This window comes from Sapajus apella, unplaced genomic scaffold (assembly GCF_009761245.1).
Source record: "Sapajus apella isolate SASKATOON/1434 unplaced genomic scaffold, GSC_monkey_1.0 scaffold21, whole genome shotgun sequence".
NCBI classification, from domain to species: Eukaryota; Metazoa; Chordata; class Mammalia; order Primates; family Cebidae; genus Sapajus; species Sapajus apella.
Window position 1 is genome coordinate 22,463,132 of NW_022436961.1, and position 72,089 is coordinate 22,535,220.

At 41.6% G+C, this 72,089-nt stretch overlaps 1 protein-coding gene across 4 annotated transcripts; it reads left to right on the plus strand.

Moving 5' to 3' along the window:
- The first annotated feature begins 17,019 nt into the window (after positions 1-17,019).
- INTS10 (integrator complex subunit 10) lies at positions 17,020-50,100 on the plus strand. 4 transcript variants are annotated; one of them, XM_032288386.1, is made up of 18 exons: positions 17,020-17,537; positions 18,128-18,195; positions 19,413-19,516; positions 20,212-20,351; positions 22,278-22,359; positions 23,136-23,276; positions 23,712-23,883; positions 24,958-25,127; positions 26,259-26,392; positions 28,624-28,777; positions 29,622-29,704; positions 30,763-30,915; positions 34,932-35,040; positions 40,419-40,498; positions 41,640-41,802; positions 43,785-43,878; positions 46,258-46,377; positions 49,666-50,100. In XM_032288386.1, exons 1-17 carry the CDS (start codon positions 17,409-17,411, stop codon positions 46,334-46,336), a joined length of 2,055 nt encoding a protein of 684 aa, XP_032144277.1. In that variant the 5' UTR covers positions 17,020-17,408; the 3' UTR covers positions 46,337-46,377; positions 49,666-50,100. The 4 variants fall into 4 exon arrangements, with proteins under 4 accessions (XP_032144277.1, XP_032144275.1, XP_032144274.1 ...); XM_032288383.1 differs by lacking the exon at positions 46,258-46,377 and adding an exon at positions 47,227-47,304 and having other exon boundaries at positions 17,024-17,537; positions 49,666-50,094; XM_032288384.1 differs by lacking the exons at positions 46,258-46,377; positions 49,666-50,100 and adding an exon at positions 46,629-47,220.
- Positions 50,101-72,089: the final 21,989 nt, after the last annotated feature.

A 72,089-nucleotide genomic window follows, 5' to 3' on the forward strand; every position in this document is an offset into this window, starting at 1 on the left:
ACAAGGTTTTGGCTGCGACCCATCACATGAGGTCAGGTGTAGAATTTTCCACTCTGGTGTCATGTTGGTACTCAAAGAAGTTTTGGATTTTGGAACATTTTGGATTTCAGATTTTTGGATTAGGGATTCTCAACCTGTATTTGGATGATTTATGGTACTAATTCTCAAACTATTACAAGGTGTTCCACAGCTAAAATTGAATAATAGCGCCCTTTTCCCATTTTCAGTGGTTTCATTTCTTTTGTTTAATGCTTTAGTACTAAATTTGAAACACCAAGCTATTGACTTATATATATGTCAGTGAATTATTTATATGTCCAACAGGAACAAGTAGAGACAAAAGCTAAGAGAGAACTTTGAGCCATAATTAGGAAATAATTCTCTATATCAAGAATGTCTTCTTTGACTCTCATCAGAACTCATACTAATATAGCAGCTTCTTAAATAAATGTATTTCTGTTCTGATAAATCACAAGTTTCAAGGTATTAGATTTCTTGTATCCCAAATAATTATCAAACATTAATTAAATAACTGTTCCCAGTAGTGTATAGCATAAAAAAATTAAAACAATGATGGATCTCAAAGAAATGCCATCTCATTGGAGAAATAAATCAAATTCATGGAAATAACAAAAATACGATACTGTATAAGTAATGCAGGGAGTCAAAGAAAACATTTAAAAGTAAGATGAAGCCTAATAGAAGAGGAACATAAACTTCCAGAAAGTAATTTTTCCTCATTACGGGACTCTGCCTGATAATGCTATCACAATAGATGCTGCTATACAACAATTACAATTTTTAATCTAAATTAATGGTATCTTCTTATTTTTATTATAATGACAAGCTGATGGTTTTAGGATGGTCTCAAAAGCTTTAATTCCCGAGGATCCCAATCCTGTCTCTACTAGATTTTGTGATCTATGTATTTCTTATTTATACACGCAGACATACCTTCTTTTGTCCTTGCCTAACCTGGAATATAACTTGAAGAAGCCCTTAAAATGTTATTAAAAATTAATTTCCAACTATGACTCTCAACACTTCTAAATTCCACACAGCAACTTAGAGTCAGATTTCATAAATGTTAAATTAGAATTTTGACACGTAATTTAAACGAAACTATACAAGAACGTAAGATTAAATAAGCTTGGAATGTCAGGGGAGGTGGCAGAATAGGAAGCATCAGGGATCTGTCTCTTGATGGAGACAACCATTGGCAGAATCTGATGTAACTATTTGGGAATTCTATACTCCACTGAAAGACTTGCAGTTTCCAGAGGAAGCTGTGGTTAATTTTGATCAATTTCAGCCTAGTGCAGTAGCAACAATGAATCCTCCCACCTCCAGCCCTGTGGCAGGCAGCTGTGTTAGTGTGCCCAGAGTGGCTTTTAGGATACAGAGTGGGCAATAAGGACTTTGTTCTCCAAATGTTGGAGATCTGTGTTCTGATCATGACTGGTGCTTCTAGTCACAGAGCAGCAGACACAGAGGCAGGCAGCCACTGTTGCAACTCCCACTGTCATTGTTTAACACCACTCCAGCCAAAGTGGCTACCAGCAGATTTAAAGAGACATTAAAAGACAAAAACTACAGTGTTAAAGATCCAATTGGCTTATATTTGTGACTCTAGAATCAGGAAGCATTTCATTCTACAAAATAGAATAAATGTTCTGATGAGTTGAGCGGAGGAACTAGGCTTTATAAGCAGAAAAGGGCTGAAAGCAAAAACAAGGAACAAAAAGCAGATTGGGCCAGGCATGGTGGCTCATGCCTGTACTCCCAGCATGCTGGAAGTCCGAGACGTGTGGACCATTTGAGGCCAGGAGTTTGAGACCACCCTGACCAAGATGGCATAACCCCGTCTCTACTAAATATGCAAAAATGCACACACCTGTCATCCTAGCTACTTGGGAGGCCAAGACACAAGAATCACTTTAACCCAGGAGGCAGAGGTTGCAGTGAACAAATATCATGCCACTGCACTACAGCCTGGGTGACAGGGTGAGACTCTGTCTCAAAAAAAAAAAAAAAAAAAAGCAGACTGGTGAGTTTGGTAGAGGCAGAAAGCAGAGAAATTCTAGGACAACAACGGCAGATCCCCGGTGAAACTCCACCTCTGGCCAAAAAGCCTGAAACCTGTGGCCCAAAGTGAAAACTTCTGTCACCATCTGCCTGCTCTCTCCTGATTGGTTCTTTCTAAATAGTGTCTTTTTACCAATTGAATGTTGCCTTTCCCAAAATTACCTGTGGCCCACCTCACCCCTGCCCATCCTGTGGCTATAAAGAACCCAGACTCAGCCAGTAAAGAGAAAAAGTGGCTGGATGTCAGGGACAGGCGGCTTGACTTCAGAGAAGTGGCTGAACATCAAAGAGTGTCAACTTGACTTCAGCAGAGAGAGAGGCAGAAAGTCAACTTGACTTCAGGGGACAGCGACCCACCCTTTCCATCCTCTTTCCAGCTCCCCTCTCTGCTGAGAGCCACTTTCATTGCTCAATAAAAATCTCCACATCCACCTGACCTCATTTTTCTTGGACACTGGACAAGAGTTTGGGGCCCACCAAGTGCAGGTACCCAAAAAGGCTGTCATACTGGCTCTTTGCTCTCACTAGTGGAGGGCAGCTGCCTCATCATGCAATGAGGCCAAGGGGCTGCTGAGCTGGTAACACTCAGAGTTATCATATAACATCAGAGCCAGATGTCCTCAGATGGTGGAACTAAGAGAGCACTATAACATAACCTCTGGGGTTTTGGAGTCACAGGCACCCCCACCTGGATGCTGCTGCAGGACTCCATGGAGTTTGCTCCTGCCAGTGCCAAAGAAGCCAGCTGGTTCCCATGCTCATTCACTTGTGTGCTTCTTCTTGCAAGGTGTTAAGCATGGCAGCCTGAGTAAATGGGCCACTCCTGTTGCAAGTTCTGCAAAGGGGTCAAGGAAAAATTCTGCATTCATTTCCAAATTACTTTCCTTATAGGGTTCAGGAAGAACTTTCTTATTGTGCTGACTCAGCACAACTGATTGCTGTGAATCTTCTGTTTCTTGGGAAAATGGCCTTTTTCAAAGTTCAGTTTGATTATATGGCACTTAGCATGAGTGACTCCATTTTGGTTGGGTCAGGTCTGCTGGGAACTAGAGCAGAAGTTTAATCCAAATAATGGCCTTCCATAAATTTTGTTTGACAAAGACAGTGTCTTTTTTTCTCCTTTATTTCCCCTTTTTTCTACCTTTGGAAGCCAGGAATTTAAGAATGGACATTCAAAAGCAACTGCATATTTATGGCAATAGAGAAAGTTACCATAAATGCCTGAGACAGGCTCGGAAAAGATGTGAGAAGATCTTGAGTTTACATCTCAGGCTGATCTCACACAGAGGGTGATACCCCACCAAAAACAAAATTTTAAAAACAGCAAACAAAAACAAAAGAAAACCAAGAAGGAGAAAAATCTGTTTTCCAGAGTTACCATATTATAAAATCCAAATATGTAGTTTTCAATGAAACCATTAAAAGACATACAATGAAACTAGCAAGCGTAGCCTATTCAAAGGGAAAACAAATAGACTGAAACCATCCCTGAGGAAGTTCATATGGTTGACCAGAAAAACACTTTAAAGCAGCTGTCTTAAAGATGCTCACAGAGCTAACGGAAGGTGTGGACGAAGTCAGAAATAACTATGGAAATATCAGTGAAGAGATAAAAAACAAAAAACAAAGCATAACTGAAAAGAAATTCTGGAACTGAAAATTATAACTGGAATAGAACATTCACTAGGGGAATTTAAAAGCTGACTAGAGCAGGCAGAAGAAAGAATCAACAAATGTGAATGTAGGAGATTGAATTATTGCCTCTGAGGAAAAGAAAGAAAAAAAATGGAAGAAAAGTGAACAGAGCTCAAGGAACTTGAGGGACTACATCAGGTGGACAAGCATATGCGTTGTGGAAGTTGCAGAAGTAGAAGAGAGAACAGAGAAAGGGGCAGAGAGATTATTTGAAGAAATAATGGCCAAACACTTTGATGTAACATGTAAATCCACAAATCTAAAAAGTTCAACAAGTAGGATAAACTCAGAGATCTATATAAAAATGAATTATATTCAGTCAAAAGCCAAAGACAAAGAATCTTAAAAGCAGCAAAAAACAAATAATTCATCCAATACAAGTAATTCTCAATAAAATGACCAATAGATTTGTCATTAGAAATCTTGGAAACCAGAAAGTAGTGGGTTTGTATATTCAAAGTGTTGAAAGAAAGAATTCTATGTCAGGCAAAACTGTCCTTTAAAAATGAGGGAAAAATTAAGACATTCCTAGATAAACAAAAACTGAGGACATTCATTACCATTAGACACATCCTGAAATAAATGCCAAAGGTAATACTTCAAGTTAAAGTTAAAGAACAAAAGACGGTAACTTGAAGCCACATAAAGAAATAGAGATCTCTGGAAAAGATAAATATCTGGTTAATTGTAAGGCCAGTATTATTCTAATTTTAGTTTGCAATTCCTTTTTTATTTCCACATGATTTAAAAGACAAATGCATAAAAAATCATTAGTCTATGTTTTGCAGTATACAATGTATAAAGACACAGTTAGTGAAATTAAAGATATAATTAGTGAAAGGTGGTGGAGCAGGAGCTGTATAAGAGCAGTGTTTCCATGTGATTAAACAGGCATAATTTCAAATTATGGCCTGCCATGGCATGAAATGGAGTATAGTGGGGAGAAAAGACTTGGGAAATCTTATTTGATCACTATGACAATAAGTAGATTGGCAGTTTCGAAAAAGCTAAGGTTGGTGTTTTGAACTTTCAACTCAAGGCATGGGTTGAAATCAGAATGCTTCTATCATAGTCTCCAAGGAACTCCTTATCTCTGCTGCTAGGCTGTAAGTGGCTGAGGGTTGGTTGGGATACCTATTCTGCAAGACGCACCTCATTATCCCTCATTGTCTCCAAGCAGGCATATAAAAAGAGCTAAATTCCAGGACAGAGTGTTTGTATGAACTTTCAATGTGTTCTCGTAGTTCACTTAGTGTTGCAAGGGAAAAAACAGTAATTGCACGATGGAGAAATCAGACAGCACCTTGAACAAGTGAACAAAATAAACCTTGTCAATGATGGGCAAATACATTGTGTGCTTTCAGATATGATACCCTGAGAAGGACATGTCAAGTATGTGGTATTTCAGCCAGGAAGGAATGCACAAAGGAACCTAACAGTGAGGAAGGATGAAACAAGCTCAGAATGAGGAACATTCTATTTAAAAGAAAATGAGTTGAAACTACATTCTTAAAAAAAATCGAAGTCATAAAAGACAAAAAAAAAAAAAAAAAAAAAAAAAGGCTGTGGAAATGTTCTAGACTAAAAAACACTAAAGGAAAAGTAAATGCAATACCTGACCCCAGAATAGACTCTACTAGAGGAGGAAATGCTGTAAAAGACATTATTGGTCAATTCAACTGTTGGGATAGAGATGGTAGATTGGTGAAACCATTTTATTAAGGTTAAATTTACTGAAATTGATAATTATATTGTGGTTATGTAGAAGAATATCCATTTTCGGCTGGGCGCAGTTGTTCATGCCTGTAATACCAGCGCTTTGGGAGGCTGAGGCAGTTGGGTCACTGGAGGCCAGGAGTTTGAGACCAACCTGACCAACATGGTGAAATCCCATCTCCATAAAATACAAAAATTAGGTGGGTGTGGTGGTGGGTGCCTGTACTCCCAGCTATTCAAGAGGCTGAGGCAGGAGAATAGCATTAACTGGAAGACGGAGGTTGCAGTGAGCCAAGATTTTGCCACTGCACTCCGGCCTGGGGGACAGAGTGAGATTTGTCTACAAAAATAAATAAATAAATAAATAAATAAATATCCATTTCCTTTTATTATTATTATATTTTAATTCCTGGGGTACATGTGCAGATTATGCAGGTTTGTGCCATGGTTTCCATTACAGGGTATATAGCCAAAGGATTATAAATCATTCTGCTATAAAGACACATGCACACGTATGTTTACTGCAGCACTGTTCACACGAACATCCATTTTCTTATAAAGTATATCCTGAAAGGTTTACAACAGCCATGATGTATCAGATTTATTCTCCAATTGTTCAGTAAAAATAGTTATTATACATACATACATATTTATGGAGAAAGAGAGAGAGCATCTGCACAAATAATAAAGCATATGAAATTAAATGGTAATAATAAGTGAATCCAGGTAAAGGATATGTATTTGTTTGTTTGCTAGGGCTGCCATAACAAAACACTATGAACTCGGTGGCTTAAACAACAGAAATTTATTATCTCAGTTCTGCAGGGTAGAAATCTGAGATCCAGGCACTGGCAGGGAAGATTCCTTCTGAAGGCTGTGAGAGAGAATCTGTTCCATGCTTTTTTCCTACCTTCCGGGTGATTTGCTAGCAGTCTTTGGGATTCCATGACTTATAGACATGTCACATTAATCTCTGCCTTTATGTTCACATGACACTTTCCCTGTCTCTTTGTCCAAATTTCCCCTTTGAAAAAGGGCACATCAGATTAGGGCCCACACTAATGACTTCAGGTCAAACATCTGATTAATTCTCTAAAGACCCTATTTCCAAATAAGGTTACATTTTGAGATTCTAGAGGTTCAGACTTCTACCTGTGTGCTTTGATGGAGACATGATTAAATTCATAACAAGTATATAAATAATTTTCATACAGTTTTTGTTCATGTAGATTTTCTGTAAATTTGAAATTATTTCCAAGTAATTTTTTTAAAAAAAAAAAAAAAAAAAAGGAAAAGAAATTCCTGTATAGCCCAGCGAGTGAACTATGAAACCTATTCCAAGGAGAGATATAGTATATGCCAAATAAGTTACAGGATTCTACTAATTTGTATTAATGGGGCCCTTGGAATTGACAATCAGGGTATTGGTCAAATGGGACAAATTATAAAATTAGGGCCAAATTTATCAATATAAGTGCATTTTCCAGCAATTCCAGATTCAATATGTCCAGTAGCAATCTAGGAACTGTTTTTTGTTTGTTTGAGACAAGGTATCGTTCTGTTGTCCAGGCTAGAGTGCCATTGCATGATTATAGCTCATTGCAACCTTGAACCCCTGGGCTCAAGCAATCCTCCCACCTCAGCCTCCCAAGTAATCAGCCTTACAAGTGCATGCTACTGCATCTAGCTAATTTTTTTTTTTTTTTTTGCATAGATGGGCCTTGCTATGTTGCTCAGGCTGCTTTCAAACCCCTGGCCTCGAGCAATCCTTCCACCTTGGTCTCCCAAAGTGCTGAGATTATAGGCATGAGACACCACGCCCAGCCATGAAACTGCCTTTCAAATGGTCATGCTTTTGTTCCCAAACACTATGGGCTTACTCTGTGATTCTCCTGTTAGACGTTTTAAGAGGTTCCACACAGCATCCCTATTTATCACAAACGCTATGAATTCTATTGAATGTGTAGTATTAGTTGCAGATCTCTCTCTTTCTTTGGTCCTGAAATGAGTATTTTTTAAAAAAGGAAAAGAAATTCCTGTATAGCCCAGCAAGCAAAGTATAAAACCTATTCCAGGAATAGGTACAGTACATGCCAAAGAGGTTTAATTGACTCACAGGTCAGCATGGCTGGGGAGCCCTCAAGAAACTTACAGTTTGGAGGACCAAATGGCCCCAAGCCTGGCTGAAACATGGCCCAGACCAAGATGCTGGAATTTTTCTAGCATACTTTAGAGAAGGGAGTATGGTGACTGTATTAGTCAGTTCTTACACTGCTATGAAGAAATGCTGAAGACTGGGTAATTTATAAAAGAAAGAGGTTTAATTGACTCACAGTTCTCCATGACTGGGGAGGCCTCAGAAAACTTAGAATCATGGAGGAAGGAGAAGGAGGCATGTCTTACAATGTGGCAGGAGAGAGAGTGAGTGTGTAGGAGGAACTGTCAAACTCCTATAAAAGCATCAGATCTCTTGAGAACTCACTCATCATGAGAACAGCATGGGGGAGACTGCCCCCATGATCCAGTCACCTCCTGCCAGGTCCTTCCCTTGACACATGGGGTTTATGGAAATTACAATTGGCCATAAGGTTTGGGTAAGGACACAGAACCAAATCCTATCAGTGGCTTAATGAGATGGAAATGTTGGAGTGAATTCATTATCTGCAGCTCACCCCACCCCTACCATACACACCAGGAGGGCCCAGAAGTGTATTAGTGAAGGAATCATCAACATCCATAAAAATCTCTGTGCTGGGTATCATCTATGGGCCAGAGATGCTGGCATGAGATACTGCTATAGAACTGGGCTTCCTGATTTCAAATGAGATTAACGGGATTCCTGCAGAGTAGAAGTCAGGTGGCAGCACTTGACTATCAGAGGCAATAACCCTAATAGGTCACAGGAATACAGTGGCAAACAGAGCAATTTCACTGTCAGAGTTGGTAGCAGTAGCTAACAGATCATAAAGTTCCTAGGAATACAATAGATGGGCAGCCTACAAATGTGTGACTTGATTTATAACATCAGAGATAGTCAAAGCCAAGTGAGCAGAAATCTGACTTGAGTAACCACCGTGGGAAGAACCCAATTCCCAGACTTCAGCCGTTTCATACATCCAGAGTTTCTTTGCTGAGGTGGAGGCCAGATCCCTTTTAGGAAGGCCTCTGCAACTCAATCACAATTTCATACCATACATCTTCCTCAAAGCCTTCCACAGGGGACCTCCAACCATTTAACAGGGTGACTGGCCATGAAAGGAATGGAAAACCCAGGCGTCCTGGTGCTATCACACACTGACTCTGAATTAATATTGACCACATTAGTCTACTGGTCAGGTGGTAACTGTGTTTTGGTCCAGCACATCTCACCATGGGTCCGATGATGCTCACGGGAAATGATCCTGTGATTATTTCCCCATAGATACATTTCATAACTAGCAAAAAGAATCCTCACATCCATTCCCTGACTAATAAAATAGGAGCTTGTATTAGTCCATTTTTACACTGCTATAAAGAGCTGCCTGAGACCGGGTAATTTATAAAAGAAAGAGGTTTAATTGACTCACAGTTCAGCATGGCTGGGGAGCCCTCAAGAAACTTACAATCATGGTAGAAGGTGAAGAGTAAGCAAGACACCCTCTTCACAGGGCAGCAGAAAGGAGAACAAACGGAGAAAGAACTACCCAACACTTACAAAACCATCAGATCTCGTGAGAACTCATTTACTATCAAGAGAGCAGCCTGGGGAAACTGCCCCCATGATTCAATTACCTCCATCTGGTCTCTCCCTTGACACGTGGGGATTATGCAGATTACAATTCAAGATGAGATTGTGGGCAGCTCCAAGCCATATGAGAAGTATTATATAGTAAGGGTAGAACTATTATGTAAGAAGAGCAGAAACACTGTTGCCAAAATAGTAAAGCAAAAGCAACACCATATCTTCAAGGTGAATTGCGGAGATTAATGCCACCATCAGATCCTTGAAAGGTGGATGGTAAGTGGTTCCCATTATGTCCCAGTTAACACACCAGATCATTCATCTTGAAAAAGCTAGCTGGAGAACAGCTATGTCATAACTTCAATCAGGCAACGAAGCCAGCTAGAGATGCTGTTTTAGGTGTGTATCTTCCTTTTTAAATTTTTTGTTATTTTTTTTCAGACAGGGTCTCACTCTGTCACCCAGGCTGGAATGCAGTGGTACAATCACAGCTCACTGCAGCATCAACCTCCTGGGTTCAAGCAATCCTCCTACCTCAGCCTCCCAAGTAGCTGAGCACAAGCGTATGCCACACTACCTGGCTACTTTTATATTATTATTATTATTATTGTTATTATTTGAGACAGAGTCTCGCTCTATTGCCCAGGCTGGAGTGCAGTGGCATAACCTCAGCTCACTGTAAACTCCACCTTTCAGGTTGAAGCGACCCTTCTGTCTCAGCCTTCCAAGTAGCTGGGACTGCAAGCATGTGACACTACACCCAGCTAATTTTTCTATTTTTAGTAGAAACAGGGTTTCACCATATTGGCCAGACTGGTCTTGAACTCCTGACCTCGTGATCCGCCTGCCTCAGCCTCCCAAAGTGCTGGGATTACAGGCATGAGCCACCGTGCCTGGCCTATATTATTTTTTATAGAGATGGGGGTCTCCTTATGTTGCCTAAGCTGGTCTCAAACTCCTGAGCTCAAGTCAGGTATGTATCTTTATACTAAAACAATTAAAACTGGGTGTGGTGGCTTTTGCCTGTAATCCCAGCAATTTGGGAGGCTAAGGCAGGAAGACTGCTTGAGCCCAGAAGTTTGAGACTAGCTTGGGCAACATAGCAAGACTCTCATTTCTACAAAATAATTTTTTTTTTTTTAATTAGCCAGGCATGGTGACGTGTGCCTGAAGTCCAGGCTACTCGGGAGGGTGGGATGGGAGGATTGCTCAAGCCCAGGATTTCAAGGCTGCAATCAGCCATGAATGTGCCACTGCACTTCAACCTGGATGACAGAGTGAGAAATTTAAAATTAAAAAAAATAAAATTAATATAGCTCCTGATACTTGGTATGTAACTTTTCCCCTGGCAAATGCCAGTTGAATGGGGCTCAAAGCAGGATAGGCTTCTAAAACTACCAGACCAGATGTGATAGAATTCAAACTGCTTGTGACAGACAGGGATGCTGTTTGGAGCTCTGATGTGGCGAACAGGAGAATCACAGTGCAAGCCCAAAACATGCCCATTTGAACAGCAGAACCTAGATTGTTATTGGAGCCTGGTGGAGACTGAACCCCTGATCATAGACTATCAACTGATATGTGATCTGAGCTGCCCATCATGAGTTTGATATTATCTTAAATATCATTTATGATCCCACCATGAAGTTGGAAATATGTTTTCGACTATGCTATAGTACTATCATTCTATTACTTAGTGGAAATACAATATATACAAAAGGGCCTCATGAGGTCCGAACAGCACAAGATTTCATCAATATGGCTCAGAATCCCACGTGACTACAGCCACTGCTTTATCACCCTTCCCTGAACTCACATCTGTAGCCTCATGGGAGGACTGGTACACAGAAGGGTGTGCATGGCATACAGTTGTCTGGAAGCAGGCAGCCCATGAATGACAGCCATCTTCAGAGGTAACCCTAAAACACAATGAAGGGAAATATCTCCAGTAGGCAGGACTTTGGGCAGTTCATCCGGGTGGTCCACTGTGGAAAAACAGCCTGAACTATGGCTCTCCATTGGCGAGGACAGTGGCTGACAGACTGTCTGACAGGTCAGGGACTTAGAAAGAACAAAATTGGAATACTCGTGTCAAAGAGGTCTAGGAGAGAGTATGTGGACTCTTAGAAAGGGCACAAAGTGTGAAGACAGGTGCATTCTCTGTAAAAGCTCCACAGAGGATATCAATAGCAAAGAAGTATCTCACTAATCAGGTGGAAACAAGATGGCCCACCCTATGATGTCAGACTTTCACCAGCCATTTGGGGTTTGCTCAGTGTGTCCATGGAAAGAACAGCCATGGCATAAGGAATGCTATGTATGGGCTCAGCATGACACCTCACCAAGGGTGACATGCCTAAAACTACCATTGAGTGCCCAGTCAATGGAAGAAGCCAGAACAAGACCTTCAATATGGCACCATTCCCCAGAAAGACTAGATAAGTCACTTGGTGGAAAGCTGATTACATTGGACCTTTTTCATCATGGAGGAGGGAGTGATTTGTCCTCATGGGAATTCATACTATTATGGATTCAGATTTGTCTCCATAACACTTCTGGCTGTTCCACCATTCATCCATGTACAGAGCACCTTATTCATTACCACTGTGTCTTAATATGTTTTCAGTTAATCATACCTTGTGTCTTAGTCTGTTTTCTGTTGCTTATAATAGAATATCAGAAACTGGGTAATTTATTATGAACTTCATTGCTTACAGTTCTGGAGACTGGGAAGTCTGAGGTTGAGGGGGCACTTCTGGCAAGAGCCTACTTGCTGGTGGAGACTTCCTGAAGGGTCCCAAGGCAGTGCAGGGTATCACATGGTGAGGGGGCTGAGCATGCTAGCTTGAGTCTCTCTTCTTCTTTTTATAAAGCCACTCGTTCCATTCCCATGATAACCCATTAATCCATTAACCAATAAATCCACGAATGGATTTGTCCATTCATAAGGGTAGAGCCCTCATGTCCCAGTCACCTGTTATAGACCTCACCTCTCAACATTGCCTCACCATGAGATTTGGAGGGGACATTCAAACCATAGCCCATTGTATCCCATGCAAGATCACCTCAGACCTAAGAACTCATTTTATGGCAAAAGAAATATAGCAAAGGGAACAGACTTAATCCATTTACTTGGTAAGACCAAGTAAACTGGCCTGAGAGAATGGTGGGATATGGTCTCCTGGAGGCTTAGTTGTGGTGTCAGCTAAGCCATATCCTTTAAGACTGGGTACCATCCTGTAGAGAAGTATATGCTTTAAATCAGCCAAAGGTGGAAGGAGCTAGTAGCCTCTCAAAAGATACTAATAATAATCCACTAATGGAATTTTCCCCAATTGCGTGCTCTAAGGACTTGGAAAAACCTCTAATTCCCAAGGGAGGAGGGTTTTCACAGGAAACATAGTCCTGCTTCCACTGAATTGGAAGTGAAACTGCTTCCTGAGCATCTGGGCTTCTTATACTTTGGAACTAACAGGCGCAAAAGAAAGGTGTTACTTTATGGTTCAGATGATTGATCCTGCTAAGAGGAAACAGTTGCTGTTACATGAGCGATACAGGAGGGGCTATACCTGGAACATAGAGGATTCACAGAAGCACCTCATGTCCAGTAACAGCTATTAACTTCGTTTGGGCTTCCTAGAAGGGCCTGAGACAGGGATCTGGAAGCATATGATTTATTGAGAAAGTGCTTTTCAAGAAAAACCTACAAAGCAGGGAAGAGTAGAGAAGAGGAAAGAGCTGAGTATGTGTGTGGTCTCAGACAGATCCAGCCTCGGCCCCATCCACCAGGAAGGGCTTTGAAACACAAAGTATGTCACATATTTGCCCCCTTTGAGGCAGGGTCACTAACGTTTTCACTGTGTATTACCACCTTGGGAGTGGCTAACTCATCCAGGAAGCTAAGGACAGTTCTCCATAGAAGCGAGCAGTTGTGGCAGTTAGCAGCCAATACTGACAGCTGGAGGGAGTGGTTATACTGCCTGGCAAAGGCGATCGGAGCAGGGCACACAACATCTACTGTAATCACCAGGAAACAGCAGTAATTCAACACAAACACATACTCTACTGGAAGGTACCAGGAGAAACAGACAGAAACTATAGAGTGGGGATAGCCGATAACAGATTCTTTAGGAAAGCTAAGGGATTAGAAACACAGGTGAGGATTTTGGCGTTGAACAAAAGGGACTCTTTATCCCTTGAAACTTCACAGAATGAAATTTGTATAACATTAGAGGCTTTATGTATATTTGTAGGCAAAGGGTCAAGACATTTAAAATTCACCAAAATCTTATTGCTAGCCTACTACCAATAAGTGTCAGGCATATTTTAGGGGCTGGGAAGTCACAGCATAAAAGACAGGTCAGGTCCATGTCCTGATGGAACTTATTGTCTAGTAAACCATCAGTTATGATAACAGTATAAGGACTGGGGAACAGAGGAGGGGGCAGGCAGAATAGATTTCCCTGAGAAGTGTTATCTGAAACTCAATTAGTCCAATAAGGCCGGCAGGGGGCAGTGTTCTGGGCAGAGTGGAGGTGATGTCAGCAAATAGTACACATGAATGTGTGGAAATGACCAAGAACATAGTACATTGAAGAACGGAAACAATTTCTGGGTGGGAGGCTTCTAGCAAATGATGGGGCAGAGAGCTAGCTGCAAACCCCATGGAAGCACAACTGGAAACCATCAAAGGGTTTTAAGAATACGGATAAGGGCCAGGGGCATTGGCTCACACCTGTAAAACCCTGCACTTTCGGAGGTCAAGGTGAGCGGATCACTTGTGATCAGGAGTTTCAGATCAGCCTGTCCACACGGTGAAACTCCATTTCTACTTAAAATACAAAACTTAACCGGGTGTGGTGGTGCAAGCCTGCAGTCCCAACTACTCAGGAGGTGGAGGCAGGAGAATCGCTTGAGCCCAGGAGGCAGAGGTTGCAGTGAGCCAAGATCACAACATTGCACTCCAGATGGGTCGACAGAGTGAGACTCCCTCTCAAACAAACAAAAAAGAATACGTATCTGGGCCCAGTGTGCTGGCTCATACCTATAACCCTAGCACTTTGGGAGGTCTAGGCAGGAGGACTGTTGGAGCCTAAGAGTTCAAGCCCAGCTTAGGCAACATTGTAAGACCCTATCTCTACAAAAAATTAAAAAATTAGTCAGCTGTGGTGGCACACATCTGTAATCCCAGCTACTTGGGAGGCTAAGGTGGGAGGATAGCTTGGGCCTGGAGGTTGAGGCTGCAGTGAGCCACAATCATGTCACTGCACTCCAGCCTGAGTGACAGAGAAAGATACTGTTTCAAAAACAAAACACATACACACACGCAGACACACACGCACGATCAGATGTACAGTTTTGAAAGTCTCGAAAGATGAAAAGGGCTGCGGAGTTCAAACTTGGAGTTTAAGGGCCTGGGGCAGTGGCTCATACCTGTAATCCCAGCACTTTGGGATGCTGGGGCAGGTGGATGGCTTGAGGCCAGGAGTTTGAGACCCGCCTGGCCAACATGGCAAAAATGTGTCTCTACCACAACCACAATAATTAGCTAGGTGTGGTGACATGTGGTTGTAATCCCAGCTACTCTGTAGGCTGAGGCACAAGAATCACTTGAACCCAGGATGAAGAGGTTGCAATGAGCGGAGATAATGCCACTATACTCCAGCCTGGATGAGAGAATAAGACTTTGCCTCAAAAAAAAGTTAAAAATTAAAAATTATAAAGTGGATATGGTGGCAGGATAAGAAGGCAAAGACATGAACATATTGAATGTCTGAGCACAGGGGTTGGCATGAGTGGGAGAGGAATAAGCCCAAAAGGTGGAAGACACACTCAGAGTAAAATGTAGGTGTCAAGGGGATAGGGGTCCATGAAAGTAAAATCACGGAGAAGAGAAAGGAGGAAATTATTGAAAAGAACCAAGGATAGAGTCAAGGGCAGGGGAGTTAAGAGTTTATGTTAGGAAACTTGGAGTTTGAAGATGTTGAATTGGAAGGGAAAAACCAATGCAGAGTTTAATTCAAATCCCTGAACTGAGCTTGTGGAAACTGAAGCCGGGTGCTAGATGCAGGCCATGTTATGTGACTTAAAAGTTGTCACGGAGAAGAGCATGAGCTGGGTTCCTCGACTCTCCAGTGAGTCAAGATCACAGCAACGAGGCTGAAAGATGTAAACTCACTTGGTGTTGTACCTCCCTTCTGTACTTTGAGATGCCAGCATAACACTGTACAAATGTTTAGCTGGGGATCATTCAAAATCAAGAAGCTGATTAGAAAATAACCACAAACCTTATGCTGTATTCTGGCAAAAAATCTAGAGGCCCTCTAAAGGTTAGCATCTAAAAATACATACAGAGGCTGGGTGCGGTGGCTCATGCCTGTAATCCCAGCACTTTGGGAGGCTGAAGCAGTTGGATCACTTAAGCCCAGGAGTTCAAGATCAGCCTGGGCAAAATAGGGAGGCTCTAACTCTACAAAAAAATTAAAAATTAGCCAGATGTGGTGGCACACACCTGTAGTCCCAGGTACTCCAGAGGCTGAGACAGGAGGATGGCTTGATCCTGGGAGGTCAAGGCTACAGTGATCCATGATCAAGCTACCACACTCAGTGTCAGCCTGGATTTCAGAGCGAGACTCTGTCTCAAAAACAAACAAAACCAGAATTCCCTTATTTGGCCCCTACATTTAAAAATTTAACTTACAATTATTATTCCACAGAATACTAGGCTCAGGAACATTGAGTTGCTTTTTTATTCTTGGTAAAGACCAAAACCAGAAAGTTTAATGACCAAATCAGTTGTTTTTACCATTTGAAAATTCTTATACTTCATATGTTAACATCAATGAAACAATTTTAAAAATTCAAGCTAGCAATCTGCTTTTATGCTCTACACTTTATAAGATAAAAATTATCCTGCTCTGTTTAAATCCAATTTTCTACCCTCTTTTATTGTACAAAGCCAAAATAACTGTATCACAGAGTAATCCTGGCCTATAAACTAATCATACAGTTATGCTGTTCTGTGCATAATTAGGAGATATTAAACAGTGCTTTTGAAGCCCAGCGTGGTGGCTCATGCCTGTAATCCAAGCACTTTGGGAGGCGGAGGGAGGAGGAACACTTGAAATCAGGAGTTCCAGACCAGCCCGGCCAACGTGGTGAAACCCCGTCTCTACCAAAAAAACAGAAATAAGTCGGGCGTGCACTTCGTTGCGGATGCCTGTAATCCCTGCTACTCGGGAGGCTGCGGCACGAGAATCTCTTCGATGGAGATTCTCTTAGATGTTTTTAATCTCTCAGATGGAAAACGAACCTGGAGTTTTGATGAAAAGGACACTGATTCTGGCTAGAGGAGAAAATTATAACAGCGTAGTTATCTGTGGGTTGCACGTCCACAACACATAAAACATTTTAAACCCTTGCTGGGTCAGGGATTTAGTCATCTTCGCAGCTCCCACGGACAGCATCCACCAAAGCGCTTTCCAAGTACTTCATTCCCCAGAAAATGTTTGTTGGAGAAACCGGTGAATACAGGTAAAGTAACAAAATGCGGACGGATTTCGGAAAGAGAAGGAACCGCGGAGCTCACGCTTTGCACGATCACCCCCACCAGCCCCAGGAGTCTTCGCGTAAATCGAAGCCGGGGAGTAAGTCGCAGGCAGCAGCCCCCAGGGAAGGTGTTTCAGGCCGGCCAGGGAGAAAAGACCTTCCCGCCGCCTCCCTGACACTCTCCGCTGTTTCTCGCAAACTTCTTCCGAGCCTTCCAGGCCGGGGACCGCCCGTCTCCCCGCCCCCGGAAAACCTTGCAATACCAAGATTGGATGAAAATGACTAGGTGGCCTAGCGCCTGCCCGCTCCCGCGCATGCTCCCTGACTTCACCAGGGTCATGCCGCAGCCCGCAGGAATAAAAATCCACTTCTCCGCATTTTGGAGGTCACCTGGTAGCGGTTCAAACGCTTTGGCTTCTCAGAGAGGAGAGGACGGGGCGATCACGAGGAGCCGAGGGGAGAAGGCTGCTCGCAAAGCCCGGAAAAGCTTTCCCGATCCACTTTGCGGGCCTCCGGGCGCCTCCAGACATGCGCAGTAGCCTCCCCAGCGGTGGCGGCGGTGGTGGCGGCGCTGGTGGAGGCTGAGTGTCCAGAGCCGGACGTTCCGGCCGCTTCGGGCTGGCCGCTGGAGAGCGCCCGGGTCATGTCGGCCCAGGGGGACTGCGAGTTCCTGGTGCAGCGAGCCCGGGAGTTGGTGCCGCAAGACCTGTGGGCAGCCAAGGCGTGGCTGATCACGGCCCGCAGCCTCTACCCGACAGACTTTAACATTCAGGTGAGGTCCTGGGCGTGCATGTGGCGGCCCTGCGGGGAGGTGCGCGCTGCTCCGGTCTCCCGGGCTGCGCTGGCCCAGAGCTGTGCCTGCCTTGGGGCAGCCGCCTCCTGCCCGGCCCCCTCCTTTCTCCCCTCCCACTCCTTCTCTCTCCTCCCATCCTACACCTTGCTCCTCCACCTCTCCCTGGCCTTGCTCCTACACCTTCCTGGAGCCGTATTCCCAGCACTTGAGGGACTGGGGTTTGCTTGGGTCCCTGGGGCTCTGCGTGCCACCTGGCCTAGACAGCATATGATCGCCACTAGCAAAAGGCCATTCGCTCGTTCATTCAGCATAATGGCAGCCGTTTGTTCAGTGCCTGCGACTTTGGAAACGTTATCCCACTTAATCCTGGGAGCCAGCGATTGCAAGCGAACCCCAGGGTCACACTGTAAGCCCAGTGGCCAGGCTGCCATGTATGTGGCGCTGTGTCACCAGGTGGAGCTTCACTTTCAGGGCCTCCCTTCCTGCGGGAGGGGCCACCAGTGATGCTGGATGAGCGGGGAGCCGCCCGGGCAGGGGTGAGTGACCAGGGTGCTTGATGTGTGTTGCAGTATGAGATGTACACCATCGAGCGGAATGCAGAGCGGACCGCCACCGCCGGGAGGCTGCTGTACGACATGTGAGTGGGATGCTTGACATCACTTTTACTGCACTGAATCTCTCCATGAGGTTTTGTTTCTGTCTGCAGAAGTGGGAGTTGGGGGAAGAGCTTCAAGTTCCTATACATCTTCGATACCTAAAACAAGCCTAGTAAGGAGTCCACGTCTGCCATGAATTGCTGACATGGCTTTTGCAGAAGAGTCTAGTTTTTATTCTTACGTTTTATCCTTGTTAAAACTTCTGTTCCATAATTTAATCTAGAAATAATATGTGCTCATTGCAAAAATTCAAACACTACTTGTAACAGAGAATACAAAGGAAAGTGCCTCCTAAACTCAACCAAAGTTTTGTGGGCAGTGTATCTATATGTATATACATAATACATAAATAGGTTTTGGAGGGAAAGGGGTTACAAAAATGAGACCATACTACCCCTGTTCTGCAGCATGCTTTCTTTATCCACTGTAATGGATCCCTTCCCTTATCAATATGTAGAGATCTACTTCATTATTTTTCATGCCTGTGTAGTATTTCATAGCCACTCTTTTCTTGGTAGACATTTAAATAGATATTTTTAAATTATTTGGAATTATGTTCAGTGTGTGAACAATTTCATAGTCATATTTTGTCCTTTTTCTGTGGAATAGATTCTAAGACCTTTTCATAGTCAAAGGGTATGCAAATTTAAAAATTTGATACGCTACAAAATTAGTCCCTAAAATGTGCAATCCCAATCTGCGCTTCCATTAATGGTGTATAAAGAGTACATTTTCCCATACCCTTCCCAACATTGACTTACTAGTCTCTTTATAGTTCTTGCCACTGTGATAGGAGAAAATGGTCTCTTGCTATTTTTTTTAGATTGTACTATTCGTACTATTAATAAGATTCAGGATTGTTTCAACTATTCTCTTTGGCTATGTGTATTCTGTAATTTGCCTTTGCCTGTTTTTTCTTTCAAATAGTTTGTTTTATTCTTGTTGACTTTTAGGAGTTCTTTCTATAATATGGTTACTTGTCTTTTCACCTATAAAACCCCCTAAAGACTTATGTGAATACTCTGATTTTTATAAATCAAATAATTTTTATTTTTACATTTTTATTTTGGTTTGTTTTGGCACATCTAAGCATTCACTTGGAATAAAGGAAACTTTTTCACCAAATGCTAGTGTTTTTTTCTTTTGGATACTGTATAGCCTTTGACATTTTAATTTAATGTATTTATTTTAAAAATAGGTTTGTGAGTTTCCCAGACCAGCCGGTGGTGTGGAGAGAAATCAGCATTATTACATCAGCCTTAAGGAATGATTCACAGGACAAACAAACCCAATTTTTAAGAAGTAAGAAAAATGGTGTATAAGTTACCATTTCTGGAATACCAAATCATAGATAGTAATTTCACACACCAAAAGTCACACCTGGGGTATTGGTAACCATGTGTATGTATTCTTCTCTACCAGAGTCTGTAATAATGTCACTCAGTTCCTTGACTGTTTCCTTAGAACCCCTTAAGCTTCTTTAAAGGATATAGGTCTATCAGTGAGACAGGGAATTAATTGCATATATTTTTAACAGGTTTTACAGTAACCAGATAGCCACTATAGATTAACCAGATCTCCGCAAAATAGGAGAGAAGCTTTTAGTAATTTAGAAGCTTTCTCTTTAAACTTCTCTGTGTTTGTTGCTGTAGCCAATCAAAGATTTCAGATTCTACCTAAAATAGCAAGTAGATGCTTAGGTCATTTACTTAAACAAGCACACGCTCTATCGCAACCTGCAGCAGGCACTCTTGTGACCATTCACATACACTGTTTTTTGAATTTGATCAGTCCTCCAAATATGTCACCATTATTCAGCAAACATCCTGTGCTTGATACTGTTGAGCCCCAGAGCCTGCCACGTTGTAGGTGAAACTTAACCAGTGATTTCACATGTATGTTTACTGTTCTGTACATGAAAATGCCTTACTCAGCACTTGTGCTGCAGTCTTTTCTGTCCGCATGAAACTTTTAAAAGTGAAATATGTTTTGTACAGGTTTGTTTGAAACTCTTCCTGGCCGGGTCCAGTGTGAAATGTTACTAAAGGTCACGGAACAATGCTTCAACACGTTAGAACGATCAGAAATGTTGCTTCTACTTTTGAGGCGCTTCCCTGAAACGGTGGTGCAGCATGGGGTGAGATTTGATTCTTCCCCTTCTCTGAATATAAAATATAACGGGTCATCAACAGATTTGTCGGTATGGCAAGGAACTACAAAGCGGAAGTTGCTGAAGAGCACTGGATAAGAGTGAACTGAAATAAAAGGTTCTTTGTTAGTAAAGCGAAAAGGACCTTTTTTTTTTTTACCAAATTTTATAAGTTTCCAGGAGAAGCTGTTTTATCAGGAAAATCACCAAGCTATGACAGTACTATTTATTTGCAATCTATACGGTAAAAAGTTATGTTTTTCTGTTGTATTCTACAATGTGCTTTTGAATTTAGAGTACGGTTTATAGTTTTAATAGATGCGTTTTTCCTGTGCTTCTGCCCTATGGAGACTGTCTTCATTCTATTCCTGCCCCTTCCTGTCATCTGTAATATTTATCGAATGCCATTGGCAGGCATGGGTAAGTGCTAGGTATCTCTTATCTTCCTAAATCCCCTGAAGTAAATAGTATCCTGCTTTACAGATGATGAAACTGAGCATTTCATGTTTTAGTAACTTCCCATAGCCATTGAGGTGTCAGGATTCAAACCATTCATTTGATTCATTCAAACTCTGTGGCTTATTCTTTCCCATGCCATTTTTCTGGCGTCTGGCCCTGGTTAATCATTTCCATGCTTGCTTGTGTTCGTCTCCTAGGGTTGCCATCACAAAGTACCACAGACTGGGTAGCTTAACACAACAGAAAGATTCTCACAGTTCTGGGAGCTAGAAGTCTAAAAGGCAGGTGTTGGCCGAGCCACGTTCCCTCTAAAGGCTCTAGGGAAGAATCTTTCTTTAGCCCTCCCTGGCTTCTGATGGTTGTCAGCAATCTTTGGCATTCCTTGGCAAGTAGCTGCATCACTCCTCCAATTTCTGCTCCATCATCACGTGCTCCTCTTCCTTTTCTGTGTCTTTACATGGCCTTCGGTTTGTTTGTTTGTTTTTGAGGCAGAGTCTCACTCTGTTGCCCAGGCTGGAGTGCAGTGGCATGATCTCAGCTCACTGCAACCTCTGCCTCCCGGGTTCAAGCAATTCTCATGCCTCAGCCTCCCAAGTAGCTGAGATTACAAGTGTATGTAAATAGCTGTCTTATAGGGACACTAGTCATTGGATTGAGGGCCTCCCTAATCCAATATGACTTCATCTTTACTAATGATGTCTACAAAGACACTATTTTTTTTAAAAACGTTAGATATATATGAGGTCACATTCTGAGGCTCTGTGGAGATATGAATTTGGGATGCTGTTCAGCCCAGCATACTTTCTGGTCATGACTCTGACCTTTTACCTTCTGTGTGATGCAATCTTTCACACTTTTCCACTCCTACTGTGGGTCATCCCTATGTGGTCGCAAGGAATTTGATACCAACCTCTTGGTGGAGTTGGGTAAGGGACCATCTACTATGCTAGGACATCAGTAATGGAAAGGTAGCCTCAAAACTCGGACCTTTCTGTCCAGTCCACACCAGACTATGTGACTGGCTACTCCTGAGAACCTACCTTGAATGTGATAAGTTCTGTCTGTATTGATACACCTTCATGTAGAGAATAAAGTCAGTTTATTTCCTAGAAAATCTCTGCCGCTGTATTATCATTTGAACTCCACTTCCAGTGCTTCCTTTACATTTCTATAGACATTTTGTTAATTCTTGTTAATTGTTAATGAGAATTTTGCTAATTCTGAGGAGAGCAACCAAGACAGAGTGGTCAGATATTCAGGTGAATTTGGCCTTCTAGGCGGTGTTGCTAGTGCATTCTTTTATTTTCTAGTCTTTAAAATGTGATTATTTGTTTCTCAGAGAAGTTTGAATACACAAACTATGATAAGTAAAACCAAAAAATACCCTATTACTTCATATAATTCTGACAACTTACACTGTACCACATTTAAATGATTAATTTTGTTTTGAAATAGGTTGGCCTTGGGGAGGCACTATTAGAGGCTGAAACTATTGAAGAACAAGAATCTCCTGTGAACTGCTTTAGAAAATTATTTGGTAAGTAAAATTGTATTCTGTATTACTTCTGTGGTAAGTTAATATGCTGGGGTAAGTGTTGGTTCAGGGATAAGCTCATATATGGAAGGTAAAGGAGCTCTATGTATTATGCCATTTAAGTTCTTTTTTTTTTTTTTTTTTTTTTTTTCATTTAGAAAGCATTTTAGCCAGGCACAGTGGCTCATGCCTGTAATCCCAGCACTTTGGGAGGCCGAAGCGGGCAGATCATGAGGTCAAGAGATAGAGACCTGGCCAACATGGTGAAACCCCATCTCTACTTAAAATATAAAAATTAGCTGGGTGTGGTGGCAGGTGCCTATAGTCCTAGCTACTCAGGAGGCTGAGGCAGGAGAATCGCTTGAACCCAGGAGGAGGAGTTTGCAATGAGCTGAGATTGCCACACTGCACTCCAGCCTGGCAACAAAGCGAGATTCTGTCTTAAAAAAAAAAAAAGAAAGAAAGCATTTTAAACAACTTCTAAGCTTTTGTTATATAAGATTTGATACCTCTGAAAGAATATGTGTAACTGTATATGTAGGTATGAAGCACAGTAATAAACAAACGTCTGAATTCAGTGGAAGAACTGGACCGTCACCCACTGTAGAATTAACTGCCTGTCTCTCTGTACAACTCATTTTCAATACATGAGTCATAAAGGATTTTCCCCCCATATGTTTTAGATACTACATCGAATGAACTCTAAAAGCTTTTGTATTTGTCGGAACTTTAGGGTAGACCACCTACTTAATTATTTTCTTCTTTTTCTCCTCCAACAGTTTGTGATGTCCTTCCTCTAATAATTAACAACCATGATGTTCGATTGCCTGCTAATTTATTATATAAGTACTTGAACAAAGCAGCTGAATTTTATATCAATTATGTCACTAGGTCTACTCAAACAGAAAATCAGCATCAAGGTAAGTAGGAATATCCTGTACTTTTATTTAAATAGGCTATATTGAAATTGCAAATTCAGAAACCCCTCAATGTTCTGATTATTCTCCTCTGGATGCTTACCGGTTTGGGAGTGTTTCAAAAGTTGCTATCTAGAAAAAAATACTATAGTTAAGAGATGAGGCTTTTCTGGAACCAATGCCACCCATTGATCAAAACAATCTTCTGGCTGAGATGTACTGTTATTGCATGGAACATTATACATGAATCATGATGAAGTAGGGGAAGTTACTTCCTGCTTATACCAGTGGCCTGTTGTGGGTCCTTGAGCAAAACATAAATGTGTTGGGATTCTGTACTCTCTGTATTTGCATGGGGAGTCAGACTTTGTTTATCAGGCACCACATCAACAGTAAGTCATAATGTTAATTGTAGGTTACTTTTTTCTTACATCTCAGGTGCCCAGGATACATCTGATTTAATGTCACCTAGCAAACGTAGCTCTCAGAAGTACATAATAGAAGGGCTGACGGAAAAATCATCCCAGATTGTGGACCCTTGGGAGAGGTTGTTTAAGATTTTGAATGTTGTTGGAATGAGATGTGAATGGCAAATGGATAAAGGAAGACGGTAATAAATAGTTTATTTCCAGAATTACCTATTGTTTTTGGATCTTTATAAAAACAAAAACATGCTTTTTAAAACTGTGTAGGCCAGGCACGGTGGCTCACGCCTGCATTCCCAGCACTTTGGGAGGCCAAGGTGGGCAGATCATGAGGTCAGCAGTTGGAGACCAGCCTGACCAACATGGTGAAACCCCATCTCTGCTAAAAATATAAAACTTAGCTGGGCGTGGTGGCATGCACCTGTAATCGCAGCTACTCAGGAGGCTGAGGCAGGAAAATTGCTTGAATCTGGGAGGTAGAAGTTGCAGTTCACAGAGATTGTGCCACTGCACTTCAGCCTGGGTGATGGAGCAAGACTCTGTCTCAAAAAAACAAAACAAGAAAAAACAAAACTGTATAATGCGTAAGTATACTTTTTGGGTAAATTTTGTGACACTCAATACTTATGCAAAAGAGGGTAGTTTTTCATTTTATTAAAAGATTTCTGGCCAGGCACAATGGCTCATACCTGTAATCCCAGTGCTTTGGGAGGCTGAGGAAGGCGGATCACTTGAGGTCAGGAGTTTGAAACCAGCCAACATGGTGAAACCCCATCTTTACTAAAAGTTAAAAAATTAGCTGGGCGTGGTGGTTTGTGCCTTTAGTCCCAACTACTCAGGAGGCTGAGATGAGAGAATCACTTGAACCCAGGAGGCAGAGGCTACGATGAGCCAAAATCACGCTACTGTACTCCAGCCTGGACAACAGAGTGAGAGCCTGTCTCCCAAAAAAGAAAAAAAAAAAAAAAAAAAACCAGATTTCTAACTGAAATATGGACTCTTAAGACGATGTTGTGTTTGAACCTCTCCTTGCTACTTCAGAGAAAAGAGAAGCTACTTAGCATGTTTGTGTCATGAAATCTTGATCACTGCCCTAATTCAGAAGGGAAGAGCTGCCATTTATATTGCACAGTAAGAATAATTTCACATACCTAGAGCAACATTTGGTACATGTAACAGTACCACCAGAGCTTTTCTTTAGACCTTTTGCTGACCAGCCCAGAGTAATCGAGTAAGTTTTATCATTCCTTCTTTTTTAGAAGCTATGGAGAAATTTTGCATAGAATGAAGGATCTCTGCAGATACATGAATAACTTCGATAGTGAAGCACATGCAAAATATAAAAACCAAGTAGTATATTCCACCATGTTGGTCTTCTTTAAGAATGCGTTCCAGTATGTCAACAGCATACAGCCGTCTCTCTTCCAAGGTTGGTTTACAAATTTTAGAGTGTCCAAAAAAACTGCGGGGATGGTGAAGAGGATGAAAGTGTTTATCCACTATTGTTGGATCCAAACAACCGTGGGGCAGTACCAGTCCTTTTTATAGTTGGCAATTTAGTTTTGTTTAGTTTGGCTTAATTGGTAGTTTCTATGTAAGTATCTTTCATTAGAAGTTTCTATATCAAAGGGTGTAATGGTACTGCACAGCTAAATACAGATATCAGATGCCATTATTTTGAAGGTAACAGCAGGCTGAGCGCGGTGGCTTATGCCTGTAATCCCAGCACTTGGGGAGGTCAAGGCTGGCAGATCACTTGAGGTCAGGAGTTTGAGACCAGCCTAGCCAGTATGGTGTAACCCCATCTCTACTAAAAATACAAATATTAGCCAGGCATAGTGATGGGCACCTGTAATCCCAGCTCCTTGGGAGGCTGAGGCAGGAGAATTGCTGGAACCTGGGAGGCAAAGGCTGCAGTGAGCTGAGATTGCACCCTGCACTCCAGCCTGGGTGACAGAGCAAGACTCCATCTCAAACAAAACAAAACAAAACAAAACAAAAAGCCAGCAGATATAAAAACATATTTAAGTAGATTTCATGAAGACATCACAATAGGCAAAGATTTAAAATATACATTTTGTATATCTAGAGTGTATGCATAAATACACTGTAGAAAATTTGAAAAACAGAAATAAGAGAATGGAATCACCCATAATTCTTCCAGAATAATACAACTGTCGTTTTTATGTATTGCCTTATAATGTTACATATATTTATATTTTGTTTGGAATCTGTAACCATAATGTAAGTATAATTTGGTAGTCTTTTTATGGTACTTTAATGATTCATGATCATTGTAAACAATTTGCAGATATATAACAAATACAAAGAAGGAACTGTCACTTGTATTCCACCACTGACAGAGAGTCTTTAACAATTTGGTATATATCTGTATGGTCTTCTTTTTCTATGTGCATCTACTTGTTTGTTTACCTAATTGAGATCACACTGAACATATTTTTCATGACTTTCTCATGACAGTTGAGTAAGCTTCTCTCTTATTTTAAGTATTCCTTTCCTTGCTGCATTTTTAAGTGTTGGTGTTTTTCCCCATCCTTAGGTCCTAATGCCCCAAACCAAGTTCCGCTTGTTCTTCTTGAAGATGTATCGAACGTGTATGGTGATGTAGAAATTGACCGTAACAAACACATCCATAAAAAAAGGAAACTAGCTGAAGGAAGAGAAAAAACCATGGTAATGCTTTCTTTCTTTCTTATTTATTTATTTATTTAGTTTTTTGAGATGGAGTCTTGCCCTGTCGCCCAGGTTGGAGTGCAATGGCATGATCTCAACTCACTGCAACCTCCACCTCCTGGGTTCAAGCAATTCTCCTGCCTCAGCCTCCTGAGTAGCTGGGACTACCAGCACCTGCCATCACGCCTAGCTGATTTTTGTGTTTTTAGTAGAGATGGAGTTTCACCATGTTGGCCAGGCTGGTCTTGAACTCCTAACCTCATGATCCACCCGCCTGAGCCTCCCAAAGTGCTGGGATTACAGGCATGAGCCACCATGCCTGGCCAGTGCTTTCAAATATAATTATTAACAGATTGGATGGGACAGTTTGCTAGAGATGAATCTTTGTAAAATATGGCTTTGGAGGTGAATCGATAAACCTTAGGTTTTAAAATTATACTATATATTAATAATCACTAAGTCAGTGGTTCTCCATTGGAGGTGATTTACCCTTCAGGGGACATTTGGCAATGTCTGGAGGCCTTTTTGGTTGTCACAGCTTGGTGGGGAGGGTCTGCTGTTAGCATCTGGTGGGGAGGGGGCAGGGATGCTGCTGAGCCACTCACACAGCACAGGACCACCCAAAAGGTCAGCAATGAGGCTACGAACCCATGCCATAAGTTCCTTATACATGTTTTGACCGAATGGCATTGATTCAATTTAAAGAACAAAACCAAAATTGCATCAGACATCTAGAGCCGGGTGCAGTACAGGGTGCTTCCCTCAGAATGGAAAGCTCTGAAGCATTTAGGGCAGCAGGAACAGCCTATGGGGAGATGCAAAAAATATTTCATGAAGGAAGTCAACACTTGAAATCAGTGCTGAAAGATGAAGGATTTTGTCAGTTGTAATTGGGGGTAGATTTTGTTGAGAGGGAAAAGTTTGCACAAAGATACAAGAAGCCCGAGAAATCTGTATTGTAAAATACAGAAGGCATTACTAGGTAAGTGCAGACAAAAGTAATTTCTGACCAGGACCTTGCACTGGGGGAGGAGAGCTAGAGAGGGATGACCAGTGCAAGGAAGTCATACGCAGTGAACCAAAGATAACTAACAGTTATTCTTTGACATTATTTCTTAGATGACGCAGGCCTTAATTTTTTTGTTGCTGAGACAGAGTCTCACTCTGTCACCCAGGCTAGAGTGCAGTGGTGCGATCTCTGCTCACTGCAACCCCTGCTTCCTGGGTTCAAGTGATTCTTGTGCCTTAGCCTCCTGAGTAGCTGGGATTACAGGCACGCACCACCATGCCCAGCTAACTTTGTATTATTCTTATTATTTTTTTTTTGAGACAGAGTCTCACTTTGTCACCCAGGTTGGAGTACAGTGGTGCAGTCTTGGCTCACTGCAACCTCTGCCTCCTGGGTTCAAGCGATTCTCCTCCCTCAACCTCCCAAGGTTGACTTTTATAAAACTGATATTTTTTAAACTTTGCTCCCAAGTAGCTAGGACTACAGGCGTGTGCCACCACACCTGTCTAATTTTATGTATTTTTAGTAGAGATGGGGTTTTACTGTGTTAGCCAGGATGGTCTCGATCTTCTGACCTCGTGATCCACCCACCTCGGCCTCCCCAATGTGCTGGGATTGCAGGTTTGAGCCACCACGCCTGGCCTAACTGTATTTTTAGTGGAGATGGGGTTTCGCCATGTTGGCCAGGCTGACCTTGAACTCCTCCTGGTTTCAAATGATCTATCCTCCTTGGCCTCCCAAAGTGCTGGGATTATAGGCGTGAGCCACTGCACCCTGGCCTCAGGCTTTAATTTTATCCTAGGACATGCCAAACCATTATTTGGAAGCCAGTTAAATTATGTCACATATTAGAAAAAAAAGTAAACTATGAACAGGTGCTGTTTAAGTTGTATCTGTCAATGTAAAAAATCTAAATTTTGACTTTCATAAAACTGATATTTTTTAAACTTTGCTCCAAAACCACCACAAGCAAACATAAGAATTTAGCATCAGAAAAGAAATTCACTCCATTTTAAAAGTAAAAATGGAAATGTGTGAGAGTATAAAGACAAAAAATATATCTTAATTTTCAAAGCTAAATTGTTAAATTCAAAAAAATACTATGTATGTGGTATCCTTTGATATGAAATTCATGTAATGGGCAAAGCTGGCAGCAATAATGTTTCCATATAGGACTATATTTATAACTGAATTAACCACGTTCTCCACATTCTTTAAGCAGAGTTCAGACGATGAAGACTGTTCAGCAAAAGGAAGAAATCGTCACATTGTTGTTAATAAAGCTGAACTCGCTAACTCCGTTGAAGTGTTAGAAAGCTTTAAATGGGCCAGGGAGAGCTGGGAGTTGCTGTATTCCCTAGAATTCCTTGACAAAGGTAAGAAAGCGCACGTCATTGGTGCTATTTAAGGTTTTATATAAAATCATTGTGCTACTTGAAACGTCAAGTCACTTATGGCAAATTAAGTTGACTACAGTAGTTCATGCATTTTTTTTTCTTCTTTTGAGACGGGGTCTCACTCTGTCGCCCAGGCTGGAGTATAATGGCGTGATCTTGGCTCACTGCAGCCTGTACCTCCTGGGTTCAAGCAATTCTTCTGCCTCAGCCTAGCTGAGACTACAGGCATGTGCCATCATGCCTAGCTAATTTTTCATATTTTCAGTAGAGACAGGGTTTCGCCAGGCTGGTCTTGAACTCCTGACCTCAAATGATCCACCAGCCTGGGCCTCCCAAAGTGTTGGGATTACAGGGATAAGCTGCCACAGCCAGCCAGTTCCTGCATTTTATAGGATTTTTTTCTGAGCAGGATACCTTATCAGTTGTGAATTTTCAAATGACCATCTACCTTTTAGCTCCTGCTCTGAGGGTGTATTATAATTCAGGTAGGGGTGGAGCTTGAGGGAGAGGTTTTGGACTTTCTGGTAAATATTTGTAGTACTGGCCTTTGTTCACCCAGTTTGTTTTGTGCTTCTAGGTCTTTCTTACTGCTGCCTTCCTAAAGCTGCATGTTTGGGGCCAAAAGATATTACTTGTGTATTACCAATAAGTGTTATGTGTTTCTTCTCGCCTTGAAATTCCAGAGCAGTGTTTTAGAAATCAAAGCAAAGTTACTATATATTTTTGGTAGTTTGCCCTCTCTTACTGGATTTGTTAGTTTGTTTTCTTCTTCTGTGCTATAGCTATATATATTTGGTAAATTTGCTTTTGAATTCTCACTCAGAATTTACAAGAATTTGTTTGGCCTGGAAGACGGATACTTGGCTTTGGTTAAGAATCTTCCTCACTGATATGATCATCTATCAGGTAGAGTATTAAATGTATTTTAGGTTCCTGTGTCTGTACGGGACGGTTATCGTGGCGAACCAGCTTTCAAATGCATGATGTGTCATCTTCCCTCTTGGGCCAGCCTGCTTACACCTGTTGTGACTTGAGTGGCTGAGTGGGTATGGTCCACTTTCCTTTCAAAACAATTTTGGGCTGGGTGCATTAGCTCATGCCTGTAATCCCAGTACTTTGGGTGGTCAAGGCTGGAGGATTGCTAGAGCCCAGGAGTTCGAGACCAGACCTGGCAACATAGCAAGACCCTGTCTCTACAAAATAAAAAACTTAGCCAAGTGTGGTGGCATGTGTCTATACCTCCAGCTACTCAGGAGGCTGAGGTGGGAGGATCACTTGAGTCCAGGAAGTCAGAAGTGCAGTGAGCCATGATAGCAACACTGTACTCCAGCTTGGGTGACAGTGAGACCTTGTCTCAAAAACAAAATGAAACAAAAACTCCAAAATGACAAGACTGTACCTTTTGTGTTACTTTGGTATATCCAGTCATACCTCTCTGTAGAAGTAAGATTTTCAATTTTCAGTAAAAGAGGATTACTTCTCACCCTCCTCCTCTCTCCACTGGTAGAGTCTGCCTGGCTGTACTGTTCTCCAGCATCTTAGACCTAGAACGGAGAGAGTCGATAATTCACCAATGAGCTGCTGTTGGAATGGGCAGGTTGCTGCTTCTGTCCTTCATAAAGGAGACGTGGTGCTTGTAGCAAAATATTTCTAAAGAAATGTTACATCCAAAATGTGCTGGATCAAAGGGCCTGGTTATTTTCTTTAGTCTGAAGACCTAACCCCAGAAAGAAAAATCTTCATCCTTATAAAGTAATGCCGTAAAGAACTCCCAGCTGGCTTTAATTAAGTTGATTTGATTCTATTGCCAAGTCTCCATTTCTTCCTCAGATGATCAAACCAAGCTATCTTCTTTGTATAGTTGCTTGCTCATTGCTTAATGAACTCTGGAAGGGTTGTTTTTTTTTTTTAATTTCGTTTTTTAATGCCGTTTTTTTTTCTCCTTGTTTTTCCATCTTTCTTAGGGTCAATATAAAAAAGCAATAGCCAGCCTGCATCACTTAGCAGCTCTCCAGGGATCCATTTCTCAGCCACCAATCACAGGGCAGGGGACCCTGGAGCATCAGAGGGCGCTCATCCAGCTGGCGACGTGCCACTTTGCATTAGGGGAGTACAGAGTGAGTACTGCTCACATGCCGGCCGCAGGGGCACGGGGCCACCGGGGCTTTCTCCTTTGCCCAGTGTGGCTTTTTTATTCAGTGCAAGTGTGTTTCAGTTTGATCTTTCCACCTAGATTTATTACTTAATCTGCTAATGAACATCACAATGATTTGGTTTTACGTAATTTTCTCTTTACTACAACTTCCCTGAAATTAGGCATCAGTACTTTTTAAGTTTCTTGTTCATTGTTCCATTTGTTGGAAGATTTTTCTTTTTATTATTTATCTTTTCATTATTATTACACTCTTGCCTGTTCTGTTGTACTTGGAAAAACAAGGCCATTACTAAGTGGGAAATGGAGGATTTGTATTTAGCTTACTCAAACCTCAGATTCTCTCTTTCAATGGTAATAACTCGCTGGGCGTGGTGGCTCATGGCTATAATCCCGGGACTTTGGGAGGCCTAGGTAGGAAGTTTACTTTAGCTCAGCAGTTCAAGACCAGCCTGGCCAACATGGTGAAACCCCATCTCTACTAAAATACAAATATTAGCTCGGCGTGGTGGCAGGTGCCTGTAATCCCAGCTACTTGAAAGTCTGAGGCAGGAGAGTCACCTGAACCTGGGAGGTGGAGGGTGCAGTGAGCCAAGATTGTGCCTCTGCACTTCAGCCTGGGCGACAGAGGGAGACTCTGTTTCAAAAAAACAAAAAAGTCATAACAGCTGATAGGAGCGTTGCAGGAGCAGATATATAAATGGGCGTCTTTCCTCCAGGAGATTTTGAGCCCTGCGTACTACAGGGTGGGGACTGTGTTTTTATCTTTGAACTTTCATGATACCTACCACAGTGCAATAAATGTTTGAATTCAATTAAAACGATAAGCATGTTGTTGTGTGTGCAAGGACTGTATAAATTCAAGGCCACAACATAACACAACAAACGGATTTATTCCCACCCCTCTACATATTGTTGATCACGTTGTGATTAAAAACCCTAAATTTTTTGGCCGGGCGCCATGGCTTAAACGCCTGTAATCCCAGCAATTTGGGAGGCTGAGGTGGGCGGATCACGAGGTCAGGAATTTGAGACCATCCTGGCCAACATGGTGAAACCCCGGACTCTACTAAAAATACAAAAATTAGCTGGGCATGGTGGTGGGTGCCTGTAATCCCAGCTACTCGGGAGGCTAAGGCAAGAGAATCACTTGAACCTGGGAGGTGGACATTGTATTCCAGCCTGGACAACAAGAGCAAAAAAAAAAAAAAAAAAAAACCCCCCATCAAAAAAAAAAAAAAAATGTTAAAAATTTTTTTTTTAACTTGAACTCTGAAATATGATTAATAATTTGTCATGATGATTTTTAGAAAGGAACAATTTGAGAATGTGTGGAGTATGTGCATTCAAAATTGAAAATGCCTTTCCACCATTATTTATGTATCATCTATCAGTTACTTATTCTAAGTTTTAATTAATTCCTTTTAAGAACTTAAAAGGTAGCACGTATTTACTCACACCAGTATACATATCTCATGTAGAGTTAGCTGCACCGTGTACTACTTCATTGTAGTAGGGAATATAAACTAGTAGATTTAATTAAACAAGATAAACTTCTTCCCTTCGAGAGCTTAGTTCCAGCCTCTGAGTACATCACTATTAGGCCTATAGGCAGTGTCAGACTTAACATGATTCTCGACTTCCCATCTTTAGCCCAGACTCAATATGTCCGGATGTAAGTGTCCTTAGTTCTCTAGCTGTCTTAGTCTGCTTGGGCTACTACAACCAAATAGCATGAAAGGTGAGCCTTGTAAACAACAGGAATTTGTTTCTCACAGTTCTGGAGGCTGGGAAGTCCAACAACAAGGCATCAGCAGATTCAGTGTCTGGTGAGGTCCTGCTTCCTAGTTCATAGAAGGGACAAGAGAGCACTCCAGGGTCTCTTTGATAAGGACACAAATCCCATTCATGAGGGTTTTGCTCTGATCATCTACTCACCTCCCAAAGGCTGTACCTCCTGATGCCCTCAGATTGGGGGTTCAGTTTCAACACGCAAATTTTGGTGGGAACACAGACACTCGGATCATAGTACTGGCCCTGAGACACAAAACTTTCAAGTCATGGTGGACTCTCACTCTAGCTAATCCTTTTGATTCTTCCAGTGTGATACTAATCTCTTTGCTATATTACTTTGTATTTCTATTGTCACCACCGTAATCCAGCCTTTTAACTGAGTTTTTGGCCTATAACCCTTTTTCCAACCCTACAAAATTATGTTCATTGCTTTCTAATATACTGCTTTCATCATTCCACTTAACTGAAGTACTGGCTTTCTTGGTGCCCAGTGTTGAACCCCACTGTTGGGTGAGGAGTAAAAGTAGGGTGTGGGCAATATGGGATCCCTGCATTCAGGGGCATATGCTTTGAGTTAGGGAAAAAAGTATAAGGTGTAAGTCAATTAAAAATCAAATATTAATCGGTAGGCCTCAGTCATAGGCACAATAGGCATTCGGGGAAGGGTGCTTTCTTTGTTGGGTCCAAAGAGTCAAGGAAAGATTTCTAGAAAAGATTGGCTGGAGATGGGCATTGAAAATGGCAGCTCACAGCTCTGGAGTACAAGTCTTGGCTAGCTCTGTGATGTTGTCAGGTTACCTCACCCAGGCCTATCCAACTCGAGTTCAAGTTCTCAACTCCCAGGCTGCCCGTCTCTAAACTAGAGCTTCACAACCCTGTGGGCATAGGTGGGTTCTAAAGGTGCCAATATATGGATCCTGCAGCCTTTGGGGCAGTCAGCCATGACCTAGGGCTGCTGGGGCCACCCAGGGTCAACTGCTGCCAACCCTGACCAGCCTCACACAGATTACTTTCAGGGTGTGCCACAATGTGAAAAGAGCTGGGAAGCATGGGTTTAAAGCCCCACTTCCGGGGGTTGAACAGTGAGAACACATGGACACAGGGAGGGGAACATCACACACTGGGTCCTGTTGGGTGTTTGGGACAAGGAGAGAGGGGCCTGTTGGGGAGTGGGGACAAGGAGAGAGAGCATTAGGACAAATACCTAATATATGCAGGGCTTAAAACCTAGATGACAGGTTGATAGATGCAGCAAACCACCATGGCACATGTTTACCTAACACATCAAATGTTTGGCACATGTATCCCTGAACTTAAAGAAAAAAAAAAATTACCTGGAGACCCAAAGAAGTCTCTGGCCTTTTGCATAAAAGGAAAAAAAAAATAAGTTCCACTTTCTTATCTGGCAAATGGAAATAATGAAAGGGTTTGTTGACACAGAGGAAAGGCTCATTGCATGAAATTGATTGTTGTTAGAATTGGAGTAGGTAGCGAAGGAGTGGTGATGCTGAGTGTCGGGATCAACGCCAGCCTGCACAGAGGCAGTCGAGGCTCCTCTCCTCCACCAGCACTGCATCTGTCCAGCATCTCATCTGTGTCCCAGACCAAACCTCTGGACCTCAGGCAAATCACCTAAACCCATACACAGCCCTTCCCCCCATCTTCCTCTCCTGCTCTAAAGGCCTCTTTTCTGCATTCCAAATCCTTCGTCTCTTTAAAGCTTAGAAGAAGATAACCTTCCTGCCTGAAGCTTTTCCTGCTCGTTTCACCTGTGTGTCTTTTCTCCTGTGTTTTAGGTTATGCTCTGTATCATACCCCTTAGACTTCTGCTACATATTTTATTGTTAGTTTTTCTGTGCAGTGTGTTAGTCAGTGTCTTTTGGGCAGGGACATCTTTTCTTTTGGCTGCTGCTGTGCTGTTGAATACCTCAGTACTCAGTGCTTGGTTAATTTTTAAGTTTTGTTTTTCAATAGCAAAGAATGGGTTATTGTTCCCTCAAAGGTCTAGTACATAGATTGAGTCTTATTGTTCACTGTTGGGCAAGTAGTGATCACATAAAGAGATAGAAGTAGAGACCTCCATGTACACATTGTCTGACTGTATGCTGCAAATATTTTGGTACTTTGTTTATTTGATTTCAGTTCAGAAAGCTTCAAGTTAGTTCCTTTTGGTCTTTTCTGCTTTAGATGACATGTGAGAAAGTCCTCGATTTGATGTGCTACATGGTACTCCCCATTCAAGATGGAGGCAAATCCCAGGAGGAACCCACAAAAATAAAGCCTAAATTTAGAAAAGGTACAATGACATGTTTTATTATGATTTTTGTAAAAATAGCTTAAAAGCCAGGCACAGTGGCTGACACTTATAATCTCAGCTACTTGGTGGGTGAGGCAGGAGGATAGCTTGAGCCCAGGAGTTTGAGACCAGCCTGGGCAACGTGGTGAGACTCCCATCTCTTAAAAAAATTTAAAAAGAAAAGAAAAATAGTTTTAGGACCCAAGGCTGAACAATGTTTTACAGTTCCTAATGAGATAATACTGCTGCAGGGCTTGCCAAATTGTATAAAAAGTTAATCCCTTTCCAAGTTTTTCCTTGGCTGTGATTTCATGAGCAGCTATAAATGTCTTTCTTGTAAAGCTGTCTTCACTTCCTGAGTTTGTTATCTGTTTGACGAGTTTCAGTGAATTCTTCTTCCCATCTTTACAATTTTAGGAAAATGTGTAGATGATTAATTAGGGGGTATCTGTCAGCACATCCCTCTGAAACCATTCTGAGCTCCAGCTCAAGCTTCATATTGCTAGAAAAATGAAATGTACAACTGATGTAAGTTTGTTAGAAAAAGATACATAAATTAAATCTGAAGAAAACAGATGACTGGAAAGAGTAATGCTAACCGCAGAAATCAATGAAATAGAAAACAAAAAAGAGAATGTTAATAACACTAGAAGGTTTTTTTGAAAAATATATAAAATTGATAACCCCCTAACAAGATCGATCAGGAGGAAAGTGAACATAAATTACCAATATCAGAAATGAAAAAGGGAATGTCACTACAGATCCTACTGAAATCAAAAGGACAGTAAAAGAATACATTATGAAAAGCTTTATGCCAATAAACTCAGCAACTTAGATGCAATGAAAAAGTTTCTTAAAAACACAGTTTACCAAAATTGACACAAAAATGAAATAGAAAATCAGAACATTCTGCTGGGAACGGTGGCTCACACTTGTAATCCCAGCATTTTGAGAGACCAAGGCAGGCAGATCATTTGAGCCTAGAAGTTGGAGACCAGCCTGGGCAACATGGTGAAATGCCGTCTCTACTAAAAATACAAAAATTAGCTGGGTGTGCTGTAGTCTCAGCTACTCTGGAGGGTGGAGTGGGAGAAGCATTTGAACCTGGGAGGCAGAGGTTGCAGTGAGCCGAGATCACAGCACAGCACTTGTAGCCTGGGCAACAAAGCAACACCCTGTTGAAAGAAAGAGAGAGACAGAGAAAGAGAGAGAATGTTCCTTTAGCTATTAAAGAAATTAAATTTGTTATCAAAAACCTTCCATAAAGAATTCAGGTCCAAATTGCTTCATTGGTGAATTCTATCAAGAATTTAGGAAGAAATAGTACCAATTCTACACAAACTCTTACCAGAAAATAGAGGGAGATTCCTAATTCATTTTTTTAAGGCCAACACGATAACCCTGATAGCAAAACGAAGCAAGAGCATCACAAGAAAATAACTTTAAAGGCCAGTATCCTTCATGAATTATAATAGGTGCCAAATCCTTAACAAAATATTAGCAAACTGAATACAGCAATATAGAAGGACAATATATTATGACCAAGTATTCCAGGAATGCATGGGTGTTTGAACATATAAAAATCAGTGTAATTCACTTCATTAGCAGATAGAAGGAGAAAAGTCATGACTGTCTTAGTAGATACAGACAGAATTCAATATCACTTCATGATAACAAAAATCTTAGCAAACTAGGAATAGAAGGAAACTATTTTTTAACATCAAACTTAACTGTGAAATATCGAATGCTTTTGCCCACTAAGATTAGAAACTGTACAAGGATGTCTGCTCTCTCTACTTCTGTTCAATATCCTGGAAATTCTAGGCAGTACAGCAGGCAAGAAAAGTGAATAAAGCATAAAGATTTAAAAGACTTCACAGATATGACGACCTTTATTCATGGTTACATGTTTTGGCCGGGCATGATAACTTAACGCCTGTAACCCAAGCCCTTTGGGAGGCTGAAGCAAGAGGATCACGTGAGCCTAGGAGCTCAAACCACCGTGGGCAACAAAGTGAGATCCTATCTCTACAAAAAATTTAAAAATTAGCCAGGCTTAGTGGTGTGCACCTGTAGTTCCAGCTACCCTCTATAGGCTGCGGAAGGAAGACTGCTTGAGCCTAGGAGGTCAAGGCTATGGTGAGCTATGATTACGTCATTTCACTCCAGCCTGGCAACAGAGAAAGATTTCCCTGTCTGAAGAAACCAACACAGTTACACATTTGGCTATGTAGAAAACTTGAGGGAATCTGACAAGTTCCCAAGGCCGGGTGTGGTGGCTCACGTCTCTGATCCCAGCACTTTGGGAGGCCAAGGCAGGCGGATCACTTGCGACCAGAAATTTGAGACAAGCCTGGCCAACATAGTAAAACCCCATGTCTACTAAAAATGCAAAAATTAACCAGGTGTATTGGCACACACCTTTAATCCCAGTTACTCAGGAGATTGAGGTGGGAGAATCACTTGAATCTGGGAGGCGGAGATTTCAGTGAGCCAAGATTGTTCCACTGCACTCTAGCCTAGGCAACAGAGTGAGACCTTGTCTCAAAAAAGAAAAAGAAATTTCCAAGACACTTTAGTGTATAAAAAACTCAGTTCAATCTATATGCTATTAATAAGCAGTTAGAAAATGAATTTTTTAAGATACCATTTCTAATAGCATCAAAAAAAAACCATAAAATATTTAGAGGTAAATTTAATGAAAAATATGCAAAACCTCCACTTTGAATATCACAAAATATTTCTGAGAAAAATTAAAGATTTTTGAAAATGGACAGATCATATTTCTAGATCAGAAGATTCAATTATTATTATGGTGCCAGTTCTCCCCTAATGTATCTATAGATTAGATACAATTTCAACCAAAATTACAGCAGACTTTATGGTTTTTGGAAGTTTTTTGGTAGAAGTTCACAAAGTGATTCTAAAATGTCAGTGAAAATATTATATAATCTAGAACAGTCAAAACAGTTTTAAAAAAGACACAAGTGACTTATACTACGTAATAACAAGATTTAATATCCAAGCATAATAGTCAAGACAGAGTTGACAAAATATTGATATAAGAATGGAGGATCCAGAAATAGACCTACATATTGATCAAATGATTTTCAATGAAGGCATCAAAGTAATTCAAATAGGGAAAGGAAAGACTTTTCAACCAATTCTGCTAGAGCACATTACTTTGTATATGTTTTAAGTTTTCTATAACAAATGGTTAAAAAAAAAATCTAGCCCAGGCTTCTTCAAAAATTAAGTATTTCTGTAGAACAGAAAGTTTGTTGTTGAAACTCATGACCCTGTAGATGAAGACTGCCAGCTGGAGAAACACTGATCTCAGGTGTACAAGTAAGAGGCAAGGTTTATAATTATTAGATAAATGACATGTTCAACTTGGTAGTGCTAACTTAATTTCCATGACTTTATACACCTTCCAGAAACCAATTAGGTGGATAAGAGTGACCTAGCTGACATCAAGACTTATTTCCAAGTTTTAGTAATTAAGATAGGGTAGTATTGGCACAGGGATTGACCAGTGGAACAGCATAGAAAACTGAGAAATAGATGACATTAAAATTCAGTGGGGGAAGAATGAATTTATTCAGTAAGTGGTACTAGAACAGTTTATTTTCCAAATGTAAACAATGACAATAAAATAGTAAGATTTCCCCTCCTTCACACTACATAGACATCCTCTAAATTTTAAGGTTGAAATGTGAAAGCAAAAACTCCAAAACTTCTAAACTTTTAGAAGAAAACTTAAAAATAGAAAGATTAGTAAATTTGATCACATTAAAATTAAAATACCAGCAATGGCTATTAGAGTCAAAGTGAAAAGATAAGCCATAGACTGCCAGAAAATTCTCTATCACACAGAATCAACAAACACTTAGTATCCAGAGTTTTGAAAGAGCTCCTTCAGACCAATAGGAAGCAATTAACCAACCCCCATAGAAAAATAGGGAAAGGACAGGAACAACACATTCACAGGAACAGAAATCCAAATGGCCAAAAACTATTTGAAAAGATTCTCAACATTAGGCATATGGGCAATTCAGATTAAAACAGTAACCTACCATTTCACACACATCAGAATGCAAAAATTGAAGAGATAACAATGACTGTTAGGATGTGAAGGAACACAGTGCCCATGTGCTTCTGGAAGGTGTACAAAGTCGTTCAACCATTCTGGAAACCAACTTCACATTAATTACCTAATTATTATATATACCTCGCCTCCTAGTTAATATACCTTAGATTAATGTTTTTCAAGCTATGAGTCTTCGTTTACTGGGTCATGAGTTTCAACCCCAATTTTTCTTTTACAATAAGATAGGATTTAATAATATTTTAAAAGACATCTCAGATAAGAAGAGAGGCTATTATTTAATGCACCTTTAGTTTTGGATATATCACATTACGTAAGTATGTGTTTACAGGATCTCATGTAAAAAATGTATTTATTTCTTGCTACTTGCCTGTGAGTAGAGAAAGATAGCAGCCATAGAGAACACAGACCATAAAGAAAAGATTGGGATCTTGCTTTGAAAGTCATTGCTTACAGTAATTTCCATAAATGTACAAGAATATGTAAGAATGTATATTTAACATTGTAATAGTGAAAAATTGGAAGTGTGAACCTCCACCATAAAAAGAATGGATGCATCATTTACGATATATGTAGACAACAGAATACTATGTAACACTGAAAATGAATGAACGGGAGCTACATGGATTGATATGGATCAACTGATAAATCTGAACCACATGAAGTTGAGTAGAAAAAGCAATTTGTAGAAGGATGCATATACTGTGACACCGTTTATATAGTAGACTGAAAGCATGCAAAACAATCCAGTGTTGTTTATAAATACAAACTTCTGTGGTAGAAGTGTGTAATATTCATAGGAATGACCACCACTGCCTTCAGAATTATGGCTACCTCTGGGATAGAAGAGAATGGGATCAGAGAAGGATACACAATAGGCTTTAACTGATTTTGTGATCATTTATATTAGAATTGTTTAAAATTAAAATATTAACACTTCATGAAGCTGAGTGGTAAGCACACCAGTGTTTATCATAGTCTCTCTATATAGTTTTCTATATATTTAAAATATTTTATCATTCAAAGTATTTAAACAAGTTTAGGAAAGAGTATCGATAAATGAAATCTAGAGACTATCAAAAGCCAATTTCACCATCATAAAGTATAACTGTGTTTCAACTATAATTGAATTCATGTGACAGTTGTGTATCCTTTTGTTTTCTTATTTTTGTTTTTTTTTTTTTAATGAAAACATCATAAACATTTGCCTTTCAAAGCCGTTTTCTTTGATAATAATGGACATTAACGTAACATTGTGGACTTCTGTTAGGTTTGGATCTGAAGCTCCTGCCTTGTACCAGCAAGGCTATCATGCCATACTGCCTGCATTTAATGTTAGCCTGTTTTAAGGTAAGCTTAAACTTGATGAGCTTGAAAAAAATTTAATTTCAAATATTACTCTTATGACCTGAAAACATGAGAGCCTTGTTAAGGATTGTTAGTTTAGTACTTTCAAGGGCAGGCCTGTACAATTAGAAAAGCTCATGGGCTAGTAATTAACAAACCTTAATTAAATAGTGACTGCACTAGGCAAAGAGAAGTGGGAAATTCTCCCCATCCTCGAAAAGTGTGATAGTGGGACAGATATGCAAAGAACCTGGACTGTTGTAGTGTTCGGTAAATATTTTATGAATATAAATATATTACCTACAAAGAAAGAGAATACAGCTTGAGGTTGGGTTCACAGAGGGATGATGAGTTTGTCATTGTAACGATATGCTAGATGAAGCATGTGAGGTGTTGAGATCAACACCGGTCACAACCCAACAGTGTTGGAAAAGTTCCAGGACTTGAAAGAACACCAGGGCCCTTGGCTGCAGGTAGAGAGCAGGGAGGCCTAATGGTTTCAAGGTTTGTTGGCCAGAGTAAAACATTGCGTCTCCACGTTAGTGCAGTAACTCCCAAACTTTACTCATCATCCCTATCACTTGGGACAACAGAAAAAATATAAAGTGTGATTTTATGCATAATCGCTCATTTAAAACAAAACCTCCTTTGACCATTTCTCTAGTTCACGTTAGTGCTTATTTCCTTGTAGCTCGCTGCCTTTCTTTCTCCCCAGTCCCATGTTCTCTCTGAATAGTTCTCTCCTGGATGGCTCTTGCCCACCTTCTACTCCCATCTGCTTCCCTTCAAAGAAATCTCCAGATTCATTTCTCCGTTACACAGGATGAATCAATGTTCTCTACCCATATGCAAAAACTTCAGTCCCACCTGTATCTAACTCCCATCTACATACACTGCCAGCGGCTGTGCACAGCCCAGAGGGAGTCTGAGGCTTCTAACAAAAGATGGTTAGAATCCACCCTCCTTAGGAGGCAGCTGTGATGTTTACCAGCCATTTCGTTCTGACTTTGTTTCCTTCTTACTCTAATGACCTTTATCACACATTTGCATATAGATCATGTTTTCAGAAAGTGATGTTTGGTGTATTTCAGATAATCCTGTGACTTCCTTTTCCTTCTGTCTTGTATAAATCTTTGTACTGCAGCTTAGAGCTTTCACAGACAACAGAGACGACATGGCACTGGGGCATGTGATTGTGTTGCTTCAGCAAGAGTGGCCACGGGGCGAGAACCTTTTCCTGAAAGCTGTCAATAAAATTTGCCAACAAGGAAATTTCCAATATGAGAATTTTTTCAATTACGTTACAAGTATCCTTTTTTCTTGTTTAAGCATAACACATTCTGATTTTCTTTAGAATGAATACATGTTTAAAAATGAATGAACCGTTCTGGATAGAAATAATGATTTTTACTATTTTGGGGGGGAAGAGAAGGAATGGGGATTAAAACCGGGGCTGTAGCAGTTGATCTTGTGAAAGTTGTAAATGACATGATTCAAGAATTGGGAACTCACAACCCTCTTCCATCCACTGCTAGCTGGCTTCTAAGAAGGCCAAGATGCCTACAGTGATGGCCTACAGGTTGCTGATAGGTCCAGCTTGGCTGGTTTAGCCATGGATATGTTAATAGTTCCTCTTCCATCTTATCAAAGCATGCCTCCTGTGGCCTCTCGGGACAGTGGCTGTGCCCTGCAATCTCTTGTTAGGGCACCCTGCCCCAGCTGTCTTTTCTCCCAATGAGTACCCACCAAAGATGCTGCACAGCCCAAGAGCTGCTTCTAATGTTAGGTAATGCTCTACTTCACACTGTTTATTAGGGAAAGACTTTTGAGTTAAAGGTTATTTATCAGTTTGAGTGTTTTTACTTCATTGCTTATCTTACCAATTATTTTTGAATTGCAAGGAATGTAAATGATCTTCTTGTTCAGGTGCTCACAGCAATAGTTTTTATTTTTTTTATTTAATCTTTTTTTTTTTTTTTTTTTTTAGAGACAGAGTCTCGCTCTGTCATCAGGCTAGAGTGTAGTGGCGTGATCTCGGCTCACTGCAACCTCCACCTCCCAAGTTCAAGTGATTCTCCTGCCTCAGCCTCCCGAGTAGCTGGGACTACAGGCCCACACCACCATGCCCAGCTAATTTTTGTATTTTTAGTAGAGACAGGATTTCACCATGTTGGCCAGGATGGTCTCCATCTTTTGACTTTGTGATCTACCCGCCTCGATCTCCCAGAGTGCTGGGATTACAGGTGTGCACCACCGCACCTGGCCAGTTTTTATTTTTTTAGAGTCAGGGTCTTGCTGTGTCACCCAGGCTCAAGTATCATGGCATGATCATAGCACACTACAGCCTCAGACTCCTGGGCTCAAGAGACCTCCTGCCTTAGCCTTCTGAGCAGCTAGGACTACAGGCATGCACTACCCTGCCAGACCAAAATAATAGTTTTTCACCATTTTTAGGACAGATATCTTTTGAGAGTCTGATGAAAGTTAACGTAATTTTTCACTAGAAAAATGCATATATGAATGTCATCGACATTTTGCATAAAATTTGGGTGACTCGCAGAAGCTTCCTCCCCTGATGCATCTAAAAATCCTTGCACACCAGCTATGAAGAAGTAATCATTTTATTTTTATGAATGTCATGTTCTGTAACACCAAATGACCCTCCCTACTTTTGCCACGTCTGTCATTTCTTATTAAGAAAACAAAAAAAGTTTGCTCTTGGACCATGTATTTAATTATCATCCATATGGAAAACATCTCCTCATGCCCTTTAGCCTGGCATGTCTCATGCCAAGAATTATCAGTACAAGGGAGTTTGGTGGGTATAAGAATCATGTTTTGGAGGTTGCGTGCAGTGGCTCACACCTATAATGCAGCACTTCGGGAGGCCGAGGTGGGCAGATCACCTGATGTTAGGAGTTCAAGACCAGCCTTAGCAACATGGAGAAACCCCGTCTCTACTAAAAATATAAAATTAGCCTGCCATGGTGGCAGGTGCCTGTAATCCCAGGAGGCCGAGGCAGGAAAATCGCTCAAACCTGGGAGGCAGAGGTTGTGGTGAGCCGAGACTGTGCCATTGCACTCCAGCCTGGGCAACAAGAGCAAAACTCTGTCTTAAAAAAAAAAAAGAGAATCAGGTTTTGGAATCCGACAGATCTAGGTTCAAATATGGAATCTGCAGATAGTGGGATGGTGATGGGCAAGTTATTCAATTGCTGAGATCCCATTTCCTCATCAGAGAGAACTGGCACCATTTTTTTACATGTGGTCAACCTGATCTGGCCTGCAGATATTGATATGCTGGAGGAATTTGCCTACTTGAGAACGCAGGAAGGTGGGAAAATTCATCTGGAATTACTACCCAATCAAGGAATGCTGATCAAGTAAGTATGCTCTCTTTTGCTCTTCCATGCTGAGTGCTCACCTTTTGTGTCTTTGTATGAAGTATTTGTAAATGTCTATACCTATCAAAAATTTAATACAAAGGACTTTGAACCTGGTCTCCGTTTTGACAGTCAGTTTGATTCTGGGTACCTTTTGAAAGACTCGCATTTCCTTAACTACATTTCTCAAACACTTTGCTAAAATTGGGGTATTTTTGTCACATTTGCAACTTTTTCACAGACAAAAGTCTCATTCATGATAACTTTTCCTTTAAAAAAATTTACAGGGTGATTCTGTAAATTTCTGATTAGGCACAGAGTGCCTTTAATTAAGAGCAGCTGAGTGGCCGGGCAAGGTATCTCACGCCTGTAATCCCAGCACTTTGGGAGGCGGAGGCTGGCGGATCACCTGAGGCCAGGACTTGGAGACCAACTTGGCCAACATGGTGAAACCCCATCTCTACTAAAAATACAAAAAAAAAAAAAAAAATTAATCTGGGCATGGTGGCAGGTGCCTGTAATTCCAGCTACTCAGGAGGCTGAGGCAGGAGAACTGCTTAAACCCAGGAGACAGAGGCTGCAGTGAGGCAAGATAGCACCATTGCACTCCGGCCTGGGCAACAAGAGCAAAACTCCGTCTCAAAAAAAAAAAAAAAAAACAGCTGTACTTAATTAAAATTGTGCTGGGTTAGAAAAATTCTTTAGAAAAAACTAGACTTTTTATTTATAAACTATCTAGGAAGCCCTCCTATGCAATCTTCATTACTTACATAATATGAAGTATTAATAAAATAGACAGGTGTAGTGCCTCTGAGAACACACCTGTCAAGAAATGATGGTGCCAGTGGTTGGTCTCCATCATCCTCCCCTCACCCACAGGATGTTACTAAAATTCTGGGTTTGCCCAAATTAAAATGCCAAATTAGTGACCATTTATGATTTTTAAATAGCTCATAAATCTTGCTTCTCTCCTTCAATCCTCATTGTAGTTTGGGTAATATATCCTCTCTGCTGTAAATGCCACGTGAAGTTTTATTTTCATACTTCCTCCTTTGCTTCCTGCACATTCAGTGTGTCTGTAAGTCAGTGTTAGAGTTTCTCCAAGAGACTGAACCCTGAGCGAGAAGAAAGTACCGCTAAAGCTACAAACATTTTTCTTTTTCCCTCAATTGTGGAAGAAACTAGTTTTCAGTTGTTGAAAGCTAAACCACGTCTTGCTCTATCTTGATAGTCTTAGAAAAATGTCTAGAGAAAGAAGAAATGTTCATTTTAGATTTCTGTAACCTTAGTAATTTGCTGCATAACAAACATTTCTTTTTATGTCTAGCAGGAATAGGGTCTCCTGGAATCCATTCTCAAGAATGGAAAGATTAAGTTTTATTTTTTTCCTTTCATCTTATTGTTATTAAATTATAAACTTTTAAAATAAAAGAACAATGTTCTCTTTAAAAATACATGAGCCCTTTCTGCATTGGGTTGCTTAAGCAGGATGGACAAGGACTGGCATCTTCCCATCTCCATTTACTTTTCTAAGATCGTGAATCAAAACTATGGGAAGAATAACTCTGTTGTTCCAAATATTCTTAACAGTGTTTGGGGATAAAGATTACCTTTGGATACGGGAGCCCAGGTAACCCCTTTTGTATTGTGATTTGTTTTCTAGACTTTGAAACTGGATATACAAATACACCCTGAATAAAGCTGTTTAGTTAATTTTCATCAGGAGTCACCATACGAATTAATATAGAGACAGCCATAGTGGTACCCACGTCTGTGTAGATAGGATTAAACCTACAGATGACTATCACTTTACCTAGATAATGCTTAACTGTTTGTGCAAGTGTGAGAGATGGATTGTCAAAAAATCAACAGCTGAACCTCAGTCTTCATTGTACTGAACCGTTCTTCTTTTACCAGTTTTTACTGAGCTGAACAGTGACGTAAGTCCATGCGGACAATCCCTAGGATGAGGAATGAGAGCAGGGGAGTGTTGGGTACTAGCTAGTATCACAGGGAAAGGTGTTTGGAACTGTTTGTGTAAAGGACACCCATCATGCACTTCTAACTTTTAAGGGATGACACTAGGCTCTCCCACGTTGATCGGCATAACCCTTACTTTCTTCTAACTTTCTATACAAGAAGCTGCAGTTTCATCAGTTTGGAAGCCAGAATAGGGATTATTCCCTAGTAATCTGACCTTGTAGAGATTTGCCCAGTCTTCACTGTGTGAATCTCAAAGTTAATTGCTTATGCCTAAATTAACATGGTAGAAGCACACTGCTTAAGACAGAGAGCTCTTCCTAACTGAGGAATGGTTGGAATCTTCATTAAACAATGTCAATTCCTTTTCCCTTTGGGTTCCAAACAAATGCTCTGAAGCCATTCCAGACCTTTTGGGTGGTCCCTCCAGATGAGTAGCAGAGATGTTGTGAGCATGTGCACTCCTCCCCTGGGGTAAGGCTGAGTCCACCTTAGCTGTGGCATCTGGGATGCAAGCAGGTACAGTACCAACATGAGGGCACCCGGTGCTTGACTCAACGGAGGGAGAAGCTCTTTATCTGTTATACAGACCTTTTGCTCTTAAGTATTTTAAAATAGAAAAATGTTTCTATGCTGATACATGCAGTATCTTAGTTGTATTAGAGTGGATTAAAATGGAAAACAATGTCCTACTTATACTCTGAATAGGGTCAATGATAATGTTCAATGAGGTGATCACCAGCTAATACACTAAATCTTTGTTGTTACAGAATTCCGCACAGCCATGGGTCCCGGACTCTTATTTTCCCCTCATCTGTTCTCAATACGTTTTTGAAATTCAAACTCACCTTTTTTTTTTTTTTTTTTAAATCAAAAACTTTGCCAGACCCTTTAATCCTCTTGGAAAGTCCTCTCCAGTGGGGCTGCAGTCCTGTTAAAGGTGGCTACCAGACATCACCAGGCTGAATGCTGGGACTGGTACACCATGAGAAAAGTGGAAAGTAAAGAGGCTGGCTTTGAAAATGTGTCTTCTCAAAGGCTGCCCCTGCCCCCTATTGCCATTCAGCTACATTCCATCGTCCTCTTCCTCCCTGGCCACTTTTTATACCACATCACAAGGGGGCTGAGCTCTGGGACCAGGAACTGAGACGACTCTGGACATGCACCAGCAGCAGCAGGTGCAGTGAGGGCTGGCTAGCTTCTCCCCAGTCTCCTTAAACACCCAGCCGTGGCCAGGGGCTTGTTGAGGTTAACAAGTTTCTGTTTAGTCTGCTTCCAGTCTTGTGTATTTTCTCTGGAGTGTTGTTTTTGCAGTGCAGGGTGAGTCGGTGTGGGTGTTTGAATGCTGCTGTTTGCTGTTTTTTTAAGGCCTTCTAGCCCTCCCATGGGGTTGCTGCAGCAGGAATTCTTACCTGTGCTTCAGCCCAGCATACAGACTGCTGACAGGTACCAAGTGGAATAAACGCCCGCTCATAGTGTGCTGTTTGTCAACATGTTCACTGCCCATGGTTCTCAGCTCTTTGTTCCTCAGTGCTCTTTTTCATGCTTTATTTATTTTTTACTTTGTTCTGCATTTTGGCAAACCATCTGGTTGTAATATTGTAACATTTCTTATTTTTATCCATAAGTTGCCAGTGTGTTTGTGTTCGATTTAAAAATCATTATGGATCTGGAAAAAAAAATGAAAGCTATATAAAACTGTATCAATTCAGTGCACATTAGCTCAGGTGCACTATGATTCTCTTTTGACAAAACCTTAAGGCTTTCAGTCATATATATTTAAAGATGCTGACGTTTATTTTAAGTACATTTTTGTGTATATTCATATGAGTGACCAGTCATTATGGTCCTATTAGCCATTACTTGCCTGGGATCTAAATAGGCACAAGTATGGTTTCTTCCTGCTACTGATGTTTTTTTGAGACCTTACCTTTCTGAATTGAAACTATGTGATAGGCTAAAATGTCACATTTATTAGCTCGTTTATCCTTTTCTTAAACCACAAAAGCTTACTAATTCTCTTCTTCATCCTAACACCGGAGTGATAGAGGCTCTAATAGAAATGTAACTGAGTTGTGCCACTCTGTATATATGGAGATAGTACAATTGGACCCTGATCTTCAGGATGTAGCATTTAGTTATTTATTTATATTAAATATAATATTTAGTTATATTTTTAGTGCTTTTAAAAATAGGGTTTATTAGCCAGGCGTGGTGGCATGTGCCTGTAATCCCAGCTACTCGGGAGGCTAAGGCACGAGAGTTGCTTGAACCCGGGAGGCAGAGGTTGTAGTGAGCTGAGATCATGCTACTGCACTTCAGCCTGGGTGACAGAGCAAGACGCCATTTCAAAAGAAAAGAAGGAGGGTTTGCCTTTAGCTAACTGCCAATGCCAATAACCTCCACTTGGTCAGAGGGCCGGCCCCGGTTTGAAGTTGCAGCCTGGGACCCAGAAGAGCAGTATCTCAGGGCAGCATGAGTGGTTCACATCGATCCCAGTGGGATGCTGTGTCCTAACTATGGAGCCACCCACCCAGACTTGACAAGAGACATTCACAAAGAAGTGCACCTTTACTCCACACCACATTTACTCCATGCCGTTTTCCCTGGTAGCTCTTTAAAACATCCATGAGCATCAGAAGATTCTGTAATAGCTTATGTAACAAAGCTGGTTTTTTCCTTCTGTTATTTTACAACTTGGTGACTCCTGTTGTCCTTACTTTATATGGTAATTAATATAAGTTTTTTAAAACAGAAACATTTTAGAGTAATTTCAACACTTTTATCTAGCCCTGAATCATAAAAATCTTCGGTTTCAATCCGTATAACTTTGTGCGAGGGAAATTAGACAGCAGGGTGGGAAACAGAGGTGACTTCTTTGTCTAAGTCCACCAAATTGCTGAGCTAGTAGATAAAACTCCCTTCCTCTTAACTGAACTGACTGAGTTTTACTCAATTTTTCTTTTCCTTTCTTCATTTTGTTTCTTCTGTTTCCTGGGATTTCATGTGTGATTTCTTTTTCTAAAGCACAACGTTTGGGGCGTAGAGACCTTTTTAGCCTGCGTCCCCACCACTCCTTCCATACACGTGCAGGTGTCCTGTGAGTGCCAGACAGCCTATGACCATGTAGTCCACTGCTTCTGGTCCTCAGAGATTCTGCCTCTCTTCTGACCTGTGCCACATTCTGTGTCGGGACCTCAGCTCCCCCTTCATTTTGTCCAACACATGAGAGTCTAGATGGGCACAGCATTTAGAGGAGCTGCCCTATTCTGGTGTCCTGGGGAAACAAATGTGCTTGTGACCCCTGCTGTGCAAGAGCCCTGAACCTTTCTGGGAGCACCAGCTGCAGGGGCCATGGGAGGGGCTCACTTGCATGATGGGCTCATTCAGGTCCCCTTCCTCCTTGCTGCTATTTCTGGAGGGTCTCCTGGCCTGGCTGGACACAAGCCCTCTGTAGCCAGTGTGGACTGGACCCATTTGGCCTTAAGTTACTGAATTGTGTACCAGTCAGCAGTAGGGAAGCATAACAGAGCTTCCAGGATTCAAAGGCAAAGCAGGTAGCATTTTATTGGACAATTAAATGTTTGGAATAATCTTTTATAGAGTGGGTAAGATGTCTGACTAGTTTTAAGTCTTTCTGAAAAGGAATGGGTTGGAACGTTTGGTTGGTGGCAGCTATTCTTTTGTTCTTTTAAAAAATATCTTAACTTAGATATGGGGCAGGTTTTATTCCTACCCAAGTAGCAGTGATCAGTGATGCTGGTGCTAATCCCTGGTCTTTGTCTGTTTCCCTGTCACTGACCTCAGGCACCACACGGTAACTCGAGGCATCACCAAAGGCGTGAAGGAGGACTTTCGCCTGGCCATGGAGCGCCAGGTCTCCCGCTGTGGAGAGAATCTGATGGTGGTTCTGCACAGGTTCTGCATTAATGAGAAGATCTTGCTCCTTCAGACTCTGACCTGAGTGGAGACCTTTCTGCCAGAGACAGCTTGGGGCTGTGTAATTTTAGGTGAAGACACACAGCCGAACTGACATGGCACACAGCCGTGGTCATTGTTACTGTTACAAAGAAGAAAACCATCTGAGTTCTAACTGCTCGGTTGCTTAAAAGTAGTTCCCAAGAGTCTGAAAAGCTATTTCTATTTTTAAAAGTCAAGTCATTTTTTTATAGTTTTTGTAAAACAAAAGACTCAGTCTGTTTTGTAAATAAAAGTCATCCTAAAATTTGAAGTTTTTAAAAATTTCTTTGAATTCTTACAAGTTTTTGAACAGAGGTGCATTTTCCTTCTTTTCTAAGCATATAGCAAGGGGAAAAATCCAGCATAATTGAATTGAGTAATGAATTTTACTAAGATGGATACTTAAAAGACATATGTCTTCCATGACCTTAAGATTTATTTTCCATAGTTAGCCTCTGGTCAGTATTACATAGCAACATAGTATTAGATGTTTTCACTCAGGAAGTCTATTTTTTAGAAATAAGGTCTTACTCTACGCTCAGGTTAGAATGTAGTGGCACGATCAGAACTCAGTGCAGCCTCAAACTCCTGAGCTCAAGCAATCCTCCTGCCTCAGCCTCCCAAGTAGCTGGGACTACAAGTACACACACCATGCCCACCTTTTTTTTTTTTTTTTAATTTTATATAGAGACAAGGTCTCAATATTTATGCCCAGGCTGGTCTCAAACATCTGGCCTCCATCAATCCTCCCACCTCAGCCTCCTAAAGTGTTGAAATTACAGGCATGAGCCACCATACCTGGCCTTATTTGGGAAGTTTTAACACCAAAAACATTTATGTAAAAAATGAACTTAAGCCTGTCCTCTCTCTACTGACGGTCCCCTGAAGAAGTGGTGCTCAGGGCTGCTGAAAACCCCAGGGCAGGAGGTGGAGGCGAGAGGTGAGATGCAGCAGAGCAGCCTCCCCACTGCTGTCTGGTTCCAGGAAGGCCCGGCTGCTGTGCCAGGGCAGCCCACTGGCTTCTACCCGGGAGCTTTGGAGCCAGGTGGCCTTGTGTGGTTTTGCATCCTGGCTTTGCCCTGCCCTTTACTTGCTATGTGACCGTGGACAAGCTAACTTCTGTGTGCGTCAAGCTCTTTCTCTGAAAACGGAGCCTAATGGTCCTTCCCTCGCTGGTTGTTGGAAGGATGAAATGTTGCTTCATGTGAAATGCTTGGGAGAAAGCCTTGAGTGTAGTTAGTCCTGGCCTATATTAGCTGTTAGTTTAATTGTTTTTTAATTAGGCTAATTTTATTTTTCTTTTGCTCTTCATGAAATAATAGAGCAGACAAACATCAACAAAATTTGTTTCAAGGGAGTTTTTAAGAATGAAAGAGCTAAGAAGTTTTACAATTACTTTCCACAAAATGTCTTAGAAATCTTTTCTAAATAAAGATCCTTTTTATAGCTACATTAAAATCAACAAGATGGTTTAACAAGGGACATCTGATCTCAAAAAATATCAACTAATGTGTTTTGCAGTGTTTATCAGTGTAGTTTCGGAGTTTATTACAAATATACAAGCTATCCTTTTTTTAATCATGGGATGTGCTGTTGCTTAAAAGCCCCCAAATTAAACACGCTCACCTTTTGGTTTTCTAACACTGTATTAGGGTTCTCCAGAGGGACAGGCCTAACAGGATAGATGTATATATGAAAGGGAGTTTATTAAGAATTAGCTCACATGATCACAGGGCCAAGCTCCACAACAGGTCGTCTGTAAGCTGAGAAACAAGGAAGTCTGTAGTGGCTCAGTTCAAACCAAAAGCCTCAAAAGCAGACAAGCTAACAGTGCAGCCTTCAGTCTGTGGCCAAAGGCCTGAGAGCCCCTGGTCAACCACTGTTGTAAGTCCAAGAGTCCAAAGGCCAAAGAACCTGAAGTCTGATGTCCAAGGGCAGGAAGCATCCAGCACAGAAGAAAGATGAAAGCCAGAAGACTCAGCAAGCCAGCTTATCTCACCTCCCAACTACTTTGTTCTAGCCTCACTGGCGTCCACCTAGCTTGAGGATGGGTCTTCCTCTCCCCATCCACTGACTCAAATTACTCTCCTCTGGCAACAGCATCACAGACACACCCAGAAACAATACTATATGAGCTATCTAGGCATCGCTCGATGCAATCAAGTTGACACCTAATGAACACCTTCCTTAGCTCAGTGTTTGGAGGGCAAAGCACATCACAGCAAGACTTTCTAATACCCAGGAGGCACGCCAAGGTGGCCGAGAGGAGGCAACACTGGAATGCAGCTCCCAGTGAATGAGATGCAGAGGGCTAGAGGACTTCACAATTCCAAGAAAGTTGCTGGGTTCCTTTTGGTTGAACTGGTAGGACTCTGAAAATAGCCCAGGGCAAGAGCCGCCCAGGGAGGGCAAACTGAGACAGGGCGGGGCACATCCCCACCTGGAATGTGGGGACATACACAGCCAGCTCGGAGGGTCAGGGACTTCCCCTCACTACTCCGATTTGGATCCTGTGCTTACCTCATCCCTCCTGCAACAAGAGCCCTGCCAGACTGAGGGGAGCAGTGGGGTGTGGATGCAAGTCTGAGCGAAGGCACCCGCCTGGTGCCACAAGTTGTCAGCATGGATCTGGGTGGAAGTTTGGACCAATGCCAGTGGGACAGAACAACCCATCCCACAGAAAGAGGCAGAGTTGAAAGCAGGGAAACAGGCCAAAAGGCCTGGCAGGCCCCACCCCACAAAACTCAAACTGAAGCCTGCACTAGAGAGTTTGGCAGCGAATACACCAGTTTGACCCCAACCAGGAAGATCCAGCTTGGGGAAGGAGAGACATCATGGGGAAGTCGGGGCCAATCTCACAGGCAAACAAACTCCAGGGAAGGACCACCCACCCAGCAACCTGACTGAATCCGAGAGCCCCGCAACGCCCTCTACAGGCCAAAAAAGATAAAGCTCCAATCACAACAGACAGGATGTCCACTCAGAGATTCCTCCAGAAATCACCAATTTCAAAGATCAAAGGGCAATAAATCCACGAAGATGGGAAGAAACCAGTGCAAAAAGGATGAAACCATCAAAGACCAGAACACCTTCTTCCCCTTCCAGGGATCACAACTCCTCACCATCAAGGAAACAAATCAGACAGAAAATGAGTTTGACAAATTGACAGAAGCAGGCTTCAGAAGTTGGGTAATAACAAACTTCTCTGGGTTAAAAGACCATGTTCTAACCCAATGCAAGGAAACTAAGAATTGTAAAAAAAGATTAGATGAAATGCTAACTAGAATAACCAGCTTAGAGAAGAACATATGACTTGATGGAGCTAAAACACAGCACAAGAACTTTGAGAGGCATACACAAGTTTCAACAGCTGAATCGATCAAGCAGAAGAAAGGATATCAGAGATAGAAGATCAAATCAATGAAATAAAATGAGAAAGCAAGAGTAGAGAAAAAAGAGTGAAAAAAAAATGAACAAAGCATCCAAGAACTATGGGATTATGTGAAAAAACCTAATCTATGCTTGATCGGTGTACCTGAATGTGACGGGGGAGAATGAATCCAAGTTGGAAAACACTCTTCAGGATATTATCCAGGAGAACTTTCCCAACCTAACAAGGTAGGCCAACATTCAAATCCAGGAAATACAGAGAACACCAGAAAGATATTCCTCAAGAAGAGCAAACCCAAGGCACATAGTTGTCAGATTCACCAGGGTTGGAATGAAGGAAAAAGTCCTAAGGGCAGCCAGAGAGAAACGTTGAGTCACCCACAAAGGAAAGACAATCAGACTCATAGCAGATCTCTCAGCAGAAACCCTACAAGCCAGAAGGGAGTGTGGGCCAATATTAAACATCCTTAAAGAAAAGAACTTTCAAGCCAGAATTTCATATCTGGCCAAACTAAGCATCATAAGTGAAAGAGAAATAAAATCCTTTACCAACAAGCACTTGCTTGCTGAGAGATTTCATCACTATAAGACCTGCCTTACAAGAGCTCCTGAAGGAAGTACTAAACATGGAAAGGAACAACCAGTACCAGCCATTGCAAAAATGTAGCAAGTGAGAAAGAACAACAAAGCAATGAAGAAACCTCTTCAACTAATGGGCAAAAGAACCAGCCAGTAACAAAATGACAGGATCAAATTCAAACATAACAATATTAACGTTGAATGTAAATTGCCTAAATGCCCCAATCAAAAGACACAGACAGGCAAACTGGATTAAAAAGTCAAGACCCAATGGTGTGCTGTATTCAGGAGACCCATCTCACATGAAAAGACATACACAGACTCAAAATAAAGGGATGGAAGAAGATTTACCAAGCAAATGGAGAGCAAAAAACAGCAGGTGTAGCAATCCTAGTCTCTGATAAAATGGACTTTAAACCAACAGAGATCAAAAGAGACAAAGAAGAACATTACATAATGGTAAAAGGATCAATGCAACAAGAAGAGATAACTATCCTAAATATATATGCACCCAACACAGGAGCACCCAGATACATAAAGCAAGTTCTTAACGACCTACAAAGAGACTTAGACTCCAGGACAGTAATAATGGGAGACTTTATCACTCCACTGACGATATTGGAGTGTTTACAGAACACTCCACCCCAAATCCACAGAATATATATTCTTCTCAGCACCATATTGCACATACTCTAAAACTGACCACATGATTGGAAGTAAATCACTCCTCAGCAAATGCAAAAGAATGGACTTTTTTGGTTGGGAGGCTATTAATTGCTGCCTTGACTTCAAACCTTGTTATTGGCCTATTCAGGGTTTCAGCTTCTTTCTGGCTTAGTCCTGGGAGTGTGCAAGTGTCCAGGTATTTATCCATTTCTTCCAGATTTACTGGTTTATGTGCATAGAGCTGTTTGTAGTAATCGCTGATGCTAGTTTGTATTTCTGTGACATCAGTGGTGATATCCCCTTTATCACTTCTTATTGCATCTATTCGATTCTTCTCTCTTTTCTTTTTTATTAATCTGGCTAGTGGTCTGTCTATTTTGTTGATCTTTTCAAAAAACCAGCTCTTGGATTCATTGATTTTTTGAAGGGTTTTTTGTATCTCTATCTCCTTTAGTTCTCTTCTGATCTTAGTTATTTCTTGTTTTCTGCTTGCTTTCGAGTTTTTTTGATGTTGCTCCTCTAGCTCTTTCAATTTTTGACAATAGGGTGTCGATTTTAGATCCTTCCTTGTTTCTCATGTGGGCATTTATTACTATAAGTTTCACTCTAGACATTGCTTTAAATGTGTCCTAGAGATTCTGGTACGTTGTGTCTTCATTCTCATTGGTTTTGAAGAACATTTTTATTTCTGCTTTCATTTCATTGTTTATCCATTCATCATTCAGGAGCAAGTTGTTCAGTTTCTGAGTGATTGTGTGGTTTTGAGTGCTTTTCTTAATCCTGAGTTCTAATCCCTTTAGAGCTGCTGGGCAGGGATGTTTATGTCTGCTGCAGCAGAACTCACAACCACGCCTTTTCCCAGGTCCTCTGTCCCAGGAACGTGAGGCTTTATTTGTAAGTCCCTGACAGGTTGCTGCCTTTTTTCAGAGATGCCCTGCCCAGCAAGGAGGGAGTCTAGCCACAGTCTGCCTGCAGAGGCATTGCTGAGCTGTCATGGGCTCCATCCAGCTGCTGTGTAAAATTCCTCATAATTTTGTTTACACAGGTAAGGTTGGAACTGCCTCAGCAATGGTGGAAGCCTTACCCCGCCGAACTTGACTGTCCCAGGTCAAGTTCAAACTGCTGTGCTGGCTACGAAATCTCAAGCCAGAGGGTTTCAGTTTGCTGGTCTTTGTGGGAGTGGGACCCATCAAGCCAGATCACTTGGGTCCCTGCCTTCAGCCCTCACTTTTTTGGGGGAATGGGCAGTTCTGTCTCACAGGTGTTGCCGGCGCCAGCCAAAGCAGCTGCCCAGATTTGTGCTGAAAACCCATGGTGCTGGCTGAAATGGCTGCTCAGATTTGTGCTGGAAACTCCTGGTTCTTGTTGGCCCAGCGGGAATCTCCTGGTCTTTGGGCTGTAAAGACCATGGGAGAAGCACTGTATCTGAACTGGGGTGCCAGTGGCTGGAAAAGTCCCCAATAGCCTCCATTGTGTAGGAGGGGGGTCCTCTGGCCCGTTGCACTTCCCAGGTGAGTCAGTGCCCCACCCTGCATCAGTTTGCTCTCCTTGGGCCACACCCGCTGTCCAACCAGTCCCATTGACATGAACCTGGTACCTTGGTTGGAAAGGCAGAGATCACTCGCCTTCTGCATTGCTCTCGCCGGGAACTGTGATCCAGAGCTGTTTCTATTTGGCTATCTTGGCGGAACTCCAGTTATTTTTACTTTTTTAGAGACAGGGTCTTCCTGTGTCACCCAGCGTAACATTCGCTCTGGAGTGCAGTGGCAAAACCATGGCTCACCGCAGCCTCCTGGGCTTAAGTGATCCTCCTACCTCAGCTTCTGAGTAGCTGGGACCACTGGTGTGTGCCACCATGCCCAGCTAATTTTAAAATTTGTTATAGAGACGGTTTCACCGTGTTGCTCAGGCTGCTCTCAAACTCCTGGACTCAAGAGAACTGCTCACCTCCGCCTCTCAAAGTGCTGGGATTACAGATGTGAGCCACTGTGCCAGGCCTGAAGTTATTTTTGTCACTGTCACTCATCATGAATGTAATCATCACTGTTATTACGATTATTTGTTGTCCTAGCTACAGCAATAAACATACCGAGTACAGCTCTCTGTCCACAAAGGGGTCCCACCAACAAGTGGCAATGGAGGAGGGGTTCAGGGCTCAGAATGCCCAACCTTGCAGGGTACCACTCTCTGTTCCCCACAGTTGTCCCTGGCCCAGGGCCCTCTGGAAAAAAAAGTCAAAGCCTCCCTGGACTGTGGGGGTCGTCTCCCCTGCAACTCATTCTGACCAGGGAGCTCCAAGGTGGAGGCCAGAGCCACATCAGGCACCCTCCACCAGCCCTAGGCCAAGAAACGTGACCCAAGGTGAGCAAAGCCCAGGCTGGATATCCCCACCACCTGCGATGGCTTCTGTGGACACAGACTTTCACATCCCCTTGCCAGGCACAAGCTGATGACTGTTTTTATGTAATCCATAAAGGACAGCCAGATGGCCAGACCCGACTCTGGTGATACGGTGTTGGCAATGGGTCAGGGTTGGTGTGAAAGGGCAGCTAGAGGGTTAAAACTGAGATTCAGTCCTCAAATGCAGGGTGCAAGAAGGGTGTGGGAGTGACTCACGGGGTTTATAGTAATGAGAATATTTTTGTTATTTATAAATATAATTGTAATTATTAACACATATATAATTATATAAGTACTAAAAATATAAAACTTTATTATACATAAACTACATATGCTAAATACAGAGTCTTGCTCTGTCACCCAGGGTAGAGTTGAATGGCATAGTCTCAGCTCACTGTAAGCTCTGCCTCCTGGGTTCACGCTATTCTCCTGCCTCAGCCTCCCATGTAGCTGGAACCACAGCCATATGCCACCACATCTGGCTAATTTTTGTCTTTTTAGTAGAGACGCTGTTTTGCCATGTTTGCCAGGCTGGTATCAAACTCCTGACCTCAAGTGATCCTCCCATCTCAGCCTCCCAAAGTGCTGGGATTATAGGTGTGAGCCACTGCACCTAGCCCCCCTGTATGTTATATAAATTCTGAAATGTAGATTGAAGTGTTTATAAACATTAACAAGTAAAAATTTGTAGAAGTAATTATTGCTGTCATTGCTATCCATTGTTATTATAATTATTACTGTGATTACCAATAGGAGTTTTTATAGAAACACTGAACAAAGTTTCTCTCTCTAGGAAAGGTATTCAATTGACTGAAGATGATAAAGGAGTGTTTCCAGGCTAATGAATTGTCTCAATTCACTGGTGAGCCCAGGAAGGCCCTGAGCAGCCACCAGCCTGGTAAGCCTACCCACATCTCCACAGCGATCTGCCCCAAATGGTCAGGACTGAATTCAGATCCTCCCTCATTTTTGACACCCACTTCCAAGTTAGGGTCAACATGGGAAAGCCAAATATGCTGACCCTCATGGATCATGCGGAATGCACCTCTTCTTGTCAGTCTGCCTCTAGCCATTCCTGGATCAGCCAGTTCCCAGCAAGATGTAGCTTCCCCTTTTCCTACCATAAAGCTTTTCCACTCCTCCGCCTGCCTTTGAGTCTCTACCAAGCACACGCTGTTATGGTGCCTCACTCTTACAATATAGAGTGAGCTCTCAGCTAATAGACCTTGTTCTCATGTGGGTGATCTTTATCTCCACAGAGGTTATGATTCAGGATTCTTTTGGTGCCTCTGTGCCAGCCAGAAACGTCCATGGCTGGCAGTGCAGGGACCTTGCTCAGCTCTGAGTTCACTGCTTGGCTTGCTGCAACCACTCGGCCTGGCGGGCTGTGCTTGGCTCATGCTACTCACCTGGATCCCATGCCCACTAGCTCTGCACTCAGCCCACAACTGGTCCATGTGCTGCCTTGAATGGCTTCTGCCTTGGGTGCCAATGTCTGGATAAGGTAAATGCAGTAGTGCCTGAAAGCTTGGAGATGCCAACAACCACAGAGCCCTAAAGGGTGTTATAGCCTTTTGCTCAGTGAGTCCTGAGCTCTGAGCTCTCAGCAAGCATTTCAGCTCATTTGTGTTACAGCTCATTCATTCCCATCATCTGCAAGCTTCAGCAAATCAGGGCATGTCCCAGCTTGTTTGGTTCTGCCACCCAGCTCAGGCCCTCGGGTTCTTGGCTGGCCAAGTTCTTCTGCTACTGCTTCCCATCACATGGGGCAGCCATCCAGCACTGGTGGAGGGTGGGGGGGCTACAGTGCTACAACTCTTTTTTGCACCTGGCATTCGGTGGGCTCAGGGTTCTTTTTCCACATCCAAGAGGAATGAGCTATGCAGACACCAGAGAATAGGCAAGGCGGGGAAAAATTTTATTGAGTGACAGGGAAGTTCTCAACAAGAGATGGGACACAAAGTGAGTAGCCCTTGGTGTGAGAGGGAGCCTGAAGGCAGGTAGTCCCAGTGAGTGGCTGAGTCTGGGATTTTTATGAGCTCAGAACTGGGGAGTGCGTACTGATTGGTCCATGGGCAGGCCTGAAAAAAGTACAATTTGATTAGCTAAAAGGCACCAAGGAAGTTCTCACTCTGGGTTGTGGACTCTACATGGAACTGGTAGCCCAGTTTTCAGGCTTCAGGCGGTCTTTTGGCCTGAAGATTGGGTTTCACTGAGGACCTTTTTCTGCCTAGGAATTTGCCTCCTGTCAGTATCAGTTAGTAGTAGGGAAAGCAAATAAAGCAATCAGAATCATAACCATCCCCCAAGTTAACTCTCTGTCTGTCTCTTTTATGTCCCTATTTTTCCCATCACGCCATTTAAAAATTAGCATATCATCTGCATGCCGTAAAAATTCATCCTTTAAAAAGTGTACAGTTCGCCCTTTTTTTTTTTTCAGTCTATTCACAAAGTTGAACAACTGTCACCATCATCTAATCCCAGGGCACTTTCATCACCTCAAAAAGAAACCTTTATGTTCATTAAACTGTCCCCATAACCATTAACCAGTCACTTCCCATTTTACCCCTGCCCCAGACCTTGGTAATCACCAATCTGCTATCTCCAGGACTTATTTATTCTGAATATTTCATATAAATGGAATCATACATCATGTGGCCTTTTATGTTTGGCTTCTATCACTTAACAGAATGTTTCTGAGGCTCACTCATGGTTTTGTATGTATCAGTGCTCCATTCCTTTTTATGTGTAGGAGACCAGAATATGCCACTTCAAAATATATCTTTTTAGCATAAAGATTATTTTGAGTTGAAGTCATTGAGAAGAAATAGACACAGGAAAAACTCTCTGCCCTCCTTCCATTTGTCTAAAAGCAGAACGTAAATTTACAAGGGTGTCCCTCCTTCCGGTTCTACCAAGGACTAAGGTTAACCACTAGAGACACCTTTAGACCCTTATCAGCCTGGAGACCACCCAATGAAATTTACGTAACGAGCTTTACTAACTCACTTTTATCTACCATTTATTTGCCCCTAGAGACTCAAAGCCCCTTTCCTTTGTCTTGTCACAGTTCTAAAACATTTGGTGTTCTTTGTTGAAGTTGCTATATAAGATGCATTCTAAGCCACCTCTTTGAGAATTACTCATTTTCTGAGTATCTCTCATGTGTATATGATATATACAAGTTAATAAGCTTGTTTGTTTTTCTCATGTTAATCTGTCTTTTGCTATAGGGATCTATCAGCTAAGAGTTAGGCAGAGTAAATGGAAGACTGTTTTTCTTCCCCTTCATATTACTTAATGAGCTTCTATTGTAAGCCTTTAAGATGGAGTGATTAATTCACTGGTTTTCCCATGCTGTCCAGTCCTTCTGCCCCACCCGCTAATTTTAATTTGTGGTAAAATACCCTTAAAAATGAAGGAAATTCTGTCATATGCTATGACATGGATAAGCCTTTAAAACATTATTTTTGGTGAAATAAGCCAGTAACAGAAAGACAAACACTGGACAATTCCACTCATATGAGGCTTCTAGAATCACCAAGTTAATAGAAACAGAAAGTAGAATGGTGGTTGCCAGGGGCTGGCTGGGTGGGACAGGTGAGGAGGGGGATGGGAAACTGTTAGTTCAATGGGTACAAACTTCCAGTTTTTAAAGATGATTTCTGGAGATTGGTTGCATAACAATATGAATATACTCAATACTACTGAGCTCTAAACTTAGAAATGGTTAAGATAGCAGGTTTCATGAGGTATGGCTATTTACAGATTTTTTTTTAAATGTATTCAAATATATATCCCATACAATTTGTCATTTCAACCTTTAATTTTTGGTAACATCTGTCATTTTTGGTATCACCTATTATTTTATAATCTCTGATTATAAAAGCCGTAGAACTGTGTTCTATAAGGTTAAAATAAAAAGATACCAAAGCACAATTTCAAGAATCACATGGCTTGCTGACATAGATTTTTTTTTTCTTTTTTAGTTCACAATGGTTAAAGATGGGGAAAATAGCAAACAGATCTCCCAGAGAATGCACTTGACAGATAGGTATGTTGACCATATAGTGGATGGGTTCCTGATTGCTTTATTAGGATGGAAGTGAGGGAATGTGTTCTCTTTCCAGGGTCCACAAGGGGGCGTAGTTTTAAGGGCAAGAACTTCCCTGTGCCATGCCCCCTTCCCATCTCTTTCCATTTGGGAGAATTAACAGTTTATGCTTAAACTTCGTGGGCACGGGAAGAAACTGAGTCAACCACCCCAGCAGAAGTTCTAAGGAACTCCTTTCATTAGCCCAGGGTCTTAGAGAAGGTGGGGGGTCCTCCCAGGTTAAAAGTCCCCTTCTTCCACACCCCTTCAGACTCCATGTTTGGATCCCCTTCCACCCTCGTGGAAGCCATCCTTCTTTCTCTCTCTTGGATTTCCCTTCTGGGGCCCCCTTCCAAACTCTCTTCCCCTCCTAAACTCCACCTCTCTCTGTCTCTCTGTTCCCTTCCACTCAGTGTGGAAGCTGCTTTCCTTCTCTGGTTTTCCCCCTCTGGGAACTCTGCTCACTCAGTGTGAGAGCGGCTTTTCTTTCCTCACTCAGTGTCAGAGTTAGCTGTTTCTTTCTCTCTTCATCTTTTCTTTCTCTACCTAAATAAATTACTTTCTATAAGCACTTTTGAGGCCATCATTTACTTTTACGAGGACACTGCGCTGTTGTCTCCTCACCCATTCTTGGGGAGTTACAGACCAAGAACCCAGAGAAACGTCCTCTCAGGGGAACTGAGGTGGCTCCCCTGAACCCCAACATAACAGAAGCAGGACTCTGAGGAATGTAAAGCCTAATTATAAAATTTTGAGATGTACTTTTATAGGAGCATTCTCCAGAGAAGCTGGATTGACCAAGACAGTGGGGGAAATCCATGAAGAGGGTAAGGTCCCTTGATGCTAGAGGGCAGTAGCAGTGTGGTGGTGGGAAGGGGAAGGAAGGATGTTCCAAAGCTTCAAGGTTAAAGATGGATTTTATCATTAAAAGGGCAGCAGAATGGAGTTTTCAGCCCGGCCATGTAACGAATGAAAAGGTGTATTCAGGACAGCAAGCCAAGGGTGTGCTAAGGAGATTCATATGGATAGAAGGGGTCATCAAGATAATGGGAGAATGTCTCCAAAGGCATGTCAAAGACCTTCAGGGCTGCCCCTGCCATCACAGACCAGAGCTCTAGGAGGGCAGAATGATTCTGGGGGACAGACCAGGGTGCCTTCCATGGGTTCACTGCCCGGAGTCACCTCGGGGCTTTGCTTCCACATTCCAGTGCAGTGCTCCTCAGCCACTCTGGTTGTGGCTCAAGTAGAAACCAGTGTAGCTGAACCGGCCACTCTGGAAGGTCCCAGTCATAAATCTTGGCAGTGTCCACATGGTGCTAATTCTGCAGGAATGCAGAATGCAGGAGCCTTGAGGGCATGGCTTCCTATGCCTACATTTCAAAGGATGTCACAGACAGCCTGGGGACCCAGGGCAAGATTTGTCATAGGGTCAGAGTTACCACAGACAGCCCCTGTTAGGGCAATGCCCAGTGAAACTGTGGGGTCAGAGCCACCACAGACAGTCTCCCCTAGGACAATGCCTAGTGGAACCATTGGAGTGAGACCACTCCCACAACCCTAGAACTGCCTTGGAGAGCTGCAGGCACAGCAAGAGACTCCAACCTGTGAGAGCTGCTGGGGGGCCTGAGCCCAGCAAAGCCATAGGGGCAGGGCCGTCTGAGACCTTATAGGTCCAAACTCCACTCCAGCATGCCAAGGACATGGGACATGGAGTGAAAGGAGACCATTCTGGAGCTTTAAGACTTGTTGTTTTCTCTGTTGGTTTTCACACTTACTTAGAGCCAGTTACCCCGTTTTTCTTGCCTGTTCTTCCCTTATGAAATGGGAATGTCTATCCTACACCTATCTGTCTCACCACTGTATTTAACAGTGGTGATAACTCATTTTGTAGGTAACTCTTTCTGATGTCACAGGCTCACTGCTAGAGGGAATTTGCCTCAGAATGAAAGGTACCTTAAGTTTCACCCATATCTGAACTAGATGAGACTCTGGACTTTGGGCTTTTGAATCGATGTTGGAATGAACTAAGACTTTGGGGACTGCTGGGATAGAATGAACACATTTTACATTGTGAGAAGGACAAATTTGTGGGGCTGGGGGTGGAATGCTATGTTTTGAATGTGTTCCCCAAAGTTTATGTGTTGAAAATTTAATCGCCAATGCAACAATGTTGAGAGGTGGGAATTTTAAGAGATGATTAGATCATGAGGGCAGAGGCCTCACGAGTGGATTAATGTCATTATCACAGAAGTGGATTTGTTGTCAAAGTGAGTTTAACTCTCTCTTGTTTTTTTTTCTCTCTCATGCTTTCTGGCTATTCTGCCTTCTGCCATGGAAGACACAGCAAGAAGTCCCCTGCCAGTTGTTTGCACCTTGATACTGGACTCTCCAGCCTCCAGTATGAGAAAGAAAATAAATTTATTTTCCTTATAAAGTACATGATCTGTAGTGTTCTGTTACAGCGACACAAAATGAACTATAACAGTCCATACGACCAATGAAATAAAGGCTTCATTCTCTTAACAAAAATACAATTTGAACCACAAAAACAAAGCCCCTACTCAAAGTAGATAGGATTAAATAATCTTGTCTGGAAGAGATTTTAGAAGTCCTCTAGCTGGTCTAACTTTTTCTCCCAGTGTTGAAATCAAGTGTGCTGTCCAACATAGCATCTGCTAGCTATAAGTGACTAACAAGCACTTGGAGTCTACTCAAAGTTAAGATGTGAGCCAGGTATAAAATATATATCAGGTTTCATAGTCTCACTATGGAGAACATGATATAAATGATCTCAATTATTTTAATTATAGACTGAAATAACATTTTAGATATGTTGAGTTAACATATATTATTAAAATTAATTTTACCTATTTATTTCCTTTTTTAAATGTGGCTCCTAGAAAATTTGAAGTTACATATGTGGCTTATGTTTGTGGTGCACATTATAGTTCCATTGGACTATCCTTTGGTCTATGACATTCGCCCTAGTGATCATCCAGCTTATGCTTGGATACCTCGGAAGACAGGAGCTATGTCCTTGGCTCAGGCCAACAGTAGTAATTGAAGACTGGGCGGGTGGTTAGGGTGAATTACCTAACTCCTTCCCAAGGCCAAATAGCAGCCTTATACTTCTGACTGGCATTTCCCAAGCTTTGGCCTCTTCCTCCTTGAATGAGTGATTAAATTTGAATTCATGAAATACATGCGAATGTAACATGAAAAACATTTCATCTTCTGGCCAGGTGCAGTGGCTCATGCATGCCTATAATCCCAGCACTTTGGGACACCAAACAAGCATAGCAATACCCCATCTCTACAAAAATAAAAATTAAAAAATTAGCCAGGCATGGTGGTGCATACCTGTCATCCCAGTTACTCAGGAAGCTGAGGCAGCAGGATTGCTTGAGCTCAGGAAGTTGGGGCTGCATTGAGCTGGGATTGCACCACTGTACTCCAGGCTGCGCAACAGAGCAAGACCCTTTTGCTTGGAAAAAAAAAAAAAAAAAAAAAGAAAGAATGTCTTATGTGCACAAATGAAACCACACTGTAAAAACTGTGGAACAGTTAAGTGGTAGTCTCAGAAGAAAATTTTATAAAAAGAAGAGAAACACTTTAACGAAGAGAGATTAGTTGGGAAGGATTGAATGGACGCAAGGGGAGAAAGCAACAGAAAATTAAAAGCGTGAATGTTTTCTTCTTTTTTTGCTAATGATTTAGGGAAATCATTTACCAAGCTAACCTAAGAAGTTAAAGCACTTCCCTAATACTATAACCTCAGGAAACATCTAATCCCTAATTTGATATAAATTTAACCTCCCAAAGTATACCAAATCCGTTTGCATAAACACATAAAGACTTGCTAGGCAGCTCACAAACTCACTGTTCTTCTGCATGAAAGGAAGATTACATTTTAATAGATGTGCTGAGATTTTCCATAAAAGCAACTTCAGGGAGCTTTAGAAGCTACAATACTCTATGTTACAATCCAAGTGCCTCGAGTTGTTAATTTATTTCATGTTATTTTAACAGCCTCAAAGAATTATAGAGCTTTCTGAAATGTTAATTTTTTTCTTTCTTATAATAGATTTATACACCTAGTATCCCAAATATAAGAAGAAAGAGAAAGAAAGAAAAGAAAGAAAGAAGGAAAGAAAGAAAGAAAAGGAGGGAGGGAAGAGAAAAGGAAGGAAGGGAAGGAGGGAGGGAGACAGAGAGAAAGGAAGGAATGAAGGAAAGAAAGGAAAGAAAAGAAAGAAGAAAGAAGAAAGAAAGAAGGAAAGAGAAAAAGAAAGGGAAGAAAGAGAAGAAAGGAAATAAAGGAAAGAAAAGGAAGGAAGAAGAGGGGGAAGAGGAAGAATGGAAAGAAAGGAGGAAAGACAAGTTCTTATCCAGCCCACACTGGAGTGCAATGGTATGATCATGGCTCACTGCAGCTTCAACCTCCCTGACTCAGGTGATCCTCCCATCTCAGCCTTCCAAGTAGCTAGGACCACAAGTGTGTACCACTGTGCCCATGTAATTAAAAAAAATAATAATTTTTGTAGAGACAGAGTCTTACTATGTTCCCCGGGCTGGTCTCAAGCTCCAGGGCTCAACTGACCCTCTATCTTGGCCTCTCAAAGTGCTCTGATTACAGATGTGAACCATTGTGCCCAGCCTTGAACTGATCTTTGATGGCAGGTCAAACTCCCAAGTCTTGGAGGAAAACCCTCATCATTATCACAGGACTCTTGTGAACTGGCTCCTGTGTACTGACCTATTCCCTTTCCCTACCATTCTTCCCTTGCCACCATGTTCCAGCCTTGGGGCCATCTTCCTGCTCTTCCAACTTGCCAGGCTGGCTTTCCCCTCCTGCCTCTATGGTTCAGTTTATTCTGCCTGAAAAACTATTCCCCAGAGTTTCCCAAGCATCTGTCTTTAGAGCATTGTTTTGTTCTCTGCACATCCCCACCTAGAACAACACAACCTCCTGCTCTCCCTCCCTCTGCTCTCACTCTACGTTTCTTTTCTTTCTTTTTTTGAGATGGAGTCTTGCTCTGTTGCCTAGGCTGGTGTGCAGTGGCATGGTCTCAACTCATTGCAACCTCTGCCTCCTGGCTTCATGTGATCCTCCTGCCTCAGCCTCCCAAGTAGCTGGGATTATAAACACATGCCACTACATCTGGCTATTTTTTGTATTTTTAGTAGAGATGGGGTTTCACCATGTTGGCCAGGCTGGTCTTGAACTCCCGACCTCAGATGGTCCACCCACCTCAGCCTCCCAAATAGGCATGAACCTCCACCCAGCCTGTTTTTCTTTAAAAAAAAAATTTTTTTCTAACATAACATCCATGGGATTTATGAAAATTGTTTTCTGGCCGGTGTGGTGGCTCACACTTGTAATCCCAGCACTTTGGGAGCCTGAGATGGGTGGATTACCTGAGGTCAGGAGTTCGAGACTAGCCTGGCCAACATGGTGAAACCCCAACTCTACTAAAAATACAAAAATTAGCTAGGGGTGGTGGCACGTGTTTGTAATCCCAGCTACCCAGGAGGCTGAGGCAGAAGGACTGGCTGAAGCTGGGAGGCCGAGGTTGCAGTAGGCAGAGATCATGCTACTGGGCAACAGAGCGAAACTCTATCTAAAAGAAAATAAAATAAATACAAACATTTTTCCGAAATTCTTTTCAATTTTGAAATTATATACATCATTTTTTTTTACTATTTTATATTTTATTTCCTTTAACAGCCTCCCCTGCAACTCTAGATTATAGCTCCATGAAGGCAGGGCTTTGTGTGCTGTGTTCACTGCTCCATCCCTGCATTCTAGAACAGTGGCTGGCATGGCGGGTGATGGATAAATGTTCTCCTCTGTGAACATATCGAGACATAAATGTGCCTCTTCTGTTCTGGTGCAGGCTTGGGCAGCCCACATCATCTGCTGGATTCTTTTGTGGGCAGCATCACAGAGAAAAATGACATAACGAGTGCTCTGGCTCCGTCACTACTGACCATGAACGTGGAAGTCATCTGACCGCCTCCCTGGGCTCCAGATTGCTCATGTTTAAAAGAAGTACTCTGGATGGATGGCTTTCATGTTTTTAATTTTACTGCAGCCTGTAGCTTTTTCTAAACCTACTCTTATGCGGAGATTTGGCTTACGAAGCTGATAAAAGTGAAGCTGTTCAGATTAAACTGAGGGAGCAGGCCAGAGTCTGCCTGTTTGTCCACTTCGGTAAGCACCCCACCACAACCCCGTACAACTCACAACCTTCAGCACTGAGTCTGGCGTCTCTATGAAACCTCTTCATATTGCACTGGTGAGATTTTCCAGACCTCTTTTCCTGTTCTGACCCACAAATGACAGCTGCCTACCACATGTCAGAAACTGATGGGTTTGTCTCTAGAGAAACTGAATGACCAAGAGAAAAGATTGAGACATCAAACATTTAGGAATTCTCCAAAGAAACAGACTCTTGCTGCCTAGTGACTCTAAAGTAAAATTCAAAAGTTAAAAAGTCTGATAAATGCAAGACTCAGAAGAAAACAATTTAAAAAAACTACTATGATATCTCCAAAGAAATGTATGAAGATAGTGCATCTATAGGTTATGAAAAGCATGTGATTAAAAGAGAAATTCATGGAGAATAAATAGAGCTCCTGGAAATTAAAAATATATATGATAGCCAAAGTTGTTTAAAAAGTAGCAGAATTAAAAGATAAAAACATAGCACATCCCCAGAAAAACAAATAAAATGATAAAAAAATAGAAAACAGGAATCAGAAGAAGAGAACATTAGAAGATCAATATAAGAGGTCTAACATAACATCCATAGGAATTATGAAAAGAAAGTACAAGGGAAATGTAGGGAAAAATTAATAAAGGAAGAGTACAAGAACATTTCCTAGAATGGAATAGCATGAGTCCTCAGATCAAAAGAACCCATCAAGTGCTCAGCAGAATTAATAGCAAAAGGCACAACACAAAGAAAATCAAATAGACATTTCAGAACATGGTAATAGAGGTGTTGAGCATATCCAAAGAAGAAAAAAAAATCACTTTTGAAGCAACAGGAAACAGAAAGGCATTGAATATAGTATCACAAATGAAAGAAAAATGGTAGAAACCCTTCAAAATCCTGGGGAGATTTTCTTCAGCTACTCATTGTACGCCCAGCAAAATGTCAATCAATTGTAATGATGGAATAATTACATATTCATTCTTACAAGAACTCAAAGAAACTCACATCTCATGCCTCACTTTTTTAGAAGCTATAAGAGTATGTTTCAAAGAAGAAGAAAACCTGGTTCAGAAGGGAACTGAAGGAAGATGGAGAAAGAGGAGTCCCAAGAAGACAGATAATTGAGTTGGCCCAAGGGTAGCAGGTGCTGATTTGAGCAGGAAGAGGGAAGTTTCCAGAAGGAGAAGGATCTCCAGGAAAGAATGGAAATGATAGAATATCTTTGTCTATCAACAATAGACTATCTTTTCTCCAAATATGTGTATTTGGAGAAAAACTACTAACAGGACTATGATAGAGTCAATGGGAAAAAAACTTAATATGATATTAACAGGAAATCACACAAGTGAGACGAAAGAGGCAATTCAGGAAAAGCAAAGAGTAAAAGGAAGGTAACAAATAATTTCCGTAATATCACAATGTGGTCATACAAACCCTGGCCAGCTTTAAATAAAAATTAAAGTGAATATTTAATTTTATGGGGGAAGGGAAAAGGAAAGCCATAATTATTATCAAAATGATGTATAAAGTTAAATATAAGAAAACACAGTTAAAAGCGTTAAAAGATTTTCTCTGGGTAACAGAAGATGGGAAGGGGAGGGAAAGAGTGTGGGTTTAGACCACATTTTTTGGTCATGTGTTAGTTATACTTAATTTTAAAATATGCTCTGTGCTTTACTTTTTAAATGTTCAAATTTAATATATATATTTAAAATTTTGTCCTTATGCTCTCTTTTTAAGGAAAGAAATGAAGTTTTATATGAACAGCAGCAGGTGGCACTATTTTCTGCCTCTCAGAGGGAAGATGTCTTAAATCCTGCTTCGTCTTCTTTTTCCAAGCTCATCTGACTGATTACATTGAATTGTGTAGCATTTCGACACAAAAAAAGAGAAGCTCTAACTGATCAATCTTTACTGAGAAAATTATTTGTTTCTCTGGATTTTAGGCAACCATAAATATTTCTAGAGTAACTATGCTGAACTGAAATAATCAAATAATCTGCTACAGCACATTTTTACTGATATTTTACTTTTGTAAAGTAGAGATGAATTCAGTAAGGTCTCCTTGCTTTCATAAATACTTGCCTTCAAAAAAAAAAAAAAAACCAGCACATTTTTACAGACACAGCCTGTTTATTTACCGACTTAACCTAACTTCATTAGAAAGTACCAATGTCGGAAGACACAAATGCTATTGGTCATGACCATACAATGTGGGCTCTAAGTAGATGCTGATTATAAGGAGTACGATTATGAGGATTGAACTGATTTTACGTAATTTCATCTCCACTAGCTCCACATGATACTGAAACTAGATCTTGAAGCAATGGAAAAGACTGATCGACTGAGCAGTGGTTCCTGAATGCGTCTCACCTATACTTGCCTCATCAATGCCTGTTCTGTCTGGCCCTGAAATTTGCTCACTTCCTCACCCCGCTCCCTCTGCCAATTTGCTCTGCCACCTGTGCTTCACGTTCCTCTCACCTGTCAAGAGAGCTGTCTCTCCTTGCCTCTAATGCACCCACTCACGTCACTCTCACTGCCTCACCTACTCATTGCTCCATTTAGCAAACAGCATTTTTCCAACATTGTGTATCTCTGCTGTGACTTATCTGATGCTTTTTCTTCCAGTCCATTTTTTTCTCTGCATTGGTAATTGTGTGTCTCGGTCTCTTTCTGTGGGTTAGGGTCAGGGGCAGGGGCAGAGGCCGGGTCTTCCATATTTCTTTCTGGGGGCCACCCCCCTGAGTCAGATTTTTCATTCTTTCTTTCATCTCCTGAGGCATTCTCATAGGTTCAGTGACAACATTTTAGCTGACAATACTCTGAAAACAGTGAAAGCTAGACAAAGGAAAATCACCATGGCGCTTACAACAACCATTTGGTGAGTACAGAAACCAAAGAAGGCCGGGCCGGGCGGTGGCTCACACCTGTAATTCCAGCACTTTGGGAGGCTGAGGCAGGAGGACTGCTTGAGCCCAGGAGTTTGAGACCGGTCTGGGCAACAGAGCAAGACCCCATCTCAGCAAAAAAAAAAAAAAAAAAAAAAAAAAAATAGCTAGGCATGATGGTGAGTGGATGAAGTCCCAGCTAACTTAAGAGGCTGAGGAGGGAGGATCAATTGAGCCTGGGAGGTTGAGGCTGCAGTGAGCCATGATCATGACTCTGCATAACTGAGTGAGACCCTGTCTCAAAACAAACAAAGAACCCAACAAACAAAATCAACACTTAAAAAAACAAAAACCTGATATTGAATAACTTGGTATTCGTCAATGGCAGAGATGCTTTTGCCTCAGCTTTAAAAATGAGATGCTTAAATTAAGAGATTTGGGCTAAATATGAACCAGATGGGATTAGAATTAGAAAGATCAGGGAAGTATGAGACAGGTGACCTTACTGCCAGCTTCACTCCTCACAGATGAGTGACCGAAAGGCTCTTTTAACCTCAGTTTCTTGGGACTCAAAAGAGACAAGGCAACATACATTTCTGAAGCCACATCCCCTGGACCAGGGGAAATCTTGATTTCCTGTCTGTTTTTAAGATTTGTAATTTTAACATGTGGCTTTCACAATTCCCTTAAATTGACACACAATAAAGAGCTTCTGGGGAAAAAAAAAAAAGAAACTTATTTATGCAGTGATTAAAGGATCATAATATATCAATATAAGGATATTCTTTGTCCCAGTAGAGGAAATTGGGGAAATTTGGCTCCATGATACGGCGATAAGAAATAGAACTTTGTACTTCCTGCGACAATAACCCAAGCACTGACTCAGATCTGCACATAGAACTCACCTGCTTCCAAAAGTAGATACGGTCCATAGAACTCTTCGGAAGCCTTGGAAAGGCTTATCAGAAACTCAAAGAATGCAATCATTTGTCTCTCACTTACTAGTGATCTGGAAGCCCCCTCCTCGCTTCAAGTTGTCCCCGCATTTCTGGACGAAACCAATGTACTTTTTACATATACCGACTGATGTCTTATGTCTCCCTAAATGTATAAAACTAAACTGTGCCCCGACTGTCTTGGGCACATGTTGTCAGGACTTTCTGAGGCTGCGTCACGGGTGTGTGTCCTCAACTTTGGCAAAATAAACTGTCTAAATTAGCTGAGACCTGTCTCCAATGTTCAGGGTTCACAGTTGGAATAAGAATGATGATTATAATGATATTGGAGGAAGATGCATTCCAAGCATACTGAATTGAGGGTACAAAAATGCACAACCAAACCTAGACCCTTGGACAGGCCCCTGTATCTGGAGTGAGCTCTCAAAAGAGGAGGGCAATAGAAGAAAATGGTGGGGAAGGAGGGAGAAATCAGGCTGTGTCCGACTCAGTCAGTCTGCAAGTTTTGATGCTGGCATGTTTTATGTTTGTGCATATGCAGGCAAAGATCTGTACAGTACAAATGATCCCTGGCCAACAGGAATGTAAGATACATCCCAATTTCATAGTTGCCAAAATATTTTAAAAAGTATGCCTTGGAATTAATAAAAATATAGTGCTTTAGATGTCTTGCAGAAAGTTCTTTGTTGCAGAATGTTTGAAGTCATTTTAATGGAACTCTATTTTAAGCTGTCTTTGTTCAATCTTTTGTGAAGTGAACTATCACTTTCTTGTTTTCCTTTGTTATAAATCCAGGTACTTAGAATGAAGCTCAAATATAACGAGAATGCTGGCCCAGCACAGTGAATAGATTATTTCAAGAATAACTGGAGCACCTAAAAAACCAAGTCTAAATTGTTGAAACTGAAATTGAAATCAAATTTAAGATAATATGCTAACAAAAGCTTACCAACCTCACTTTAGGGTGCAAAGATAAAGTTTTATCAGTGACTTTATCAAGTCTTAGTTGCTATGTAAGTTCATTTGCTCAAGATAAGATGTCTATTTGCTTAGTATTAAGAGAAAGTAACATACC

Excerpts from the sequence above, each read along its gene's own strand:
- INTS10 (XM_032288383.1), top strand. The coding sequence starts at position 17,409 with ATGTCGGCCCAGGGGGACTGCGAGTTCCTGGTGCAGCGAGCCCGGGAG. Across the intron at positions 19,517-20,211 it reads ACAAACCCAATTTTTAAGAA|GTTTGTTTGAAACTCTTCCT; the intron begins GTAAGAAAAATG and ends TGTTTTGTACAG. Across the intron at positions 23,277-23,711 it reads AACAGAAAATCAGCATCAAG|GTGCCCAGGATACATCTGAT; the intron begins GTAAGTAGGAAT and ends CTTACATCTCAG.